The sequence below is a fragment of the Prunus dulcis genome, chromosome 3 (assembly GCF_902201215.1).
Source record: "Prunus dulcis chromosome 3, ALMONDv2, whole genome shotgun sequence".
NCBI classification, from domain to species: domain Eukaryota; kingdom Viridiplantae; phylum Streptophyta; class Magnoliopsida; order Rosales; family Rosaceae; genus Prunus; species Prunus dulcis.
Window position 1 is genome coordinate 9,548,698 of NC_047652.1, and position 72,089 is coordinate 9,620,786.

A 72,089-nucleotide genomic window follows, 5' to 3' on the forward strand; every position below is an offset into this window, starting at 1 on the left:
CAAACTTCCTACACTGGGTCAACTGGGTCAACAGGGGCCACGACCTCCGAAAGTTCCTATAGGTTCAACAAGGTTTGATAAGCATGTCTTGCCAGTTTGGTCCGAATCAAACGTTTGGATCACTCACGATCGAACGATCGGGCGGTTATCATTTATCCTAAACATTGAATTATTGAATCGGAGCATCCGGGACTCCGATTCACGATCCGCGAATTCGTACATGTTCTTAGGGATGCCTAGATCAACATATTTTAAATTGGGATCAATCCAAAGGTCCAAACATATCGAACCTGGATAACGCCTAATAGACAATATCCAATCGAGCTCAAACGATAACAAAATTCATATTCAAGTAAACCGTCGTGCTCAGGACGACATGAGGATGATATTAGGACTCTAGGACTAGCCAAAAAGTGGCCCAGGTGCCGCCACACGAGCCGGCAGTGCGTGGGTGTCCAAAGCGATTTTGGCGATCGAAAAATCTCCAAACCGCCAGTCAAGACTTATACCTGCATGATCAGTACATAGAGTGGAGCAACTTTTATTCTTGAACCTACCACAAAAAATCGACGAAAGTGGCAGGAATCGGAGGCCAAAACTGGCCAAAATTTCTATCACTTAATTACCCACCAAAACGTAGGAATTTCTCCTAAATACCACAACTAACAGCTAGAACACCTTGAGAGGATGAGAAAGCATACCTGGATCGCAAAATTTGGTTGTCGGAATCACCTGAACAAGCTTCCAAAAAATTTCGCAAAAACCGGCCTGTTTTTGACTGTTTCCAGCAGCGGCTGATTGAGTGAGGCTGGAAGAGGAAGAGGAGAGGGTTCTTTTGGGTCCGGTACCGTGGCCAAAGGCGGCTTCTTGAGGCGGTGGTGGATTTTTGGAGCCATCTATTGTTTCAAAAATGAAGGGGCTGGTTGGGGGAAACTAGACAGAGGTTTTTTAGATATATTAAAACCAATTTCGAGAAAATTACATTTATGCCACTAAGTGTAATTTGATCCTAACTTCTTCATTACAGTTTCGATTTAAGCCCACTACATGTCTACGGACTCATCTCGGCGTGCTCTACGTAATAGTACAACTGAAATTTCAAATTCTTTCTCGCACAAAAAGTCAACTTTAAAATTATTAAAATATTCCCGGGGTAGAATTGTCTTTTACTTGAATATATTAATAATTAAATATTAATTTAGGATCAGTTATTACATTAATGCTAACAACAATGATAATAATAATAATAATAATACTAACAAAAGTAATCCCTGGAAATCCAATAAGCATATCTTCCATTTTTGCTCAACGGGGCCTGCCGGGCCAACGACCTCCAATTTCAAATCCGAAAGTTCCTAGTGGTCCAACAAAGTCTGCGGAACACGCCCTAAAAGTTTAGTCTAGATCGAGGGGTCAGATTGCTCACGATCGCGCGATCGGAGAATCACCATTTTACGTAATCTTTGATTCCTTGAATCGGAGCATCCAGGACTCCGATTCCCGTTCTGCAAATTCCTATACTATCCTAGAGGTACGTAAATCATCATATTTGACAATGGAGTCGATCTAACGGTCTGAACATATTGAACCCGCATAATGCCTAATATGCGTAAATCCGATTGACTGTCAAACGGTAACCAAATTTAAATCCGAGCATACCGTCGTGCTCAAGACGACGTGGAGAACATATTAGGACCAAATAAGCCACCCAAACTTGGCCCACGCTCCGCCACACGCACCAGCAGTGTGTGGGTGTCTTGAAAAAATTTCGGCGACCGGAAAATTCTCAAAACACCCAACAATACCTATACCTACATGATCAGGATAACTAGTGAAGGAACTTTTGCTCTTGGGCCATTGCCAAAAAGTGCCCGAACCTTGCCGGAAACTCGATCTGAAAACTTGCCAAAACTTTGGATTGTAAATCGAGTTTCAAAACTCAAAATTCGATCCTAATCAACCCAACCATCAGCTAGATCACATAGATGATGAGAAAGCATACATGAAGATGGGAGTTTCAATGCCATTATCCGGTTGCACGGTGAGCTTAGTTGATTATGATTTATTGAACCAAGCACATCTATATGTCTTGGAGAATACGGAGGAAGTTCTACCATATATCAAGTATAAGTTTTATTCTTTAAGTAGCCATTTTAAATTATTCCTTATGTTTATCTTATATACAAGGGAACGTAATGCTTGATTTTTTTCGTGTCATGTAGGGAACATATGATCCTCATCAAGACCACTTATCCAAAATTTCAAAAGAGAATAAAGTGGCTGCAAGATAAGCAAAATAGCACTTTCATTCAATGGCTACGCTTTAAGGTATATGTTATTGAATAACATATTGGACTTTTAATTTTCTTCTTTCTATGATAGATTGAATTACAATATGATTAATTTGCAGGTTGAAAGTAAACTTAATGGGAAAGACAATAATGGTGTATCAGAAAATTTGAGATGGCTTAGATATTGGTCCAAGCATGGCAGTGCCATTATATAGGTGCTATCCTATTAATGGTGTTAAATTTAACACCAAGGCATAAGATGATGTACGAACTATCCAAAATAGTGGAGTTTATTTACTTGCACATACTATGCAAGTTGCTAGGGCCAAGGATAAAAACTCTATTGTCTCCAATATGGGTTTTTATGGTGTCATTCAAGAAATTTGGGACATTGACTACCAAAAGTTTAGAATCCCAGTCTTTAGGTGTGATTGGAAACACTTCGGGCCTTCTAGTCGACAAACTTTGATTTACCCTTGTAGATCTGAGTAAAATTGGACATAGGAATGACCAATTTGTTATGGCTTCTCAAGTCAAACAAGCAATTTTTGTTAAGGACCCAATGCATCGTGGTTGGTCAGTAGTGTTATCAATGCCTAATAGACAATATAATGATGTTATTGGTGATGATGTGCTAGGTGATATTAAAATTGAGTGTGAGCCATTTACTAGAGGGATACCCAATCTTGACACATTTGATGACCTAGTTGGTGAGTTTGGGAGTGAAATATTGGGGATGGGTATGAAGAAATATGAATTGATTGATTGTTGTAATGTATGACATTAGTTATGCAGTTAATTGTATGACATTAATTAATAGCTCTGTATGACATTAATTTTTCAATAAATTTCAATGTTTGACATTATTCTGATCATATTTTCATTATGCAAGCTTTGGGCACGACAAATCCAATATAAAAAAATATTGGGTTAAAGGTGTAAAATACGACGGTCCAGTTAACAAATTGCAAAAACAGATGTCTAAATTATTACCAACATTGTATTTTTACAAACAACGTGGAATGACAATGCAAAAGACCGTAAAGAAATAAAAACCGCCATTTGAAAAAGAAAACACGTTGGTTAATTAAAATTAAATTACATGACGGCTAATAGATATTAACAACAACGATGGTATGAAAATAACACGACGAAATAGTGCTCCAACCGAAAATTTTTAGGAAACACTACTTCTATCGATAAATAATTACCATTGTCTAAAGGGGCAATAAAGGCAACTCAGTTCCATTAACAGTCTTGAGAGCTCTTCTGAACATCAGTTAAAGGAAAACAATTGACGTCTCATAGAATACACACGTCAATAAGGGTTTTAAAAGCGCCTTTTAAAAGGCCAACCACGTCTATTTCTATAAGTGTACTGATGTGGTGAGTACAATAACAACGTCGATAAATTGGATTTTACGGATGTATTGATGAGATTAACCACGATCATTAGTTTACACTAATTGCCATTCAAACTTCGATCCATGGCAGTTAACCTCCACTGCAAGCCATGAAAATAAGTTTTAACGACCCTGTTTAAACACTTGGGTCGTGGTTAGGGAATGTTACGTCAGTGTCTAATAAAATTGTGAAGACTTCAGAGGTCAGTGTTTTCCAAAAAGCGTCATCTAATGTTGTCCAAGTCGTAATATTTGGATATTTTTTTTAATCATTTAGACGTCGGTTCTCGCAAGAATCAACTGTCGTATATTGGTATTAACTTTGTTCTTTTAACATATTATGACGTTAATATTGCTTTTGAACTTCGGTTCTTGATTTTTGCAACGTGGAATACATTTAACAAGGCGGTGTGTTCTTGGGTTGCGATGTGGAAGATGTTGTAAGCGGCGGTGATTCTACCTCTATGTCGTGGTTAATTTATTTTACGCCGGTTATGATATAATTCTTGACATGTAATATCCTTTAGACGTTTGTTCTTTTCTGTAAGCGTCGTCTAAGATTGTCGAAGTTTTCCTTTTTTTTTGTTTTTTTATAAAATTTAGACGTCGCTTTTTTATTTAGTAAACGTAGTATGTATTAACCATGGCGGTTTGTCTTTTGACATGTAACACTCCTTAGACGTCTCTATTTTTCTAAAACTGTCATCTAAGGATGTTGAAGTTTTCCTTTTTTGCTATTTATATAGTATTTAGACGGCGGTTTGTCTTTTGATATGATGTTGTATGTCTTAACGACGTCGGTTATTTGCCGTCATTATTTTATGTATCAAAAGATGGCGGTCGATTTCACGACGGTTTTAAAACCTTCTAGACGACGGTGGATTCTCGTCGTCTATTTCAATTTTTGTAGTAGTGAGCCAAATTTCTCTATGGGGTTGATAGAGGTGAATTCTTTTGGAACCTGCTTGAAATGATGTCGTTTGTTTCTAATCAATGTTTGATTAGGAATAGATCCCTTTCTCACATACGCTTAAGAGCAATTTTCTCCAATAATCTTCGGTTTTGCTTGTGTCATTACATTACATTTAGACAATGACCGAATGCTTAGCGACCAAATATTGTCTAATAAAGTGATAATCGATTTTAACTTGTTTTGTGTTTAGCAATTTACAATTCATTAAGGGTTAATGATACAAAGAACTTATATTGTCAAACTCGAGATAAGCATGTGGCAGATGTGTTAATGTATAGCTCCCATTATTAATTCCACGCTCACAAATCATTCATCCGATATAGTCAAGGGCGGATTTATGCCTAGGCTGGGGTGGGCTCCAGCCTAGGGGAAGATTTCTAAATATTAAATATGATTTAAATTTTATAAGTTTATTCCTACTCCAATAAATATTAGTCTACTGCACTAAATAAATATAATAAACTAATAATAGCCCAATCTAAGTAAAGTAAATAATAGTTAGTTCTCTATTTAAAATAAGCCCACTCCTGAAGCATATAGGAAATAATAAACATCAATCCAAACCTATATAAATTTGATTAGAAGCAAAACTCACGCTTAAGCTCTACCAACTTGAGCTATTCTAATGGTACTGATATTGGATTACACCCACAGAGAGCAAACATCAAAAGATTTCTTCTAGCCACTCAAAACACCATATTTGGACCTTGAGAGCCTAGATGAAATAGCTCTCCTCCTCTAAAAAATTGTACCAACCTATCTTCAGTGGGTTCTTCAATCTTGACAAGTTTTTCTCTTTATATATATATATATATATATATATATGGATATTCAATTTTCAATTTTAATTGTTGTTAAGTTTTTATGATTTAGGGTTTGGGTGAAATTTTTTGGAGATTATTGATATATGTTTTATTTTTGCAACTTGAATTATTAATTAGCATATACGATTTTTGGTGTCTAGTATTTCTTGTTAGGATATTATGTCACATGATGATAATAGACCGACAAAAGAGAGGAAAAACTATTTATTCATTCTTCAAAAAAAGTGATAACGATAACAAATCTAATGTTGATACTTCAATTCCTGAGAAACTTTTTGAACTCGGATCTCAAGTTGAACCTAAAGAGTTTGATATTGCTTCTTTAGAATAGGAACCTGGAAACGCATTCCAATTTGTGAACACCCAATCAATCAACATGATGACATTCGAAGGGCAAGCTCTTTAAATTTTTTTTGCAATCGAACATATTTTTTTGAAGTTGGACAATGTGTTTGATTTGATATTTATTTATATTTTGTACTCCTTTGTGTTATATTTGCTTGTCATGCGACTTTGGTTGATTTATAAAATGCTTGGATCCACCATTAGATATATTGCTCTCCTAATTGTGCAAGAGAAATTTCAAATATCTTTCATAAATATCGCATGTCGAAGTTGTGCTGGGAGTAATAAGAGACCATCACACACTGATTGATTTAGCGTGTTTGGCATGTGGGAGTAACAAGATCCCACATGCCTCATATGCCAGTTGTGAATGTTTTTAGTGTGTTTGTCATGCACTAGCTACTTGCATTCGTTTATATGACAGTGATATGATGACGTGTTTAATTCTGAATATATATTTTAAGAACCACTTTTTACCAAAAAAACGATTACATGATTATGCAGTCTTGTCTGAATTTTATAATTCCTACGCTTTATACTATATGTTTGGATGACTTTCTTTTCTGGACGAAACATCTTTTGGCTCTGCCCTTATGAATGCTACGTGAGTGGACTGCGAAGGGCCTGTCTTCAAATCTCTATCAGTAGCTGCCATCTTCTATTATTTATTATCATTTGTTTGTTTTTATATTTAGAGTTCTTCGTGCTTTCAAATTTGAGAAAGAAGACGGATAGAGGAGAGAATATAATTACTATTGAAGGAGGAAAACATATTTATATATATATATATAATAGAGTTAATCGTTTTATTAGTCCTTGAATTTTGACTTGATTTGCATTTGAATACCTTAATTTCCAAAATGGTTTCCGTTGTCCTTTAACTTTAGTTTCGTTTTGACAAATGGTCTTGTCATCAATTTTGTTAACTTTTTCTGTTAAATGCAGGGGCAAAATGATATTTTTATATTAAAACCAAGAAAATGAATAAAAAATAATATCTTTAAACTAATAGAGTTTAATTTTAATTTTTTAGTTTTGTTAATTTTTTATTCATATTTTAATCAATCTTGATACAAAAGTACCATTTTGCCCCTGCACTTAACAAAAAAGTTAACACAATTGACGGCAGGACCATTTGTCCCAACGAAACTAAAATTAAAAGACCATGGGAACCATTTTGGAAATTGAGGTACTCAAATCCAAATCAAGTCTAAATTTAGGGACTAATAAAATAATTAACCCTACATAATAATTAGATGAAACTTCACTTTGTCAATTTCTCTCTCCCACTTCAAAGTTCAATCTACAGTAACTTCCTTCTACACATGCATAGCATATTAGCATATAAACATAAAATAAGAGCCCCTTCTAGTATTATTTACTTAAATAATGGGATGCGGATAGTGTCGGGTCGGCAACGACTATATAAGACTTAAAATAAGAGCCATCGGTGTTTTTTAGCTACACATATAAACATACACACTTAGATAAATGAGTTTGAATAATGATAAAGTTAGTGCTACTAGCCATGAGCTTCTTCAAGCTCAAGCTCATGTGTGGAATCATATCTTCCAGTTCATAAACTCTATGTCATTAAAGTGTGCAGTTCAATTAGGCATCCCAGATGTGATTCACAACCATGGCCAACCCATATCCCTTTCCAATCTCATTTCCGGCCTCAATGTCCACCCTTCGAAGGCTTATTTCATCGCACGCCTCATGCGAATCCTCGTCCATTCCAATTTCTTTGCACAAGACCAGCAAGTTCAGCTACCACTTCTTCCAAACAATAATAACAACAATGAGAATATTGTTCATCAGGTTCAGCTACCACTTCTTCCAAACAATAATAACAACAATGAGAATATTGTTCATCAGGATCTTGATGATGAAGCGGAGGAAAAAGCTGTTGTGGTGTATAGCCTAACACCAGCTTCCAGGCTTCTCCTCAAGGAAGCTCCATTAAGCACCACACAATTTTTACTTATGATTCTTGATCCAGTAGTGACAGATCCATTTCATCTAATGGGCACTTGGTGCCAGATGAACAATCATGGAAATCATGATCATCCAGCTTCCCCATTTGAGATGGCACATGGAAGGCCTTTTTGGGGTTTGGCTGCTCAGCAACCAAAGTTTGGTAGCTTGTTTAATGAAGCAATGGAGGCTGACTCTCAGCTGATAGCAAGGGCAGTGGTTGAAGAGTGTGAAGGAGTTTTTGAGGGTTTGAATTCCTTGGTTGATGTTGGAGGTGGCACAGGAAACATGGCCAAGGCCATTGCGAAGGCCTTCCCGAACATTAATTGCACTGTCCTTGACCAACCACATGTTGTCGCAAACTTGCAAGGGACTCACAATTTGGATTTTGTTGGAGGAGACATGTTTGAGAAGATACCCCCAGCAAATGCAATTTTCCTCAAGGTAATTATAAAACTCAATTATTTCTCTCATTTTTATTATTCCTTAATTTCCTAATTAATTATTACCTTGTTGTAGTAAACACATCTCACCCTTGCCTTTGCAGAATTTTCTAAACTTGTCCTTGTTTTGCTTGGCTTTCAATTCGAGCTGTGTATTTAAGGAATTTTTATGGAGTTTAATAATGAAACTCAAAACGAAAAGGCAATCTTGTTGAAGAATGTAAAGTAACACACTGGAAACTTAGACAAAATGTATAACATATGCCCTTTTATATAAACCCCACACCAGCTTGGACTATGTTGGTGGTTAATTTGGGAGTAATATCGATGTTTCTAGTGGTCTGCGGGTCCGTCCCTCTGAAATCTTAACAAACCTTACTATTCATAAATGAATTAGTAACGATGACATGTCAATCGGTGCAGGTACAAAGTATATTAGCAGGTACCATACACTAAATCTATGCACTGATGTGGTTGTGAGTATAAATTTAAGTCTTACTTTAAAGTAATTAACAATTAATTAATGCATGGCATCAATGATCAGTGGATTCTGCATGATTGGAGTGATGAGGAAAGCGTGAAGATATTGAAGAAGAGTAGAGAAGCAATTCTGAGCAAAAATGAAGGAGGAAAGGTTATCATCCTGGAAATAAATGTGTCTGCAGATAATAAGAAGATGGATAAGAAATCAATTGAAACTCAGCTCATGTGGGATATGTTGATGATGGTCAACCTTAATGGCAAAGAGCGTAGTGAAGCAGAGTGGGAAAAGCTCTTTTTGACTGCTGGATTCTCTCTCTATAAGATTACACATACATTGGGCCTCAGGTCTCTTATTGAAGTTTACCCCTGAAAAAAAGCATCACTCTTTGAATTGCACGTTAAGTGCATGCGATTTTCATGAAATAAACCCTAAATCTATTTTACCTGTTTTAGTGTGTATATGCATATATTATCTAAGTTTGGATGATTCCTTCTTCTTTGTAATCTTTAAGAAATAAAAATGGTGCGCAGTACCTCTCAGTCTAATGGTGTCTCTTAATGACATGAAATAATACTTTGATGCCCCAAAAAGAAAAAGGAGAAGCCCAAATGTATGATGAACCAATAAGACATACGGCCATGAATGAGAAACACATTTCATGCTAATTCCAATCAATTTTTGGGAGTTGATTTTAAAAAATAAATAGTTAACAACAATTGAAGCGTGGTTTCCGACGAATTTCAAGCCATGAAAAGGACCGTAGTCCATGTTTAGCACTTGAGAAAACAAAAGCAGCCTTGTGGAAGTTGTTAATAGAAGGGTTAATCGTTTTATTAGTTCCTGAACTTAGACCCGATTTGCATTTGAGTACCTCAATTTCTAAAATGGTTCCCGTGGTCCTTCAACTTCATTTCGTTAAGACAAATGGTCCTATCGTCAATTTTGTTAACTTTTCTGTTAAATACAGGGGTAAAATAGTATTTTTATATTTTTTTTACATTTTAAATTGATTAAAATATAAATAAAATATTAAAAACAAAAAAAAAACGTGAACTTCCATTTTACCCCTGCATTTCACAAAAAAAGTTAACAAAATTGACGGCAGGACCGTTAGTCCTAACAAAAATGAAGTTGAAGGATCACGGGTACCACTTTGGAAATTGAGATACTCAAATGCATATCGGGTCTAAGTTCAGGGACTAATAAAACGATTAACCCTTAATAGAATAAACAGTGGGTAACAAACAACAAACATCTACAAACAAAAACACATGTTTCCAAGAAAACCAATTGTTTATACCATATCTGACCGGCCAATCAATCAACGATACGTGCAACAAGGGATCCACAAGGAAATCCCACAAACTTGACAATCTATTATGTCCCACAAAGTACCATTGGCAGGTGGCAACACTACTACAAAAATCGAAATAGACAACGGGAAACCACTGTCGTCTAGAAGGTTTTCCAACCGTCGTGAAATCAAACGTCATCTTTTGTACAAAAAACAACGATGGTTAATACCTGACGTCGTTAAGGCATTCAACGTCCAGATTTATTACGAACCGACGTGTAATTACTATATAATTAGCCTAAAGTGAAATCTTCGACAACATTAGACGATGGTTTTATGAAAACTGAGACGTTTAAAGAATGTTACATGTCAAGATCAAAAGAAGAACCGACGTACATATAATTATCCATGTCCCTAAATGAAGGAAAAAAGACTTGGATAAGCTAGAAACCGTCGTGGTTAATTTATACTACGTTAAACAAACAAAGACACCGACGTCTAAAATATAAATGACGACATGCACACAAACCAACAGACGTTTAAAGAGTATTACATGTCATTTGTCTCTCAATAACCGCCGTAACATGCCATAACCACATCCTACACTTGGCATCACCGACGCTTATGTTATTATCCACGTCGCGGAATATAAAAAACTGACATGTTAAGGTTATTCCACGTCTGTTTCTTGCGAGAATCGTTGTTTAAATTGTACAAAGAAGGCCCTTTGACAGAGTTAGACGTCACTTTTTCTGAATAACCAACGTCTAAAAGATTTAAAAGGACATAATATTACTCAATATCGACGTACAAAATTGTACCCACGTCGGTTTTGTCAAAGGATGACGTTATAAATAATATTGAAGGCGTGGATAGGAAAACAACCGACGTGGATTATATATTTAACGTCTTTGGCATTAAAATAAAGGACGTGGTTAATTATTTCACTACGTCTAGAGATCCACCTGCTTGACATTGTAATTGCTTACCACGTCGGTTTTGATTACATAATGACGTGGTTGTCCGTTTAAAAGTCGCTTGTTTAACCTTCCTTGACGTACGTAAGCTTGGAGACGTCAGTTGTTTTAGACTAGCCGGCGTGCAGAACATTTGTCACGACTGTTAATGGAATTGAACGGCCTTTATTTCGCACTTTAGACTACTGTTTATTTTAAGCAAACCAACTTGATTTCTGTTTTAGATGTCTGTTTTTTTGTTTTATAGTCTTTTGCCTTTTTAAAATCCGACGTTGTTTTTATTTTAGACGTCTGTGTTTCCAATTTTTTTTATTGGACCGTCGTACTTTACAGCTTTAACCCAGCTTTTTTAATTTTTGATTTGTCGTGCCCAAAGCCTGCATAATGAAAATGTGATCAAAATTAAAATGATGTACAGAGTTATTAATTAATGTCATACAATTAACTGAATAACTAATGTCATACATTACAACAATCAATCAATCCATATATCTTCACACCCATCTCTAATATTTTCATTCCCAAACTCACCCACTAGGTCATCAAATGTGTCAACATTTGGTATCCCTCTAGTAAATGGCTCACACTCAATTCTAGTATCATCTAGCACATCATCACCAATAACATCATTATATTCTCTATTAGGCATTGATAACACTACTGACCAACCACGATGCATTGGGTCTTTAACATAAAATACTTGTTTGACTTGAGAAGCCATAACAAATTGGTCATTCCTATGTCCAATTTTACTTAGATCTACAAGGGTAAATCCAAGTTCGTCGACTATATGGCCTGAAGTTTTATCTATCGAATCACACCTCAAGACTGGGATTCTAAACTTATGGTAGTCAAGGTCCCAAATTTTTTGAATAACACCATAAAACCCCATATTGGAGATATGGTTTTTATCTTTGGCACTAGCAACTTGCATAGTATGTGCAAGTAAATAAACTCCACTATTTTGGACAGTTTGCACATCATCTTGTGCCTTGGTGTTAAATTTAACACCATTAATAAGATAGCTCCTATATGATGGCACTGCCATGCTGCTAGCCTCCTCAAATTTTCTGATACGCCATTATGCTCTTCCCCATTAAGTTCACTTTGAACCTGCAAATTAATCATATATATCTTAAAAGTTGAGCTATAATTAATCAAGTTAATCATATTAAAAGTTGAGCTATAATTAATCAAATTAATCATATTAATCTAACATATAGAATGGAAGAAAATTAAAAGTTGAATATGCATGTCATTCAATAACATATATATACCTTAAAGTGGAGCCATTGAATGAAAGTGTTATTGTGCTTATTTTGCAGCCATTTTGTTCTCTTTCTAAATTTTGGATAAGTGGTCTTGATGTGGATCATATATTCCCTACATTGACATGAAAAAATCAAGCATTATGGTCCCTTGTATATAAGATAAACATAAGGAATAATAATATTTAAAATGGCTCCATATGAAAAATAAAAGTCATACGTACTCAATATAAGGTAGGACTTCCTCCATATTCTCCAAGACATATAGATGTGCCTGGTTCAACAAGTCCCGATCAACTAAGCTTACCGTGCAACCTGATAATGGCTTCGAAACTCCCATCTTCTGGCTTGAAGGCACTCCAACTCTACTAACATTAGATAAATGCTCAATGCAAAACTCTACAGCTTCTTCAGCTATATACCGCTCAGCAATTCAACCTTCCGGACGAGTACGGTTCTGAACATACCCTTTTAGCACTTTCATATATCTTTCAAATGGCTACATCCATATAAAATATACTGGGCCACATAGACGAACTTCTCTGACAAGATGTACTATTAGATGAACCATGATATCAAAGAATGAAGGGGGAAAGTACTTCTCAAGCAAACACAAAGTAACTACTACATCTTCTTCCAACTTATCTAGCTTGGAAACATCTACCGTCTTTGCACATATAGCATTGAAGAAGAAGCACAATAAAGTTATTGCATACCTTGCAGGCTTCTCCAAAATAGAACGAATTGCCACAGGGAGCAATTGTTGCATCAAGGTATGACAATCATGATATTTAAGTCCAAGAAGTCTTGAATCTTTTAAAGATACATGATTTTTTATATTTGAACAATAACTTCAGGGACCTTCATACCATAGAAAGAATTGCAAACCGCTCTATTCTCTGCTCTTGAAAAATTCCAAGGCCCTAGAGGCAAGCAAGCAGGGATATCCAGCAATGTACCAATGATACTATCGCAAACATTCTTCTCAATATGCATAACATCTAAGACAAGCCTCACATGAATGTATTTCCAATACTCGAGATCAAAGAATTTTGATTTTTTCTTCCAACAAACTCTGCACCATCATTCTTACCAACACTTCCCCTATTTTTCTAGCCTTATAGATAATTAATATTTTCAACCATGTGCAACACTTCTTCTCCATTTAATGGCTCAAGAGGCGTGCCATATTCAAGTTTCCTATTAAAAGCTGCACGCTGCCTCCGATATGGATGATTGATTGGTAACCATTTTCTATGCCCAATGTAACAAATTTTGTGGCCATTTTTCAACTTGTCACTAGGTGTATCTTTGCCGCATATTGGACAAGTTTTATATCCTTTAACGACACAACCAGATAAGTTCTCATAGGCAGGAAAATCATTAACTGTCCACAGTAATACACCTCTGAGTGTAAAGTATTCTCCTATATATGCATCATACACTCCTCTAATCCCATCCTACATAGATTTTAAATTATCAATCAAAGGCTCTAAGTAGAAGTCTATATCATTTCCAGGCTGTTTAGGACCAGAAATCGATAAGGTCAACATCATGAACTTCCGTTTCATGCATAGCCATGGTGGGAGATTATATGTAACTAAGATAACTGGCCAACAACTGTATTTGGTACTTAAAGGACTGCGTTTATTAAAGACGACGGTAAATACAACCCAGTTGTTGTTTAATTTTAGATTTACAACGATGGTTACGGTACTTCGGCACGGTTGTAAAGCTTTTTGACATCGCCTAGACAAAAACCGATGTCTAAAATATTAAATAATTAGATTTGGTGTGTGTTTCCTGGGATTTGAATGCGCGTAATTGACCAAAAAGAGTGAGAGAAACCTGGCGTCATTTCAATAAAACCTAAACCCTAAACCCTAAACCCTAAAGTTTACAATAATTATATATAAAAAAATACACAGGTATGAGAAAAATGAACCGAAAATTGCTACGGACTCCTTACAACAATCACTACTACATTTTACACTTTGCGCGACGAACATAATTTCGTCGCGCAAAATACATTGAAGTCGCACAAATACAAGTGCGACAGAAAAATCATCGCGCGCAATCTGTCGCGCAAAGGTCGTGAAGAAAGACTTTGCGCGACAGATTTTATCACTCGTCGCGCAATTTTGTGCGACGCTTATCCTTCGTTACACAAATGGTTCAGAGACGACAAAATTGTTCGTCGCACAAAGTTACGCGCGACGAAACGTAGTTCGTCGCCACAACAATGCACGGGGAATAGTTTTTGTCGCGCAAGACGTCTCGTAGACATTTGCGGCACCAAGGGTTCATCGTCGCGCAAGTCGTACACATATTGCGCGACGAAAAGAAGTTGGCGCGTAACATTTTGCGCGACGGTATATTGCGTCGCGCAGTACGTGCCCACAAATTTTGCGCGACGCAACACTGTTGTCGCGGAAATCCATTTTAGCGACGAAATCTTTCGTCGCGCAAAAATAATTATACTTATTTAAAAAAATGAAATTTTATTTTTTCGGAATATATAAATTTGAGCGACGACAAAGAGTTCGTCGCGCAAACTTCATATATATAATTAATAAATAATTATAATATTACTTTTGTTTTATTTTATAAAAAAATAAATTTGGTTTTTTTTTTTTGGGTAATAAAATGAAATTTTAATAATAAAAAAATTTATGTAAATAACAAATTTATTATATAAAATAAATGTATGCTACAAGAGAAAGATTTAAAAAAGAATTACGAAAATAAAAAAACTAATCGAATAATGTTCCAAAATCTACATTATCGTCTGGCACATGCGGTTCAGAGGTCTGGGGGTCTACCCGGGCCGGCATCTAGTGGGGATGCTCGGGATGGACGGGTTCGGAGGTCGGCACATCAAAATGTGGGACTGGAATGCCGGATTGTGCGAGGGACTGCAGAATGACCGACATCTGGCTCTGAAGAGTGGCCACCTGTGCTGTCAAAGCAGTGACCTGACTGTTCGACTGCGCTGATGAACGGGGTCTGGGTTCCCTCCGCCTGGCATTCCCCATCCCTCGACAATATGTCCCCGGTCTCCTCCCTAGAGTCTGATCCAATGTCTCCGTCAAGATCTGAAACCCAGCATCCTGTGGAGGATCCACAGACTCGATCGGAGTATCGGGATGAAGTTGGGAGGCAGACTCCTGAAGAACCAACTGGCTCCTCTCCACCATCGTCGTCTGTTTAGCATAACATAAAATATAAATTCAAACATTCATATAATAACCTTTAAAGTTGAATGCGTAACATAAGAATTAAAATTAAATAATACTTACATGAAGGGACTCGGCCAATTCATTCCCAGGTCGAACATAAACGTCGCCAAATACGTCAATCTCTGGGAATTTGGACCCCCCCTAAATTGAACAAAAGAAGAAAAATATTAGAACGGAAAAATAAATTAAGAATAATGAAAAAGTAAAATTTAAATAAAAATTATTTTATTATTACCGGACGCCGGGCATCCATCCTATCGGAGAAGGGCCTGGAACCCGAATGATGGAGAAGAGTCTTCTTCTTCCTATTGCCCTTATTGACTTTGGCTTTATTCTGTTATACAAAAAATAAAATGTATTAGTTGAAATTGAAATTAAATATAAAAAAGTAAATAAACATTAGTAAGAAAATAAAAATAAAAATAAAAAATTACCACAAAAGCGGGCGCTTGAAAATGAGTGCAGAGCCACGCCCAATTATCCTCCCGCCCCTCAAGCTCTTTCGGGCAACCCTCTTGAAGAGCGACTTGCGGATCATCGAACGCCTCAAAATGGTGGTGCAAGTCGCTCTTCCACTGCTTGTACCTCTCAGAGAAGAGTCTGTTGACGTACGCCAACGACTCTTCATCAAGGTTCTCCAAGTTGTAGTTCGTCTGCAATAAATTAATTACATACATTTAAATAATATAAATATAACGTTTGAAAGAAAAAGAATGAAAAGGCCTACATACCGACAACTGGCCGCGAACCTCATTCTTGGTCTCGTCAGGCATCACCTTCCAAGACTTCCATTGCATCGGGCAATAGCTCCGAATGACATGACCAATGTCGTGGGCCAAGGAGCTATGCAACTCCGCCGTCGGTGCAGCCCGATGTCGCTCGTCGTATCCGATGTTGATACGACTGTTGGTCACCCGGGTGACCTTCGCCGTCTTCAACTGCCGACACGGCCCTCGGGTGTTCCTCTTGGCTGCAAAGAAAGATGACATGAATGTTAAATAAATAACAAATTTAACAATCAAATACACACACACACACACACATACACACACACAAAACAAGAAATAAAAAATAAAATTAACTGGAGAAAAAGGAAAGCTATACCTGGCTGTGACCCCGACGCATCAGTGGATGTGGTGTCGGTGGTGCTGGCGGGCCGATGACGCCGCCTGGCGCTAACAGGCTGCGCCACTGATGACGCTGATGAGGCAGGCGCCTGGGACCCCGCAGGTCCAACTGCCAAGTGGTCCATCAGTGCTGGCGCAGTGGCAGGAGATGCTGGAGCAGTGGCAGCAGATGTCGGCTGAGTCGGGGGCTCCGAACTCTGCGTGGTCGTCACCGCCCTACGACGTGTAATCAGGTCTGACATCTGCACAATTTCATTAATACACATACAAATTAATAAAATATACGAATATTTGAAAACACATACAATTTTATTCACATTATTGACCTAGGGTTTGCGAGTTCGGAGTATCCGGGACTCCGATCCACGATCCGTCGAATCGTAGACGATCCAAGAAATACAAGGTACACCATACGTGAGTTTGAGTTTGATCCAACGGTCCGAACATAACAACCCCGGAAATCGCACAATAGGCAAAATCCATTCGAGACGCAAACGGTAACCAAATTCCAATCCGAAAACACCTATGCGCTCGTGACAACTACAGGATTGCACTAGGACCTAATTCAGGTGGCTACAGTCACCCACGCGCCGCCCCACGCGCCGCAGCGCCGGGTGTCCAAAGCGATACCAATCGCCAGAAAATTCTTAAAACTAAGGGCCAAGGTTCCTACCCTAGGTTCAAAACATCAATTGGAGCCACTTTTGTTCTCGGACATACCCCGAAAAATGGCCGGAAGTGGCCGGAATTGAAAATCCAAATCCGGCCGAAACTTAGGGTTTCAAATTCAGTGCCCTAGTGCAACAAATTCAGAAATCCTACCCAACCATCAGCTAAAGCATGAAAAATAGGATAGAAACCATACCTCAGGTGTCGGAATTGGTCGCCGGAGGAGGGAGAACAAGGCGGAGCAGAATCGGTGAAAACCGAAGAAATCGCAGCGGCTGGCTCGACGGCAACGGCGGGGGAGCTCCGGGGTACACCAATGTCGCGGGCGCGATCCAAATCCACCGGGGTAGGAGGCTGAGCTGACGGCGGGGAGAGAGACGGCATGAGTTAAAAATTTCAGAAATCTGGGGAAGAAGGAGGGCATCGCGTGGTTTCTGAAATTTTATTCGTTTTCCGTCGCGCAAGAAATTTTAAATGGCTATTGCGCGACAAAAATATGTGTTTTCCGTCGCGCAATGTCATTCATCCGCCAAAATTTGGTGAAGGGTAGTTTTTGCTCGACGCACAAATGTCCATTTCGTAGCGCAATGTTGGCAGTCTGCCAAAATTTGGGATTTAGAGTTTAGCGGGCGAGATTGAATTCTTGCGCAACGCATAAATATATATTTCGTCGCGCAATGTTGTCAGTCCGCCAAAATTTGGGATTTAGGGTTTAGCGGGCGAGATTGAATTCTTGCGCGACGCACTAAAGCAACGTCGTCGCGCAATGTTGCCAATATCCTGAATTTGGGTCCTAGGGTTTAGCGGGAGAAATTGAAAAGTTGCGCTACGCTTGACGTTACGTCGTCGCGCCATGTAATTTTTGCCGGACGGATAACATGATCTTCGCGCAAAAACTCGCAAAAAAAATGGCATGCTAACTGTCCAACGAGAAAGGGCTAGCTGAGATTGCGCGACGTATACGTACGGCGTCGCGCAAAACCTCGCAACAAAAATTTCCGCTAACTATCCAAGGAGGAAGAGAGTGAAATGTTAAAGTTCTGGCTGTTATGGTGCGACGAATTTCTCTCTCTTCGTCGCGTAAAACCTCGCAAAAAAAAATTTCCGCTAAGTGTCCAAGCAGGAAGAGGTGAAACGTGAAAGTTCTGTCTGGTATGGCGCGACGCATTTCACGCTCTTCGTCGCGCAAGACCTCGGAAAAAAATTTCCACTAAGTTTCCAAGGAGGAAGAGTGAAATGTGAAAGTTCTGGCTGGTATTGCGTGACGAAGAAGTGTTTCAAAGTTTATGGAACAAACAAAGCTACTGTTTCTGAATCTTTTTTGTTAATTTGTATTCCCAGTTCTCTTTCAGATAGAAAAACAGCGGTTCTATTTTTATGTCTTGAGATAAAAGAGCTTGTGATGAATGCATAAATATGTGTAGTCATAAGTGTGAGTGAGCACTATTACAGAAAATACCACTGCACCAAACATTTATCAAACGCATAGAAAAAGATTGCCATTTATTTTATAATAAATTATTAAAGGGTAAACTTGAAATAAAACAACCCAATGGAGAATGGACTCAATCATCAGTAATGATTCTTATGCAAATTGGAAGCTTTGAGCATTACCAGGTTCCTTCAACTAAATTATATATACAGAGAGCAAAGTAAACTACAGTTTGAGAGAGAGAGAGAGAGAGAGAGAGAGAGAGAGAGAGAGAGAGAGAGAGAGAGAGAGCTGCTTACAAGTTTCATGTCTCCAGAAGTACCCTTTGGAATCATCATTAAGAAATGGGGAGTGGAAGAGGAGAATCTTTTGGTAGGGTTACCAATTTCTCTGCGAAGAGAAGTCATGGTTGAAGACTTGAAGTTCAAAAGCTTTGTGATGTGTTTGAAAGCTCTAAGTTGTGTTTTAAAGTTCAGGGCAAAAATCTGTAGTTTCTGAATATATTTCTTTCATTTGTCTTCCCAGTTCACTCCCAGCTAGAAAAACAGGGGTTCTGTTCTGTTTCTATGTGATTTGGTGGTGAGGGTGACCAATTTACTTGGACTTAAAGTGTAATTATTTGACTTGACCAACAAAAAAAGAAGAGAGTAATTAAATTGCTCATTCACTCGTCGCGCAAGACTGTTCCAGTAGTCTTTGTGCGACCAAACACGTTTGTTCGTCGCGCAAACCCTGTACCCTAAACCCTAAACCCTAAACCCTAAACCGTAGAAACCCTAAACCCGAAACTAGTTTTCATGATCCAACCGGCAAACTTGTTTTTTTACACTTCGAGATCGTATATGCCAAAAATCGAAAAAAACAAACATTAAGAGATCAAGTAACAGGACGAAACTTGTCGACGGTTGTAAATGAAAATTCATGATTTAACGGTTATTTTAGCTCTGATTTGTATAATTTTTTGCAGCTACTTTTCTTTACCCTATATGAATACAATTAGTCAATTTGATCTTCAATTTCAGATGTTTACACTAGGGTGATATGACATAATGTTATGTTATATTTAACGAACGTATAAGTAAACTATTTATTGTTTGTGAATATATGGTTGCTATGGCAAACGCATTCTACGAAAGTAGTTTCAGCAATCCAGCCGTCAAACTCGTTTATTTGTACTTCGAGATCTTAGACCCCAAAAATCGAAAAAAAAAACATTCAGAGATCAAGTAACGGGACAAAACTTTTGAACGGTTATAAATGATAACTCATGATTTAACGGTTATTTTAACTCCGATTTTGATGAATTTTTACACCTACACTCCATGACCCTATATGAATACAATACTCTAACTCGATCGTCAATTTCAAATATATATGTGTATATATAATATATATTATAAAATAATATATATTTGCGCGACGAACATATGTTTATCGTCGCGCAAACTTTCGCGCGTGACGGAAGACACTTTGTCGCGCAATTATTTAACTTCACGCGACTAGTGTATTTTGGGTCGCGCAAACTTTGCACGACGAGGTTTCCTTCGTCGCGCAAACATAGCACGACGAGGTCCACTTCGTCGCGCAAGGGTTTTAAGTTTTGAAAAATGTTTATTGTCAATAGTTTTCAAACTTTGTATAAAAATGTTTGGATATATTTATTGATCAATGTTTTATAACAAATTTTGTATCATTTTCATTTTATAAATGTGTTTTGTCAAAAACAAAAATTAAAAATGATTATTAAAAGGGTTTGGATATATTGATTTACCAATGTTTTATAACTAAATTTATTTGAATAAAGTTTCAGTTGTCCACATATATAAGGTTTGGATATTTGTACTATATATATTCAAACATTTGTATTACACAAAGTCTGTACACTAACATAATAAAATTAGAACAAATTTTATTATTCATCATCTGAACTATAATAACTTTCGTTATCGCCGCTATCATCACTTTCGGTCTCCCAATCCTCCTCCTCCTCGTCTACTATAACTACATCATCTTCGCTGCTCATGCCCACTGCAACATCGAATCTTGGAAGATCCCCGAGGTCAATTGTAATTGACTGAATCGGTATTTCAATTGAAGACACTCCTTGGATTTGAAACGGTTCTTGTATAACATGTGTATCTCGAAGTGTTTCCGCATCATTTTCCATTGATGATTCTAAACGTTGGTCAGCCACATTGTCGACGTCGTTGTCAGTTAGGTCTAGTTCTGGTATAGCATACACGTTCCTATGATCCATCTTCTGAACAACTTTCCAACTGCTCCCGGCTTTAGGGTCATCTAGATACACAATTTGTGTTGCCATGTTCGCCAAAATGTAAGGGTCGTCATCATACCAAGTTCTGTTAATGTTCACAGATAGTAAGCCATGGTCGATTTTAACACTTCCCCGCCTATTTGGGTTGCTATCAAACCATCGACACTTAAACATGATCACTTGGTATCGATCTTTGTAAAGCAATTGAACGACATTTGTGAGTTTGCCATAGAAATCAATGTTTGTACTTTCGCCTCCACCTGGGACATGGACACCGCTGTTTTGCGTACACAACTTGTCATCTCGTGCAGCCCCCAAAAATTTAACACCGTTAATATAACAACCCGAAAACAATTCAGCTCGAATCGGGCCGAAGGCCAAGTTATATAACTCATCACTGTAAGTGGGGGAATTCGATGATTTCAACTTATTCACCTAATATAATAGAAAACCATTCACATGTTAGTCTGATAAAATTAAATACTACAATTTATATTTGTCAAATACAAAACACTTATAACTTACAGATTCCAAAAACCATTGTGGAAATAATTCACGTTGTTTCTGGGCAACTAAATGTGATGGATGTTCTCGCTTCATCATCTCTTCATGCTCATCTAAGTATGCCATTATCTCATCACAATTGTTCAGTACGAACCAATGCGCTACTTCCATGTCATTTCTAGAAAACGACTCTCCTCGTCCAGGATCTCCAAAGGGCCGTGCGCTTTGGGCAAAAACAGAAAGTTTTTCCTTTCTCATACCTCCGTCGTTATTACGCTGAGGACGATTGAAAGCCGTCTCCACATCTTTTAAATACATTCCACAGAAAGTAAGCGACTCATATTGAACCCAAGCCTCTATAATTGATCCTTCGGGCTTCGCCCTGTTGCGTACACTTTTTTTCAGCTCTCCGAGAAGCCTGTCAAAATAAAAAGATATGATACAAATTAGCAAGCCTGTGATAATGATGCATACACAAACGAAAAGGATTATATACCTTTCTATTGGATACATCCAGCGATAGTTGACAGGACCAGCAAGCAATGCCTCTTCTGGCAAGTGAACCATCACGTGCATCATACTTGTGAAGAAAGCTGGAGGAAATATCATCTCAAACTTGCATAGGACTTGGACAATGTCATGGCGCAACTGAAACATGTCTGTCCTTCGCAATGTTTTTGCCGTCAGTTGGGAAAAAAATCTGGATAACAAGATGATTGGCTTCACCACATCTTCCGGCAGTAGGTGTCGAATACCCACAGGAAGTAGGCGTTGCATAAACACATGGCAGTCATGGCTCTTAAGTCCAGTAAATTTACCCCCATCGACATTCACGCAACGTGCGATATTAGAAGCATACCCATCGGGAAATTTGACAGACGATACAAACTTTAGAAACTCTTTTTTGTCATTCGGTTTCATAGAAAAGAATGCAAGATCCCTTCTAGCTTTATCACTGTCCCTATTCATCCATAAACCCCTTCGTATGCCCATTCTTTCCAAATCAAGACGAGCTTTGATCGTGTCCTTCGTCTTCCCCTCGATATCTAGAATCGTGCCCACCAATGTGTCGAATACATTTTTCTCAACATGCATCACATCTAGATTGTGCCTCAATTTCAGTTTCGACCAATATGGGAGCTCAAAAAACATAGGCTTGTGCGTCCAGTTCAAATGGGTAGAAGGTCTAGTCCGACTAACTGTTTTCCCGAACGGAGCAAAATCCAAACGGTTCAGCTGTTCCAAGATCTCATCACCGGACCATTCTCTAGGTCTGAGGCGACGCTCTGTGTTCCCGTCGAACTCTTTATCTTTTTCCCGCCACTCGTGGTCCCATGGCAACCATCTCCGATGACCAAGGTAACAAACTTTTCCTGCGTGCCAACCAGAAGTTACATCTTCCTTGCATACAGGACATGCCATATAACCCTTTGTGCTCCACCCAGAAACCATTGCATATGCTGGAAAATCATTCACAGTCCACATAACTGCTGCCCGCAAAGTGAACATCCTCCCAGTTGATTTATCGTACGTGCGAACACCGTTTGTCCATAAATCCTTCAGCTCATCAACCAGAGGCCTTAAGTACACATCAATTGACCTGCCAGGATCCTCAGTTATCAAAACAGTCATCATCATGTATTCTTTTTTCATGCATTTCCAAGGCGGCAAATTATATGGGAATGCGAAAATCGGCCAAGTGCTGTGGTGTTGGTTTAGAACCCCATACGGATTGAATCCGTCAGTGGCAAGTCCCAATCTAACATTTCGGGGATCAGCAGCAAACTCGGGGAACGTTCGATCGAACTCTTTCCATGCCTCCCCATCTGCAGGATGCCGCATCACATCATCGTCTACCCGTTTTTCCTTATGCCATCTCATGTCTGTGGCAGTATGCGTCGACATATACAATCGCTGCAACCTAGGTTTAAGGGGCAGATAACGCATGACTTTTTGTGGTATCTTAGTCGTTCTATTCTGGGATGTCATTTTGAACCTCGACTCATTGCATATAGGGCATGTATCCAACGTTTCATGCTCTTTGTAGAATAACATGCAATTGTTTTTGCAAGCGTGGATTTTTTCATAACCCAATCCAAGACCATGCAACACCTTCTGTGCATGTTTATGATCTTTCGGCAAACAATTGTCCGTCGGAAGCATTCTCTTGAAAACCCCAAAAAAGTAATCGAAACACAAGTTCGACATACGATACTTTATTTTTCCGTGCATTAGCTCCACAATGGCAGTGAGAACGGAAAAGCTCTCGCACCCCGGGTATAACTCTTGGTTGGCATTTTTTAACAGTTTTTCATACTGTTCAAACTCCGCACTGTCTATTGGTGTAGGCACGTCATCTTCCCCTTCCTGATTGATGTTGGTCGATGCGAATGGAAAAGCATCCTGTATAATACCCATGACTTGATCATTAGGATCCACAATAGGTTCAACATTGTCCACTCTTGGGGCATTTGAAGACGAAGCATGGTCTACTTGTTCGCCGTGAAGATTCCAAATGCTATATGTTTCAATCATTCCATTCCTTACTAAATGAAATCCAACATTTTCAATTGTCTCCCACAACGTGTTGTTACACCTCCTACAAGGACAACGGATTCTAGTTGCACCCGGGTTGTGTCTACGTGCAAACTCAATAAAATCCTCGATTCCATCCAAGTATTCGTCTGCGCATCTATTCGGGTTCTGTATCCACCTTCTGCTCATAATTCCTGAAACCACAATCACGACACAACAATCACAACAACTTCATACGAAGTTATAATGTCACCTTATGCCTCCGGTAAGGGCCCTATAGGGAATGCATAGTCCTGTCACGTAACCTACGGCTACATGAGATTAGATTTCCACGGCCGACACAGTTCTTGAAGTGGGCATAGGTATAAATACCTACGTAGAAGAACGTGAGATGACACCGAAATCTCCACAATCGAAACCTAATCCTGTAGCCGAAGATTATGTGACAACACTATGCATTACCAAACTGTCCAAATAATGGGACAATTCAAGAATTAATTGGACCGCAGTCATGCCTTACGCATCCATGCACGAAATCCAACTAATCTCGAACGGGAAACTACGTGTTACTAAACATAAAAATAAAAGTACGAAGTTAATTTCAATTAACTTCGTACATCACAACACATTGTGCTACGTCACGCACAATTTCACAACATTATACACATATAACTTCACAAAAAAATTACAAACATAACAAACAAACTTTTACAATAACATACCTTCTCAATCGTTCTCCACTAATCACTAATCACATATATCCCTAACGAGAACAAAATTAATAGCGTTAGTACGAATTTACATTAATACATTTAAACTAACGACAAAAAATACATACCCAATGAACGTACTGAATTCACAACAGAGCAGCGGCAGGGGGAGTGAGAGAGAGGCAGAATGCAATTTCTGCATTCTGCCTCTGCAATGGCAGATACTAATATGAAGAAGAAGGACTTTGCGCGACGAATAACTGAATTCGTCGCGCAAAATGCCGTCGCAAAAGGGCACTTTTCCGTCGCACAAAACAACATTTCCGTCGCGCAAATACGTGCCGACATCTGCTTTTTTGCGCGACGAAAAATATTATCCGTCGCACAAACTTTCGTCGCGCAAGGTTTAAATTCCGTCGCGCAAATGGTTAATTTCGTCGTGCAAGATCGCACTGGCATTAAACTTTTCGCGACGAAGATAAATCCGTCGCGCAAAAAAAAAATTATCCACCCTTCATTTTGGTGCCAAAAATAAGTATCCCTCGTTTTCTTACGCGACGGTACATTTTTTCGTCGCGCTAAGTTGTCTTTTGAGACGAAAACTCTCGTCGCGCAAGTTTTTTTACCGCCAAAAAAAAGGAGCCAATTTTCTGTCCATCTTTACGCGACGAATGTTTATAATTGTCGCGCAATATTGTCATGCGCGACGATTTTTGTCGTCGCGCAAGATTTTGGCGCCAACAAAATAAACCGGGTTTTTATCCATTACCTTTGCACGACGAAATGAATTTATGTCGCGCATAGATTGTTTGCGCGACGAATTTGTTTGTCACGCTAGTTTCTGTTGTTTGCGCGCCGGAATTTTTTTTCGTCGCAATAGTGTTTTTTGCGCGACAAAATATCGTTCGTCGCGCAAACTTTCGTCGCGCAAATACTAAATCGTACTAGTGAATGCCTTCTATATTAATAGGCTAAAATCCATATTAAATAATTTTGAATTTTATGACCACCAATGGATCACATAAACCTTAGGGTTATGTTATGGAAAGTACAATGACTATTCTGCTTTGTCTTAGGGTTATGTTATGGAAAGTATAATGACTATTTTGCTTTGTCTTGAAATCTTTTTGACTTTTGTTATCACTTCTAATTTTGAAATCGAAAATTAAAATTTGAGGCATGTAGGGGGGAGATATTGTCTCAATGAGTGCATAGAATTTGTCGGTTTATTTTTCGGATTTTTTAAAAATATATTATGAATATTAGTAATTAAATACAATTAAAAATATTTTTAAAATTAAAATTTTTAAAGATTTAGGGGAGATAAAATCTTTCAATGAGTGCATGGTAGTTGTCAGTTTATTTTATGAAATTTGTTTTGAAATTATTATGAATATTAGGAATAAAATATAAAAGTCATACAAAAATTAAATGACAAATGTACATAACCGACGTTGCATCCGTTTACAATGACGTTAAATAACACATGATGTTGTCCTATAACACATTAGACGTCGCAAAGTACTCACCGCTGTGGTTAGTACGTTACAATGTCCTCTTTTTTTGAATAACCGATGTGGGTAGAATTTACACCGTTGATTATTATGTTGATGACGACGTTGTTTAGATATACAACGTCACATTTTAACCTGTAACGACGTTGTATGTCTTTAACACGTCCTTTCTGTTGTACTAACGGACGTAGTATATCTATACAAATTTTTTCGTAGATTTCAGTTTTATATATTAACCGTCGTGTATAGCAACCTTACATGACGTTTTTGAGAAATGCCGTCGATGTTTTCTTTCCCGCTATAATAAGACGGCAGTTGTTTATAGACATGAGACGTGTAAATAAGAATGAGATGTCAGTTTTTGGGAATTAATTTAAATTTTTATGAGTTATTTTTATTTTATTTCATTTAACGACATAAATATCTTATACCCCAAAAAAAAAAAAACTAGAAACAAAAATGTATTTCATTTGATTTTTTTTTATGATTGTTCAATTAATTACCCAAAATATATTTATATACATTATCAATAAATGAAAATAAACCTAAACATTTTTTAAAATAAATTATATCACTTTGTGTTCTGTAATTGCTTGTTCACAAATTCTGCCCATTCCAACCTGACTTCGTCAATATGTTCTTGTGTATACTCAGCTAGTTCTTTTTTCTTGTCAAACTGCAAATAAAGAACAAACACCATTTCTGGGTCGTTACATTTCGGCCACCATTTTTCTGTCGATATAGGTATGCTTTCTCATCCTCTCAATGTGTTCTAGCTGATGGTTGGATTAAATAAGATCGACTTTTGAGTTTTGGAACTCTATTTATCGCTTAAAGTTTGGCCGGTTTTCGGCTAATGTTTCTGGCAAGTTCCAGTCACTTTTTGGCTATGGTGAGATTAAATGATTAGTGTTCACCCATTTTGATTTTAATCATGAGATGGTAGGGTAAAGTTCCCCATTGGCTTGACAACCATTGGTGATCAACAAGTCAACTTTCTTTTGTGTGTGAGCATGCCACTGCTAGCAGTTCAAAACCCTCGCAGACTTCTAAAAAATAGATAACTTACGCCCCAAGTTACTCACTTTTAAACAAGCAATTGTGAATTTGGGTGAGGAATATCTCCAAAGTAAGTTCTTTTCTTGCCTTAGACTGGTGAGGACTTCACAATTTTTCACAGTACAAAATTGGTAGTTCTGGCCAGAATATATGAAAAGAAAGTAAACTGTTTAGCCAGAACTGCCTATTACAAGACTCAGAAAGAGAAAAAGCCAACTCCAGAAAAGACAACAGAGCGTTGGACGTCAATTTCTGCTTGGGTAGCTGCTTTATGATCCGGACTGGATTTGATGTGTCTATGCAGGATTGAGTCGTCAACACCTTCAACTGATGGATTTCAGCTGGAAATCGATACCAACGTTTGAGTTTGGTAGAGCTTTAATCAATTTCAAGCCCTGAAGGCTTTTTGCAAGGGCAGAATTGGAACCTCTTTAATCTGAAAGGGGCAGGAGTGGCTGGATTTGACAATCACTAAGCTGGAGCTGCACTATAGTATCTGTTCTGCTTGATCAGGGCCTGCCATAAATTTGTTGAGGTTTTCATGTTCTGAGAACCCAGACTCTGCTTGACTTGGCTTGTGCTAAACCAAATTTGTAACGAAAGAAATTTCGCTTTGTAAAACTATTTCTCTGAACTGAACTGAAATCAGAGTTTCGAACTCTAGCTGACTTGTTTCTTGTGGCTCAATGAGCTTTGGTCGCTCCAGTGTTTGAAGGCTTTTGAGATCAATTGATCATTTTGAGTTTGTCAGTTTGACTTTGAGAGTTTTTGTCTTGATTGATTTTTTGGCTGTCCTTTGATCTGTTCACCTCTTCTCATATTTATAGGAAATGCTGGAGTGAGGATCTTTAATTTTTAATAATGGGCGGCAAATCTTAAAAAAGATCTTTTCTTTTTTTCAATGTTAGAAAAGAAGAAAGCTACTATTTTGGCAGAGAAGGGCCATCAATAATCAGCTTTCATGGAGGTCTTTTCCTTGCTTTTTTTGAAAGAAAAACCAACACTTCTTTGTTCCCTGTTTGTTCTTTGTAAAGAGAAAGAACACAATCTGCCATGATGGTCAGTTTGCTTTTCATGTAGAACAACTCCCTTGCTCCCTACTTATCTCTTGAAAACGTAGTCTGCTTATCTCTAGGAAAGGCCACCTACTTTGCTGCAGAGTTTCCCTGTATATAAAATAGGATTTTGATCTTCTTCCTTTGGCTACAAAAAATTGAGAAGTCCTCCTGTAAGACACGTCTTCATTAACTTCCTATCAACTCCTCTGTGATAGTTGAAAATTTTGACTTTTCAATGTCAGGAAGTCACTTGGGGGCTTCTTTGAGAAAAAGATATGTTGTTTTTGCCTTTTTGGGATAGAGACCAAGTGGTGAGATTTTCTCAGAAGCTGGGCTTTCATCCAAAACTGTGTGCATCAGTTTTTTAATTGTTAATAATGGTATTTTCTTCTTTCCAGATCGTGGCCATATTTGTAATCTGCTCAAAAAGGTCTGGACTTTTCCAGTGTCATGGGCCTCTCGACAAAAATGGGCTGGTGTGCAGAATTTTGACCCAAACAATGCCCCCTAAGTCTGAATCGTTTTGAAAACGGTTTCAGACTTAATGATTGGCTAATTTAATGATGCGCGCCATTTCTTTCCGTTGTACTAGCCCATGTCTGCCTATTCAACTAGACTTTATGGGGGAGTGGGTTCTAACAACTAATTAAATCTGAGCGAAACTCCTTTCTTCCCACTCTTGTCATGATCTTCTTTCTCAGTTTATAAAAAGTTCTCGAACCTCTATTACTGTTCATCAAAACCTAACTCTGCTTCAACTTCTAATTTCTCTTCAAACCCCATGTTCTTCTTTAATTATCTTCTAAGCCTTCTCTATTTTTGTCTGAGGTTGAGAAAATGTCTTCCCCAAACACCCGTGCCAAAGCTTCCTCCTCTGTTCTTCCTTCTGCCTACATTATTGGGATAGGCGTGGATAATCATGCTATTGAGGTTTGAAGCAAACTTCATCCATTTGCCTAAAAGAATCTGGACGAAAACGTCCTCCATCTGTTCGAGAACACCCTTGTTCTGGGCCCTCACTGGTTTGGTCCTGTGCCGAAGGAGATGGTCAATTTGTTCAAGGATGATGCTGAGGCCCCTCTGCGCTTTCAAAGCTCTACTCCTCTAGCCTCTCACACCTAGGTCATGGCCTCAAGTGAAGTGAGGAATAGCGCGGTGAAATGGTCTGACTGACGATCTTGTCTTGTTTACATCGTATTAGTGGTCACACCACGGCAGTAATTAAATCCATGCCATTACAAATAGCACGACGGTAGTTAATAACCATCGTGGTGTGATAATTAATACGACATAAACAATAAAACATCGTCGTCTTATTGCCATACAAAATGATCATGGGAGAGAGGGAATTGAACGGTTTTGTCTGTACCACCTCTATTTAAGATGACGGTTTTTCTTGTTGACGTCGTTTAAGTTCACATACGATGACGGTGGTTTACAACCGTAGTTCTAAATTAATAGAACAACGATTGTGTTTTCCTACCGACGTCTTCTTTTGAAAAGTACACCGTTCTTTTTAATGAACTGTCGTTGTTTCACTTGTAGGTTTAATTTCTGTCTAAACATGGTTTCGAAATCTCAAATTAAGGAGGCTCAAGTATCAAAAGGTCAAAGTAAGGACCTTGAAGTTTCAAAGGTTCAAATGAATGAAGCCAATCTGTTCAAAGCAATCCTGTGAAGAAGATGAGATTTACCACAACCTCCGAGAAAGAACCTAACCAGAACTTGTTCATTAAATTCTGGGTTTAGGTAGCCTAAAGACGACGGTATCTCCAATAACCGTGGTCTCTATTCTACATGAACAAGAACATTGTTCTTTAAAAAGCAATACAAATTTCTGGTTTTGGGTAGCGTACAGACGACAGTTTGGTCCAATAACTATCGTCTGAATTGCTGTAACACGACGATTATTTTGTAAATACCGTTGTCTGATTTTATTTTATTCTTTTCAATTTGTTCTCTACTATGTGAATATAGTGGTGTTTTATTGTTGGTTTTTTCACTTTATTATATATGTGATTTTATAGTGTGTGAGATGGATAAGTCATGGATGCATGCGGATAGAAGATCGAAGACATATGAGTTAGGGTGGAAGGATTTTTGAATTTTATTGTAGAAAATCTTGGAAATACAACTCATATTCATTAGTGGTGGGCGTGGTTCGGTTCTCACCTCAAATCGGAATTGAAACCGGTATTATTTAACCGGTCCGGTTTGGTCCGATTTAGGCAAAAAATATTTCAAAAACCGCCGGTTCGGTTATGACTGGTTCTAGTTTTGAACTGGATTTTTAATTTTTTAATTTTTTAACTTTTTCAAAAAAAAATTTATAAAAAAATTATAATAAAAAACTTATTTTTTTGGTTTAAAAATTAACAAATAATCCAATTCATACATTTATAAACTTTTTGAAGTTGAACTTGGAAAAATAGTGATTATAAAATTTAAAATATGGCATTAGATTTTTAAAATTTGTAAAAATAAAAAAATATATATATGACTGGTCTGGTGCGGTGGGGTGTAAAACTAGTACCATAACCGGTTAGAACCGTTCGGTCCAGTTTATTGACTTTTTTTGTCAATCGATTTTTTTCACTGGTTCGATATTCCGGTTTTCCGGTCCCGATGCCCACCCTTAATATTCATTGTCCATGTGTTAAATGTGGGAATATTCAATTGTTTGAGGTTGGAATTATAAGGGACCACTTATACTTTAATGGAATTGACCAAAGCTATAAGATTTGGACATGACACGGAGAACCTTGGGAATGGACTACTAATGCTAGTAGAAATATGGAAGAAGATGAGCAAAGTAGGTTCAGTTTTGTTTCTGAAGAATTAGGGATGGATGATAATGATTTAGGTGACATTGGATATGATCTTTATGAGTTTGCCAATGTGATTGGGGATGGAGATCAACCCTTGTACCCTGGGTGTAGTAACTACACAAAGTTGTTGGCTTTGGTGAAGTTATATAATTTGAAAGCAAAACATGAGTTGCGTGATGTTTGTTTTACAGAATTATTGATACTTCAAGGAGATTTGCTTCCAGAAGGAAATACACTACCTTCCTCTATGTACAAGGCAAAAAAGATTTTGTCTGCTTTGGGGATGAGTTATGAGAAAATCCACTCATGCCCCAATGACTGCATCTTGTACAGGAAGGATTATGAAGGTTCAACTAATTATCCTACTTGTGGTATCTCAAGGTGGAAGGAAGACAAAGATTCAATTTTGAATGAAGGTGTGCCAGCGAAGGTGGTGTGGTATTTTCCTCTAATTCCAAGGTTTAAAAGGATGTTTCAATCACGTAAGACAACTAAGAGTTTGACTTGGCATGCTGATTGAAAATCAATTGACGGTCATATGTCTCATCCAGCGGATCCCCCGTCTTGGAAACTTGTTGACGATAAATGGCCTGAGTTTGGTAAAGAGCCGAGAAACTTGAGATTGGCTCTCTCATCTGATGGATTTAATCCCCACAGTTCTTTAAGTAGCAGATACAGTTGTTGGCCAGTTATCTTAGTTACATATAATCTCCTACCATGGCTATGCATGAAACGGAAGTTCATGATGTTGACCTTATTGATTTCTGATCCTAAACAACCTGAAAATGATATAAATGTCTACTTAGAGCCTTTGATTGATGATTTAAAATCTCTATGGGATGGGATTAGAGGAGTGTATGATGCATACATAGGAGAATACTTTACACTCAGAGGTGTATTACTGTGGACAATTAATGATTTTCCTGCCTATGGGAACTTATCTGGTTGTGCCGTTAAAGGATATAAGGCTTGTCCAATATGAGGTGATGATACACCTAGTTATAGGTTGAAAAATGGCCACAAAACTTGTTACACCGGGCATAAAAAATGGTTACCAATCAATCATCCATATCAGAGACAGCGTGCAGCTTTTTATGGGAAACCTGAATATGGCACACGTCCAGAGCGATTAACTGGAGAAGAAGTACTAGAAAAGGTTGAAGGTATTAATTACAAATGGGGCTCGAAAAATGGGGGAAGTGTTGGTGAGAATGATGGTTGCATTGTTGAGCGGTATATATCTGATGTTAATATAGTTGGAGAGTTTTGCACCGAGCATTTATCTTATGTTAGTATAGTTGGACTGCCATCAAGCCAGAAGATGGGAGTTTCAAAGCCATTATCAGGTTGCACAGTGAGCTTAGTTGATCGGGATCTGTTGAACTAGGCACATTTATATGTCTTGAAGAATACGGAGGAAGTCCTACTGTAAATCGAGTATTAGTTTTATTCTTTAAGTAGCCATTTTAAATATTATTCCTTATGTTTATCTTATATGTAAGGGACCGTAATGCTTGATTTTTTTGTGTCAAAGTAGGAAACATATGATGTTTATCAAGACCACTTATCCAAAATTTAGAAAGAGAACAAAGTGGCTGCAAGATAAACACAATAGCACTTTCATTCAATGGCTACACTTTAAGGTATATGTTATTGAATAACATATATAGAACTTTTAGTTTTCTTCTTTCTTTGTTAGATTGAATTAAGATATATGATTAATTTGCAGGTGGGGAAGAGAATAATGGCGTATCAGAAAATTTGAGGTGGCTAGCAGCTGGTCCAAGCATGGCAGTACCATCATATAGGAGCTATCTTATTAATGGTGTTAAATTTAACACCAAGTCACAAGATGATGTGCAAACTATCCAAAATAGTGGAGTTTATTTACTTGCACATACTATGCAAGTTGCTAGTGCCAATGATCAAAACCCTATTGTCTCAAATATAGGTTTCTATGGTGTCATTCAAGACAACGGTAGATTCCCGTCGTCTATTTCAATTTTTGTAGTAGTGATTATTAATTCCATGCTCACAAATCATTCATCCGACATAGTACCTTGCTATGCTCACAAATCATCATCCGATATAGTGCTTTCTAGTTGTGCAAGAGAAATTTCAAATATCTTTCATAAATATCGCATGTTGAAGTTGTGCTGGGAGTAACAAGAGACCATCACACACTTGATACTTGATTTAGTGTGTTTGGCATGTGGGAGTAACAAGATCCCACATGCCTCATATGCCAGTAGTGCATGTTTTTAGTGTGTTTTGCATGCACTAGCTACTTGCAATCCTTTATATCACATTGATATGATAACGTTTTTCATTCTGAATATATATTTTAAGAACCACTTTTTACCGAAAAAACGATTACATGATTGTGCAGTCTTGTCTGAATTTTATAATTCCTACTTTTTATACTATATGTTTGGATGACTTTTTTTCTGGACGAAACATCTTTTGGCTCTGCCCTTGTGAATGCTACGTGAGTGGACTGCGGGGGGCCTGTCTTCAAATCTCTATCAGCAGCTGTCATTTGTTTGATTTTGATTCAATTTGGGGTTTTTGTTTGATTTGGTTTAATCGGGTCCAGTCAACCAACTTAAGCTCTGATACCATGTTAAGATTTCAGAGGGACGGACTCTTGGCCCACCAGTAGCAATATCGATATTGTCCCCAACTTAACCATCTGTTTAGCAAGTGTGGGGTTTTATACAAAAGGTCTCGATATTATTAGGAGTGGAACCATTTATTATATGGGACTTTCTATTTTGTTAAGTTTCCGATGTGGGACTCGTGTATTCTTCAACAGTTACTACATACACAATCACTGACAGACCTATTAAGGCGCAAGGAGGTGCAGTTGCATCTCCCATCACGGAAAAAGCCATTGTAGATGCTGCATATTGTAGGGTCAGAATTAAGAGACTTTTTGACACAAACTATAACCCACTTGATTAGCCATTGGATAAAACCATTTTGAATGATAGTTATGTTAAAAATGTTCAGTATTTTTTTATATCGAAAATTTAGGACCTTACATGGATTTATAAAGAGTTAGGCTACTTCATTTATTGTCAATTAATTTTGGAGTAGAAACTCAAACTTTAGCCTACCCCACTACCTGTCCTTCATCCTTTTGGATTACTATCTGTTCTTAAACTTTAAACTAAATATCTGGATAATTATGACTTGAAAACTTAATAGTACTATTGGACCTTACATGGCTTTGCGTATTCCTCAATTCAAACTTTAGAGTGCAACAACCACATGTTTTGAGTATTTCTCCACTATCTCTGTCATTAAGCCAACAAACTGTTAACTATTAGCTTTGGATCAATTGTAAGAGTTCTTTTGGTTCCTCAATTTCTAGAAATTTCTATAATTTGATGCTTCTTAAACCTTCTTGGTGTGGTGCCATGGAGTTTGGTTCTTTTTTGGCTGCAATGGGAGTTGGGTGTTTTGCTTACTTTGATTGAAAAGTGATGATATATATTTAAAATGAATGAAAAGGGTTAGAAGAGAACTTAGATTAATATCTCTGAATATTTGAGTTCTTCCTGCTTCCAAATTTGGGAAAGAAGATGGATAGAGGAGAGAATATAATTATTATTGAAGGAGGAAAACATATTATATATAATATTACATATACATAATAATTAGATGAAACTTCACTTTGTCAATTTCTCTCTCCCACTTCAAAGTTCAATCAACAGTAACTTCCTTCTACGCATGCATAGCATATTAGCATATACGTACGGCCCCTTCTAGTATTATTTACTCAAGGATTAATTGTAGCAATGGTCCTTGGAATTATACCCATAATTACATTTTGGTTACTCAATTTTAAAAATAGCTACAGAGGTCCCCAATTATGTATGGTGTTGAATTACTAGTCCCTTTCGTCAAGTCTGTCTATTTTTCCGTTAAATCCATGGGTAAACTTGGAAATTCATTCTAAATATTTATAAAAATGAAATAACAAAAAAAAAAAAAAGGGTTATTTGTAGCAATGGTCCCTCAACTATACTCGGAGTTACGTTTTGGTCACTCAACTCCAAAAATAGTTACAAAGAGGTCACTCAATTAGGTGTTGTGTTGTACCATTAGTCCTTACCGTCAAGTCTCTCTAATGGTAGGGACTAATGGTGCAACACAACACCTAATTGAGTGACCTCTGTAACTATTTTTGGAGTTGAGTGACCAAAATGTAACTCCGAGTATAATTGAGGGACCATTGCTACAAATAACCCTTTACTTAAATAATTGGGATGTGGATTGTGTCGGGTCGGCAACGACTATATAAGCAGATCCCCAGTATAGAAGACTTAAAATAAGAGCCATCGGTGTTCTTGAGCTACACATATAAACATACACACTTAGATAAATGAGTTTGAATAATGATAAAGTTAGTGCTACTAGCCATGAGCTTCTTCAAGCTCAAGCTCATGTGTGGAATCATATCTTCCAGTTCATAAACTCCATGTCATTAAAGTGTGCAGTTCAATTAGGCATCCCAGATGTGATTCACAACCATGGCCAACCCATATCCCTTTCCAATCTCATTTCCGGCCTCAATGTCCACCCGTCGAAAGCTCATTTCATCGCACGCCTCATGCGAATACTCGTCCACTCCAATTTTTTTGCACAAGACCAGCAAGTTCAGCTACCACTTCTTCCAAACAATAATAACAACAATGAGAATATTGTTCATCAGGATCTTGATGATGAAGCGGAGGAAAAAGCTGTTGTGGTGTATAGCCTAACACCAGCTTCCAGGCTTCTCCTCAAGGAAGCTCCATTAAGCACCACACAATTTTTACTTATGATTCTTGATCCAGTAGTGACAGATCCATTTCATCTAATGGGCACTTAGTGCCAGATGAACAATCATGGAAATCATGATCATCCAGCTTCCCCATTTGAGATGGCACATGGAAGGCCTTTTTGGGGTTTGGCTGCTCAGCAACCAAAGTTTGGTAGCTTGTTTAATGAAGCAATGGAGGCTGACTCTCAGCTGATAGCAAGGGCAGTAGTTGAAGAGTGTGAAGGAGTTTTTGATGGTTTGAATTCCTTGGTTGATGTTGGAGGTGGCACAGGAACCATGGCCAAGGCCTTCCCCAACATTAATTGCAACCACATGTTGTCGCAAACTTGCAAGGGACTCACAATCTGGATTTTGTTGGAGGAGACATGTTTGAGAAGATAGTAAACACAATTATTTCTCTCATTTTTATTATTCCTTAATTTCCTAATTAATTATTACCTTCTTGTTAGTAAACACATCTCACCCTTACCTTTGCAAAATTTTCTAAACTTGTCCTTGTTTTGCTTGGCTTTCAATTCGAGTTGTGTATTTAAGGATTTTATGGAGTTTAATAATAAAACTCAAAATGAAAAGACAATCTTGTTGAAGAATGTAAAGTAACACATTAGAAACTTGGACTATGTTGGTGGTTAATTTGGGGGTAATATCAATGTTTCTAATAGTGGTCTGCGGGTCCGTCCCCCTGAAATTTTAACAAATCTTACTATTCATAAATGAATAGTAACGGTGACATGTCAATCGGTGCATGCACAAAGTATATTAAAAGCAGGTACCATACACTAATTCTATGCACTGATGTGGTTATGAGTACAAATTCAAGGCTTACGTTAAAGTAAGTAACCATTAATTAATGTATGGCTTCAATGATCAGTGGATTCTGCATGATTGGAGTGATGAGGAAAGCGTGAAGATATTAAAGAAGAGTAGAGAAGCAATTCTTAGCAAAAATGAAGGAGGAAAGGTTATCATCCTGGACATAAATGTGTCTGCAGATAATACGAAGATGGATAAAAAATCAATTGAAACTCAGCTCATGTGGGATATGTTGATGATGGTCGACCTCAGTGGCAAAGAGCGTAGTGAAGCAGAGTGGGAAAAGCTCTTTCTGACTGCTGGATTCTCTCACTATAAGATTACACATACATTGGGCCTAAGGTCTCTTATCGAAGTTTACCCCTGAAAAAAAGCATCACTCTTTTAATTGTATGTTAAATTTGGATGTGTATATGCATATATTATCTAAGTTTGGATGTTTCCTTCTTCTCTGTAATCTTTAAAGTTTATAATTTAGTTCTTAAGAAATAAAAATGGTACGCAGTACCTCTCAGTCTAATAGTGTTTCTTAATGACGTGGAAGAAGTTTTAAAACTCATCACCTCATTAGTAAAATTTAAAAAAATAATAATTTGATGCCCCAAAAAGAAAAAGGAGAAGCCCAAATGTATGATGGACCAATAAGACATACGGCCATGAATGAGAAACAGATTTCATACTAATTCCAATTAATTTTTGAGAGTTAATTTAAAAATAAATAGTTAACAAACAATTGAAGCGTGGTTTCCTACGAATTTTCAAAGTTTGAAAAGGACCACAGTCCACGTTTAGCACTTGAGAAAACAAAAGCAGCCTTGTGCAAGTTGTTAATAGAATAAACAATGGGTAACAAACAACAAACATCTACAAGCAAAAACACATGTTTCCAAGAAAACCAATTGTTTATACCATATTCGACTGATCAATGAATGACACATAGAATAAGGGACTAATAAGGAGATCTCACAAACTTGACGATCTATTACGTCCCACAAAGTACTATCGACAGGCGGCAACCCAGTCTGTCGATCGCAGCCAAAGATTGTGCTTCAGAGTAATTTCTCACAAAGACACTTGGTGCCTCCTCAAACAAGGCTAACAATCCCACATCAAAATATCACTCAAGATGCACACCGCTCAAAGTCTATATGTTAGAGTTACTCTCCCAAATTCTTGGACTCTCATAGTGACTTGCTTTTATGGTCACCCTGATCATACCTAGCATCATCATTCGTGGGAACTTATGTGGAGATTAAGTAGGGTGGGTCATGGTCCTTGACTTTGCTGTGGAGATTTTAATGAGATTATGGAGTATCACGAAAAGAGTGGGGATCGCATTTGACGCGATGCTCTCATGGAGGATTTTAAAAATGCTATTTTCGATTGTTGCTTAAGTCAGTTTGAGTTCACAGGGTATAAGTTTACGTGGAATAACAATAGGAAGGATGCAGCTAATGTGCAGGCTATTGGCGAGATCCCAATTCTATTAGGAGATTTATTTCCTGTTCTATTAGGATTTTATTTCTTTCTTTTTTATACAAATTTTGTGTAATTAAGAGTTTATTTGTTTCCTTGTATAACCCTATTAGGGTTTACACACTTGTATTATAATTACCTCCTTTTGGAGATTGAAAATATATTAGAAGATATTATACTCCATATTGTTTGACTTGGTATCAGAGCCAACTTTCTGGTGACATCTGTGTTGTGCCCACCTTATACTAGCCCTATATTTTTCTCTACCTGTGCCTGTGTGTCGTCCTGGGTTTGTGTATTGTGTTGTAGTATCCGCACCTCTATTGTGTTTGTGTCATTCCTGTCTTCGTGCATCCGTTGTATTTGTGTCTCTGCTGTGTTCCATTGTGTACTCGGCCGTGATCTGTTGAATATCTGCTGCAATTGTTCGGGCCTAAAATTATGCGAAGCCCAGCCCATATTTAAAACCCACAAAACATGAGCACAGCTTGGGCTTGATATTTTAAAGAAACTAAAGAGCAGCCCAAAATGGAGAAAGCCCAGAATTTATCAAACCCATGATAAATAAACCGTCTCGAGCCTTGAAGATAGGGAGGGCATCCCAATCAACATTAGAGGCCCAATCAAATTGGCAGAGGTTTAGAAGAGCACAAAGAATAAATAAATCGATGAAATTGCCAAATTAAAATTGGTAAATTCATCACCAAGCAGATCAAACCTTTAAAGAGATTGGATTAAAAGTTGTTCACCAGTTTCGTGGTTGTTCCTGTAATGATAGGGTGAAGTTCCCCATTGCCTTGAAAACCATTGCCTGGTTAACAAGTCAACTTTCTTTAGTGTGCGAGTGCGCCACTGCTAGTTATGAAAAATCCTAGCAGACTTCGAAAACAAATAACTTTCGCCCCAAGTTGCTGATTTCTAAACAAGCGAGTGTGAATTTGGGTGAGGAATATCTCCCAAGTAAGTTCTTTTCTTGCCTCAGACTGGTGAGGACTTCACAATTTTTCACAGTGCAATATTGGTAGTTCTGGCCATAATAAATAGTAAGAAAATGGGCTGTTTTCAGGCAGAACTGACTTTTACAAAACTCGTAATGGAAAAACCAACTCTAGAAAGACAAAAAGAAGGCTAGACTTCCATTTCTGCCTGGATAGATGCTTCTGATCCGGGCTGGACTGGATCTGCCTGTGCTGGACTAGGCTATCAGCAACTTCAACTGTTAAGTTTCAGCTATAAATCGATAACAACGTTTGAGTTTGGCAGAGCTTTAATCTATTTCAAGCCTTGGAAGGCTCTTTGAATTGACAGAATTGCGGCCTCCTTATTCTGAAGGGGGCAGAAGTGGCTGGATTCAAGGATTACTGAGCTGGGACTGCACTGTGATGCCTGTTCTACTTGATCAGCGCTCTCCATAAATTTGTTGAGATTTTCATACTTATAAAAACCTAGGCTCTACTTGTCTTGGCCTTTGCTGAACCAAATTTCCAAAGAGAGAAATCTCGTTTTAAATGACTTTTTTCTAAGTCTGAAACTGAATTGTAGCTGGCTTCTTTCTTGTGGCTCAGTGAGCTTTTGGTTGCTTCAGTTTGCTTGAAGTTCTTTTGAGATCAAGTGATCATTTTGAGTTTTTGTCTTTTGGCTGATTTTTGGTTGTTTGATTTATTGTCCTTTTGCTCTGTTCACCCTCTCTTATATTTATAAGAAAAGTTTTGGAGTAGGGTTTCTAATTCTTTTAATAATGGGCGGCACAATTTCTCAAAAGATCTTTTATTTTTAAATGCAAAGAAAAAGGGTTTTTATCAATTCTGGCAGATAAGCTTTCCATAGTCAGTTCCTAAGGTGGTCACTTCCCTGTTTTTCTTGAAAGAAAAGCTAACCCTTCTTCCAATTTAACTGCTTCTTGTAAGAATTCAATTTGTGATGGTTAGTTTTGATCTCTCAGATGAACAACTCCCTGCACCCTACTTATCTCTTTTTAGAAAATATAGCCTGCTTATCTCTTGGAAATGGCACCTGTTTTGGTGCAAAGCTTCTCTATAATATATACAATTCTGACGTTCTTCTTTTGGCTGAGCAAATATAGAGAAGTCCTTCTGTAATACCTGCCTTGCTTAATTTCCTATCAACCTCTCTATAATAGTTGAAAATTTTGACTTTTCAACATCAGGTAGTCACGTGGGATTCTTTGAGAACAGGTTTCTAAGTCTGCCAAATTGTTCTTGGGCTTTCGAGAGAAATGGCAGGTTTTTTTGTAGACTAGGCCGAACTCACTCTTATCGACCTGCTCAGTATGTAATTGCCATTTATTTTAGCGTTTTTTACAATTCTATTTTTTTTTTCAAAAAGATATGGGTCTCTGACGTGGATTGGGCTTTTCCTTTGGAATCAAGGCCCGATCTTCTGTTTTCTTGTTCCTGGGCTTTTTAAAGAGAAGTGGGCGGGCGTGTAGATCTCTTTTTGGCCCAAACAAAAGCTCAACTTATGGAAAATTTCACCACTTGATCTCAAAAAGCAAGTCAGCAGGTTTTCTTTTGTTTTTAAAAAGTTTTCCCAGAAGGAGCCCCACGTGACTGCGTAACTTTGAAAAGTAAAAAATTTCAACTATCACAAGGGAGTTGATAGGGAATTTATAAAGGGGGAATTTATAAAGGCAGGTCTTACAGGAAGACTTCTCCAATATTTACAGTCAAGGAAGAAGATCAAAATCCCTTTCTATATACAAAGAAAATTCTGCTCCAGAGCAGGTGCCATTTTCGAGGGATAATCAGACTACATTTTCTAAAGAGATAAGTAAGGAGTAGGGAGTTGTCCATCAGGAAAATCAAAGTAACCATCGTGGCAGATTGCATTCTTACAAAGGGCAGTTAAAGATTAAAAGGCATTAGTTTTCTTTCAAGAAAAGCAGGGAAGTGATCACCATAAGAATTGACTGTTGACGGCTTTTCTGCTAGAATATATAAAAATCCCATTTTTCTTGGCATTTAAAGTAAAAAGATCTTTCTTTTGGAAAATCTGCCGCCCATTATTAAAAGATTAGGAATCCCACTCCAGCATTTTCTATAAATATGAGAGGATGTGAGCAGATCAAAGGACAACCAAAAAATCAATCAAAACAAAAACTCTCAAGATCAGAATTGACAAACTCAAAATGATCACCTGATCTCAAAAGCCTTCAAACACTGAAGTAACCAAAACTCATTGAGCCACAAGAAACAAGTCAGCTATAATTCAAAATATCTGAGTTCAGTTCAGTTCAGAGAAATAGTTATACAAAGCGAGATTTCTCTCGTTACAAATTTGGTTCAGCATAAGCCACATCACGCAGAATCCGGGTTTTTACAAATATGAAAACCTCAAAAAATTTATGGAGAGTCTTGATCAAGCAAAACAGGTACTAGAGTGCAGTTCTAGCTCAGTAAACATCAAATCCAGTCACTTCTGCCCCTTTCATATAGTAGAGGCTCCAATTTTGCCCGTTCAAAAAGCCTTCCAGGGCTTGAAATAGATTAAAGCTCTACCAAACTCGAACGTTGGTATCGATTTACAACTGAAGCTTGACAGTTGAAGGTGTTGATGATCCAACCCAGCACAGACATGCCCAGTCCAGTTCGGATCAAAAGTAGCTATCCAGATAGAAATTGAAGTCCAACGCTCTTTTGTCTCTTTTAGAGTTGGTCTTTCCTTTTTGAGCTTTGTAAAAGGCAGTTCTGCCTGAAAACAATTCACTTTCTTATCATTTATTATAGCCAGAACTACCAGTTTTGTACTGTGAAAAATTGTGAAGTCCTCACCAGTCTGAGACAAGAAAAGAATTACTTGGGAGATATTCATCACCCAAACTCACAACCACTTGTTTAGAAATTAATAACTTGGGGCGCAAGTTATCTATTTTTAAGAAGTCTGCTAGAGTTTTTATTGCTAGCAGTGGCACGCTTATACACAAAAGAAAGTTGACTTGTTGACCACAAATGATTTTCAACCCAATGAGGTATTTTTCCCTACCATCACAGGAACAAATCTAAAACGGGTGAACAGCAATCATGGGTGATAACTCCATTGTTGGTGTTGCTGCTGCTGCTTCTGCAAATTTGTGTGTTTCTAACTCTATTCCAAGTACTGGCTCCAATACTTGGATAATTGACATTGGTGCTTTTGATCATATGACTTATAATGCTAAATTTATTGATGAGTTGTCTAGTAACACCTGTGACCTATACATAACTAGTGTTAATGGCTTGCCCTCTCAATTACTAGCGAGGGCACAATCTTTCTCACTCTTACTTTGTCCTTGTCTCGTGCATTACTAGTTCCCACTATCTATTGTAACTTGTTATCTGTTGGTCGATTACTTGATACACTTAATGCTTCTGCTACTTTCTATCCTACACATTACTCTTTTCAGAATCTCAAGACTCACAAGACTATTGGGCATGGTAAACAGATAATAGGGTTATATTATTTGACATTGCTTTCTGCACCAATTCGTTGATAAACCTCTTCGTATGCTCATTCTTTTCAAATCAAGACGAGCTTTGATCGTGTCCTTTGTCTTGCCATCAATATCTAGAATCGTGTCCATCAATGTGTCAAAGACATTTTTCTCAACATGCATAACGTCAAGATTGTTCCTCAATTTTAGTTTCGACCAATATGGGAGCTCAAAAAACATAGGCTTGTGCGTCCAGTTCAAATGTGTAGAAGGTCTGGTCTGACCAACTGTTTTCCCAAACGGAACAAGATCTAAATGGTTAAGCTGTTCCAAGATCTCATCACCGGACCATTTACTTGGTCTTAGGCGACACTCTGTGTTCCCGTCGAACTCTTTATCCTTTTCCAGACACTCGTGGTCCCATGGCAACCATCTCCGATGACCAAGATACCAAACTTTTCCAGGGTGCCAAAAAGAAGTTACATCTTCCTTGCATACAGGGCATGCCATATAACCCTTTGTGGTTCACCCAGAAACCATTGCATATCCCGAAAAATCATTCACAGTCCACATAACTGCTGCAAAGTGAACATCTTCTCGGTGGATTTATCGTACGTGCGCACACCGTTTATCCACAAATCCTTGAGCTCATCAACCAACGACCTTAAGTAAACATCGATTGACCTGCCAGGATCCTCAGTTATCAAAACAGTCATCATCATGTACTCTTTTTTCATGTATTTCCAAGGCGGCAAATTATATGGGAATACGAAAATCGGACAAGTGTTGTGGTGTTGGTTTAGAACCCGTACAAATTGAAATCGTCAGTGGCAAGTCCCAATCTAACATTTCGGGGATCAGCAGCAAACTCGGAGAATGTTCGATCGAACTCTTTCTATGCCACCCCATCTGCAGGATGCCGCATCACATCGTCTACCCATTTTTCCTTATGTCATCTCATATCTGTGGCAGTATGCGTCGACATATACAATCATTGTAGCCTAGGTTTCAGGGACAGATATCGCATGATTTTTTGTGGGATCTTAGTCATTCTATTCTTAGTCATTCTATTCTGAGATGTCATTTTGAACACCTTTTGCGCGTGTTTATGGTCTTTCGGCAAACAATTGTCCGTCGGAAGCATTCTCTTGAAAACCCCCAAAAAGTAATTGAAACACAGGTTCGACATACGATACTTTATTTTTTGGTGCATTAGCTCCACAGTCGCCGTGAGAACGAAAAAGCTCTCGCACCCTGGATATAACTCTTGGTTGGCATTTTTTATAACTTTGCATTGTCCATTGGGGTAGGAACGTCATCTTCCCCTTCCTGATTGATGTTGGTCGATGTAAATGGAAAAGCATCATTTATAATATCCATGACTTGTTCATTAGGATCCACAGTAGGTTCAATATTCTCCACTCTTGTGGCATTTGAAGACGAAGCATTGTCTAATTGTTCCCCGTGAAGGTTCCAAATGCTATATGTCTTAATCATTCCATTCCTTACTAAATGAAATCCAACATTTTCAATTGTCTCCCATAACGTGTTATTACACCTCCTACAAGGACAACAGATTCTAGTTGCACTCGGGTTGTGTGTATGTGCAAACTCAATAAAATCCTCGATTCCATCCAAGTATTCTTCTGCGCATCTATTCAGGTTCTGTATCCACCTCCTTCTCATAATTCCTGGAACCACAATCACAACAACTTCATACGAAGTCATAATGTCACCTTATGCCTCCGGTAAGGGCCCTATCTCATTCGGGAATGCATAGTCATATCACGTAATTTACGGCTACATGAGATTAGATTTCGACGTGGATGAATTTCGACAGCATCTCGATACAGTTCTTGAGATGTACCGTAGGTATAAAATACATACGTACCACCCGAAGAACGTACGGAGATGACACCGAAATCTCCACAATCGAAACCTAATCCTATAGCCGTACATTACGTGACATGACTATTCATTCCCCAGCTGTCCTAATAATGAGACAATTCAAGAATTAGTTGGACCGCAGTCATGCTTTATGCATCCATGTACGAAATCCAACTAATCTTGAATGGGAAACTAACTTTTACTAAAAATAAAAAACAAAGTACGAAGTTAATTTCAATTAACTTCGTACATCACAACACAATATGCTACGTCACGCACAATTTAACAACATAATATAAATCTAATTTCACCAAAAAAAAAAATTAAACATAACAAACTAAGTTTAACATAATGTAATTAATTTTATAATTTTAAAATATAAAATGAATCAAATACCTTCTCAATCGTTCTCCACCAATTGCTAATTACAAATATCCCTAAAGAGAACAAAATTAATAGCGTTAGTATGAATTTACATTAATACTTTTAAACTAACAACAAAAAATACTTACCCAATGAACGTATTGAATTCCCAGCAGAGGCAGAGGCAGAGGTAGTAGTGCATGCCCTTTTAATCTATTTCTTGTTGCTTTGAACTCTTCATTCGTAAGATCTGCAAATCGATTGACGCTTAACACTTGAATGATTTGTTTGCGTTGTTATTGGAAGATTCTATAAATGCAACATTTTCCTTAAATGTCTTGAAACACTTTAAATTCTCGTTAATGTCGTTGTATACTCGGCCATTATGAACTAGCCATTATTCGTATCTCCCATGCATAGATGCATCTTACAAACTACAAGAAGTGGCTTTACAACACCAAGCCCCCAACATGAGGATGAAGCCCAAACAAATACCTAACTTGCACAGTTGGTTATTAATCAAGTCCTAAACTATGAGGTAGTGGTTTGTTTGTTTTGTTCTACCATTCCAAAATGGTAGTTTAGTCTATATTCTTGTTAATTTTATGTTCAATGGAATTGAATTTAATATGTCCGGTATCAATTGTAGATATTTTGTTTTATTTTTTTGTCGAATTTGAATCAGATATTTTATCCCAATATATTAGTTTTATTTATTTATTTATAATGATTATGTTAATAGGTTGTTGATTCACTATTCTCACAACATTTGTCTCCAAGAGAAGAGTTCCATTTTAGGTCCTCATTTGCTATTGAATACTGGACACAACCTTCAAATAAAACAATTTTTCACATTGAAAAAAAATGAAGAAGAAAATTGTTAAGCTTGAATTAGATCCTCATTTGCTAGTCCTTCAACTTGTTAGAGTTTGTATAGGACAACACCTTTATTTTGTTCCACATTGGAAGAGAGTAGCTTCCGCAAATGGTTTACAAGCCCAACTCACTATAGAATTCTTGCTGACTTGAAACACTAAGTAGGAAGTGGGCCTAATGGAATGGAAATTGGCCTCACCTTTGGATTAGGCTTTGAATATATAAGCCATATATATATATATTTGTCAAAGATTGGGTCTTTGGGCTCTGTTGATTAAATTAATATTTTTTATTAATTAGAAATTTATTTTTTAGATAATATCATGATCCAATTAAAATTTTGTTGAGGCTCAAAAATGTCACGGGAAGCCCAAAGACATTTGAAGCCCAATATAACACATAATATTGGTCATGCGTTAATTCAAGCTGTATTTTATGAACTAATTTATTAAATAAATATATAAATAGTATACATGCTCTGCCAAATCAATAATACATTTTTCCTATGCCAATCACCTACTAAGCTCACATGAACCCAAGTCATGTGGTTTACGGGGCTTGCACGAGGGATTGTGGTATGGAAGGTTACGGAGGTTCACAAAGCCCACAGAAGCTCTTGGATAATGGAGACTTTGGGCTACCTACTTGGGAGCACCAAAGTCCAAGCCCATTACTTAGAGTCCTCCAATGTGGATGAGCAAACAAGATATTTTTCAAGCACTTCCTTTTACCTATAGGAAATAGTCATTTTCCAAATGCCTAGCTTTACCCGTTGGAAACAAGCCTTTTTCAGCACTTCCTATTACCAGCTGGAAACAAGCAGTCTCCAGCACTTCCTTTTACCCACAGGAAATAATCAGTTCGTGGTACCTAACTTCATCTACTGGAAAATAGCATGCTCCAGAGCTTCCTTTTCACCGTTGAAAATAGGCTGGTTCCAGTACCTCTCTTTACCTATTGGAAATATAGAAAAACCCTCACTCTCTATAAATTGGCATTCATGGCTCAAGCAAAGGACACCAATTTTTCTTCAGCCAACACTTCCTCACTCGGCTGCTGCAAGCATTCCAGCAGCCATCAACCCCCTTTAGCAACCACCATACCACTTTCCTTCCTCTATTCAACTGCTGCAAGCATTCCGGTGGCCATCCCAGTAATTCCTGAGTTATCACAACTATTTCTTTATTTTCCTATAATTGAAATCCTCCATTTTCCTTATAAAACCTCACAAACCATAACTCCCAGCTTTTCTTTCTTTCTCAATACCCTTCCATGCTATAAACACCATAGCTCTCAAGCCTCAAGCTTTTCCTTTTATCCTCCCACCTCTAGAACTCATAAATTTCTCTAGAATCATTGTCACAAACACCATACCCTTCAAAGTCTCAAGCTTTTCTTTCCTCAGCCATGCTCTTTGAAATCCCATTCATTTGACTTCTATAAGCATCCCAACAACTATCACAGCCAAACAATCAAACCACCATAGCCATAGCTTCAAAAAATAAATTATCAACACCAAACTCAAACATATCCACCACCAAACCAAGCACATGCTTTCTCATTTGCTAAACTTGTGGGTCTTTAGCTCCCACACTCCAAGCTCTCATGCAAAGCTCATATAATCTCATATCAACATGAGCGAGTCATCTTCAACTATTCGTCGAGCTGCCGGAAACATCAATACAAAACACGCAGCCGCTGGAAGACGAACAAAGTACTCCCCTGGGACTTGCTTCTCCCTCGGGATACTTTGGGCCTAGTTCTCGCTAACTTCGACAAAGGGGCAACTAAGTCTTCATTCATCACTCTGTGGCGATCCAAGAATCAACAAGCCCGGATGAGCCTTCGGACGAAAAAGAGCCCAACATAAATGGCAACTCTGCTAATCAACAAGCCCGGATGGGCATTCGGACGAAAAAGAGCCCAACAAAAATGGCGACTCTGCTGGGGACTAGGCCATTAGTCTTGTAGTGGCTCTTGAAAAATCACAAGGTTTATTCATACAACTACATTACAGCAAAATTTAAAGACAAGAGCATTCTCTTTGATTTTGCTTTGTTCTGTTGTTCTTTAAATAAAAAAAGGGGGATGCAAAAGCATTTCTAATATTTTCTCTTATGTTGTAGATATACCTTCTCAGACAAAACATCTTGCAAGAGGCTTAGGTGAATCCATCATAGCAAGCTGCACATGCAAACTCCAAATGACTTGGGGGCTTCATGCCAAGCAAAAGAGAGAGACTAGAATCCAGAAGCTGCTGTAAATTTCAGTTTTCATCCTAGAGGAAAGCAAACTGTTTGTTACTTATCTGGAGGAAAATAAGCTGTATGTATCTCTTCCAGCCTCTCGCTTGGCCTCTTCCTTCTCATCTTCAGTCTGCTTCTTCCAAAGATCTTCTTTGAAGCAAGTTGCAGGAAAAAAAAAATTACAAGCAGGCCTCTGCTCTGTTTCTCGACCCCGAGTAAGCCAAAGAGAATATAACCCAACTTTGCAACCAATTGCTGACCCCAACAAGCTGACCTGGGGACTTCATGCCAAGCAAATTCAAGGAAGAACACCATGCCATCCAAACAAGCAAGCCCATCCACCTTTTTTGCCATACAATATAAATCATCTATTTCATTACAACAACCCTAGATAATCTTGCATTATGGTGATAAAATGTTTTCTATTTTCCCCTTTTGAAACAAGCCAAGTTACATTCTTCTAGCACCTACTCCATAAGCAAAGAATTTCCAGCACCTGCCCTATTTCAAACATCCTTCCAACAGATGCCAGATTTCAAACATTCTGCCAGTTGCAAATCCTCTAAAAGCCTTCATATCGCAAGTCAAGGTGCAAGCAACCAAAACTTACCTTCATGCTGCCAAATTCCTAGCAAATTAGTAAGAAGATGACACTCTCATGCTTTGGAGCCTCTCAATCAAGTCTGAAAAAGATATACTAGCCAAGAATCAGATGCCGAAAAGGGATGCTTATTTTATGAAGATGAATGCAACACCTAGACTTGCATCATTGCTCTCATTTTCTTCACACACACAAAAAAAAAAAAAAAAAAAGCTCCTGCAAAATAGAGAGATGATGCATAAGCGGCAAGCAAACTCATCAACCAAGCATTTGACAAATTCACATGGCATAAAACCAATCCACAGGTCAAGAAATTTCAGTTCATTCAAGCATTCCAAGCAAATTGAAGAACTCATGTTCTTGCGACAAAACCATACAACATCATGCTCTCACGACAATATTGCTCAAGATCATGCTCTAGTAATGCCCAAATCAGCACATAATGCCAAGAGAAAGGACATGCTAAATTCTCAAACAAAAGCAACATGCCAAGCAAAACTTATACACAAGTTTTTCAACCATTCTAGCTGAAACATCCCACATTTGGAAAATCACTAGAAATCAAGCTTCATTTTTTCAAAATTTCATTGCATTTAGAGCTAGGGAAGCATGTCAAATAGATTCTTGGAACATGCCATGCAGCAGAAACTGCACAAATCCCAGCAACTTAGCCCTTTGAAATTGCACCAAAAATTCATTTTTCCTTCAAATGGCACAATACCAGTTCCAGCACAACCATGGAGAAGTCTATTTTCATGTATCAAAATCTCCAACTTAGATTCCAAGAGAAACATTTCAAAATTTCAAAGAACAGCCCACAAGCTACTGTGAGACATTTTCACAAACACTTGGCATGCATTACCCAGGTACGCTTGTATGAGTCTTGTTAATCACCAAGCTAGAATCCTAAATTGAAAGCTCAACCTCAAAGTTCGGTACCTGACTCACCAGTTTTGAGAAGTGCAATGTAATTCAAGCTTCAAGCATAGAAGACAAACATGCAACAAAGGCATCAACATCAATTCATGAACATGCTTCAAAAAAATGAAGGTAGAGAATACTACAATGGTTGGATGATCCTCAATTTTGGATAGGTTATCAACAATATAATTTCAAGCAAATTTTTTGAAGCAAGCGAAATCATCCGAGCATCAAAAATTAAAAACACAGGTAGAAGCAGAATCTGCAGAAACTTACCAGCCATGGATGAACACAGAAGTTGCAGACCAACTTTGAGGTATCAATAAAATTCTACAAATTCTACAAATTTTATAGGCTATAGTACTCGAGCAGATGAACAACTTTCATCAAGGAAGTGTTTTGATATGAGTTTCCGAAATATGACTTATGTACCGATGCACAGTACCCATGGGTTTGAATCTTGAAGAGAGAAAAAAGAGTTGAAGGAGAAGAAGAAAAATGAGGGGCATGGGTGCTGAGATAAAGACAAAGAAAAAAAAAAGTGTGGGATCACCCCTTGCCAAAAAAAGATAAAAAATAGAGACAACATGCCAAGCGATATTGCCAAACTAACATGCCATACCTCTTGCTAAAGAATGAAGGGGTTACTGGCTTTCCCAAGGCAGACCAACAACAACAAGAAGATTGTACACAGAGATGCAGAGACCCAATACTCAATTTAGCCATGCCCAAAGGATTTCGTAGATGTTCATTCTCAAGCTCCAATAAAAATAAGGCTGAGATGCAATAGAAATCATGCCTAGCGAAGCAAAAATGTCACAAGCAAAATGCAGATATCCAGGCCAAGCAAAAAGGAACTCTTTATAACATGCCAAGCCAAGAAGAAACACTCCATCTCCAAAACCATGCAACTCAAGCATTACACTTGATACAATCATCTAAAGAACCAGAAATTACAGTTTCAAGCTTTCCAAGCAATACAATCATCATGAAAGTGACAATCTTAGACTGAGCAATTTCAGCTGCCAAAAGTAGGGAGAAGAAGAAATGAGCCATCATAGTCATCATTGCAGCAAAATGATACCCCAAGTTCGTCGCACCATGCTTCAATCAAATGCCAAGAAGTTCATGCTACGAGCTCATGCAAATCGAATTTTTTCATGATGGCTAGCATGCACCTACGGGTTGAGTAACCGACTCTTTACATCCACGACCACATCCAGAGAGCAAGCTTCTCTCTTGCTTCTAAAACCCAGCAATTTCGTGCTCTGTTCATCCTTCTCCCCTTTATTTTTCCCTCTTAGCAAATTGTTTTGGTACTTGACAGAACCTCCGTCGAGCTGCCGAAAAATCACTTAAGCCACCCATTGCCTAGCCTGTCCCCTCTTCTCAACCAAACCCTATGATAATCCTTTCCTCCATTTCCTTAGAACCCATGTTTTTCACAGAAACTCACAGCTCTCTCCCTTTAAGGCTAAACTCGTGACAACTTTGCTTCCATGCCACAAGCCTCTCATGCCAAGCTAAGAATCTACCTGTAAGCAGCCATTGTTTTTGTTGGTAAAGGTAACCAGGTTGTTTCCTAAGGCTTCATTATCCTTTCGAAGCATTCTTGGGGTCTGATCTTTGAACTTAGGCACATGGGGTAATTTCATCCATTTTGCTCCTTACGGCAGCTCAGCCCATTTGTAGCTGCTGGAAGTCCCTACATTCTTCCACCCTAATCTTTTCCTCTATTCTGTCTCTCAAAATTCCCTCTCCCCTTACTTTTGAACCCCTGTTTCTCATGGGAAATCTAAGCCCTCTTTCTTTCTAATGCTAAACTCATAAATGCTCAGCTACCCTGCCATGAACTTCTCAAGCCAAGCCAAGATATTCATCTGTAAGCAACTATTGGTTTGGTTGGAAAATGAAACCAAGGTGTTTGCTAAGGCTCCATTAACCTTTCGAAGCACCCTTGGGGCCTGATTCTTAAACTTAGACACAGGACTGCTGGAACAAAAAGGCCCCTACATAAATGCCAAAAGCTAAACACTCAAGCACATCCACCATGCTAAATAGCCAAAAAGCTATATTAAACCATGTCACTTTAGCCAATACTAAGCGTACAAGCTAAAACCAAGCATACACGCCAATGCCAAGCATCCAAGCCAATACCAAGGATACAAGCCAAAGCCAAGCGTACAAGCCAATACCAAGCATATAAGCCCAAAATCAAGCGTACATGCCAATGCCAAGCATCCAAATCAAATAATAAGAATACATGTCAACATCAAGCATACATGCCAATACCAAATATACACGTCAAAACCAAGCATGCCAATATCAAGCATACAAAACTAATGCAACTCTTGCAAACTGCAACAATGCCAAATCAAGCATCACTAGTCACTCAAGCACATCAATCATGCAAGCTAACTTATTTTGGGTTAAAATTCAACCAAGCCTTATCTCCGATGTCATGCAGAAAATAAGACAACTTTTGGTAACCCCAGTAAGTAAACTCCAATATTACAATGTCTACGAAAGTTCTTCAAGGTGACACCTTCGGTGTCTAAGAAGATTGGGTTTTAAGCGGGACCATTGCGACCCCTCCAACCTTTCCGGAAAAGACCTGGCTGTGATTTCGAAGACTCTTGAATGGTTATCCTTGAGTTGCTCATCGTTACATATATATAAGCAAGCTAACAATTGCCAAAACCATGCTAATCTTGATGCCAAGAAAAACAAAAAGACTATGGCCAAGCAAGCAAGCACGTATGTTTAATGCATATTGAAGAATTAGCCATGGCATGCCATTGCCAATTATCTTGGACTGAAATTGATTATTGGGCCCATCTCGCTGCCACTTCATAGCCCTAATAATTAAGGGGGCTAATGTTGAGGCCCAAAAAAGTCACGGGAAGCCCAAAGACATTCGAAGCCCAATATAACATTTAATATTGGTCATGTGTTAATTCAAGCTGTATTTTAGGAATTAATTTATTAAATAAAAATATATATAGTGTACATGCTATGCCAAATCAATAATACATTTTTCCTATGCCAATCACCTACCAAGCTCACATGAACCCAAGTCATGTGGTTTATGTAGCTTGCACGAGGGATTGTGGTGTGGAAGGTTGCGGAGGTTCACAAGGCCCACGAAAGCTCTTGGATAATGGAGACTTTGGGCTAGCTACTTGGGAGCACCAAAGTCTAAGCCCATTACTCAGAGTCCTCCAATGTGGGTGAGCAAATGAGATATTTTTCAAGCACTTCCTTTTACCCATAGGAAATAGTTATTTTTCAAATGCCTAGCTTTATTCGTTGGAAACAAGCCTTTTCCAGCACTTCCTTTTACCCATAGGAAATAATTAATTCATGGTACCTAACTTCATCTACTGGAAAATAGCATGCTCCAGTGCTTCCTTTTAACCGCTGAAAATAGGCTGGTTCCAGCACCTCCCTTTACCTATTGGAAATATCGAAAAATCCTCACCCTCTATAAATTGGCATTCATGGCTCAAGCAAAGGACACCAATTTTTCTTCAGCCAACACTTCCTCACTTGGCTGCTGCAAGCATCCCAGCAGCCATAAACCCCCTTCAGCAACCACCAGACCACTTTCCTTCCTCTATTCAGCTGCTGCAAGCATTTCGGCGGCCATCCCAGCAATTCCTTAATTATCACAACCATTTCTTCTATTTTCCTATCATTGAAATCCTCCATTTCCCCTATAAAGCCTCACAAACCATAACTCCCAGCTTTTCTTTCTTTCTCAATACCCTTCCAAGCTATAAACACCATAGCTCTCAAGCCTCAAGCTTTTCCTTTTATCTTCCCGCCTCTAGAACTCATAAATTTCTTTAGAATCATTGTCACAAACACCATACCCTTCAAAGTCTTAAGCTTTTCTTTCCTCAGCCATGCTCTTTGAAACACCATTCATTTGACTTCTATAAGCATCCCAACAACTATTACAGCTAAACAATCAAACCACTATAGCCATAGCTTCAAACAATAAATTATCAACACCAAACTCAAACATATCCAACACCAAGCCAAGCACATGCATTCTCATTTGCTAAACTTGTGGGTCTTTAGCTCCCACACTCCAAGCTCTCATGCCAAGCTCATATAATCTCATATCAACATTAGCAAGTCATCTTCAACTATTCGTCGAGCTGCCCGAAACATCAACACAAAACACGCAGATGCTGGAAGAAGAACAAAGTACTCCCCTGGGACTTGCTTCTCCCTCGGGATACTTTGGGCCTAGTTCTTGCTAACTCAGACAAGGGGGCAACGAAGTCTTCATTTATCACTCTATGGCGATCCAAGAATCAACAAGCCCGGATGAGCCTTCAGACGAAAAAGACCCCAACAAATTTGAATTTTGTTTGAACAATTATTACAACTGTTGGATGAAGAGAAGTATCGGACCTCTATATAATAGACAATTCGTTCAAGCTAGAAGCTATAGAATTTTGGAATCACATGATCACTTGTCCACAAATAATCACTTTATGAGAGAAAAGCATATCATATTGTTCGCTAAAAATCAAAGCCAATATGCTTAGATTTTGATTTCTGATAGTTTAATCCTGGTGGGCAGTCTCCTATTTGTGATAGGCTTTGATTTGTGTATGAATTTGATTTATTAATATATATAGAATAGATTTCCAATTGTTTTTATTATGTTATTTAGTTAATTTCTGATTGTTCTCCAACACAACTTGAAATAATGTCAATTGGCTATATATGAGCTTCTGTTAGTCCTAGTCATTAAACTACAAAACAACTGTTATTTTTTCTCCTTGTTTATTCTAGTCCTTAGATTAGGAATGGACATTGGGTACCAACAATTGGGTGTCAGGGGTGCCCAATCATATAGATGTTCCCGTCGCCCCATTTTCTTTGGTAATAAGAGGCCAGTTTAAGAAATGATTTAGTTTGTCTCCCATCCCACTTGTATTTTATGTAATCTTTCATTAAATAATAATATAGTTATATAAATATATAATATTACTACATAAATAAATATTATAATATTATATGTAATATTTATGCCCACAATTTCACTATTTGCTGGGTCCGCCATTGTTTATATACACATGAGTTCAGGTTCTCATCGCATCACACCGACAAAGTGCATACAAACAAATAGAAAAAGAAACCTGACATGTTTCAATCGTCAAAGCAAGTAAAAAGAAAGAAGACAAACAAAAGAAAAGAAAATGTTGCGTAGTAAAACCATGCATAATTGCATGTGAAAATAATAAAAATGAAAGAAGCCAGGAAAGTAATCGAGCCACATGCTACGGTGGTCATGCTTTGTTCTTCTGAGAACCCCAAGCAAGAAAATTGAGGATCGGCTTAGGAGAAAGATTTTTATGAACCGAAAATTACACTTTCACGTGACATATCATTATTTGTCAGAGATAGTAAAACAGTGCTATCCTAATTGCAACTAAGTTTTCCTTCCAACTAAAGGTATAACTTTATTTTAGGGACTTTTCTTGCATTTGCCCTAGCATAAATACAAGACTTCTCAGCAATTATATATATACAACATAAAAATAAAAGAAAAAAGGCTAAAGATTGAAAACAGAATGAAGCTAATGAAAAAGAAGAAAAGAAAAAGAAAAAGTAGAGGTACCCTAAACTAAAATTTTTTATTTGCATTGAAATTTCCAGTCACAAGGCTTTTACTCCTCTCAAGCTTTTTCTTCCAACACTGGTGCTTCCAACATTGGCATTGCCCCTTGTTCTTCAACTCCACCAACTCTCCCTCCTCCTCTCTCTCCACTCCTTCCTCTTCCCTCTTCCCCAAAACTGAAACCATCCTCACCAACCCCTCCTCCTTACTCTTCACCCACAACTTCCTCATCCTCTCCCTTACCTCACATCCCTTCTCCTCATGCCCCCCACCGCAAAACCCGCACTCGACCGCCTTCTCTTTTGCCGCAGTAGCAGCCTGAAAGCTCTTCGCTTTTTCAAACCCAAAACCAAGCCTCAAAGCGTCGTTTAACGAACTGGGTTTTTCTGCAACAATCCAATCCTTAAACTCCTTCCTCAACCCATCAATAAAAACCCCTTTGAGCACATTGTCTTGCAGTCCATGATCCGGCCACCGCTTCAAAATCCATTGCAGTCTCAGAAAATAAGCACGCACTGTCTCATCCCTGCCCTGCTTGATCATCGTCAACTCCGACCGCAATTGATCGATCTGATCATACGCCTGAAAGAACAGCGATCTTATTTCTTCCCAACTCAACGAAGGGTAGGGATCAATGTTCAAATCGTACCACAGAGCCGCTTCATTTTCCAGCGTCACCGGGAAGATTCTCACCATCACGTCCACTGTTGGGCAACTGAAATTTGCGCTGCAAAATTTGGCGAATCGGGTTAAATGGGTAACCGGGCATTCGTTGGAACCGCCCCGAAAGATCGGCAGAGGCGCAATGGGTACGTAGAAAGGGGTCTGATTGGTTGTGGGTTCTGAGAAATTTTTAGTCTTTGATGGCAGTGAGGCTCTGGCTTTGATTTGATTACTTGAAGAAACCGACTCGGGCGGTGGTTGTGAGGAGGAGAATTGGTCGCTTGGGGAATTGGTTTCTGATTCTGATGCCAAGTAGATAGATTGATTTTGTGATTGTGAAACGTCGTCGCTGCAATCGTCGTCGTAAGAATTGGAGTTTCTCTTTGTTAGGTAAGCCATTTTGTGAGGAAGGAGAGGTTTGGATTGGGAAACTGGCAAATTTGAACTTCAACAGGTTTTCCGTTTTTAGATTTTGAAATGGGCTCTCTGAAAGAAAATGACGGTTTGAGTACATTCTAGGGGAGGCGCGAATGCGGGATTTGGTGGTTTTTGGTCTTTGGATCAGATCTGTACAGTCAGTGACTTGCCACGTCAATCCATAGATTTAAAAGAGAAATGGAAAATTAGAACTTTCCAGAACCAGAATAGTGCATGTTGAAAAATGGATTTTTAGGGTTTATACTTCGTTTTATGTATGAATTTTCGCTTGTGTTTTTACAAAGACCTAGTAGTGGATAATTATGGGTTGATTCTAAGAGTGTCAACTGAAAACGATGATTGATAGCTTCGTAAAATTAAGGATGCTCAATATGGAAGGAAATTCCAACAAGCTAAATGATAAGACTTGCTCCTCAAACCAAAGAAAAATATGAGCTCTAGGAACACTAGTGTGGCATTGTGTAAGTAAAAAATTATCCGATGTCTAAGTTAGATTTTTATTTATTTATTTTTAAGAATGTCTAGGTTAGACATTTTCAAATATGAATTGAGGTGGAGTTCATGTACCTCAATGTGTTGAAGTTTTTGGCTATTTATCTTGTTTTCGTGAATGTGCTTGATTGTGTCATGGCCTAGCATAATCGCAGAAGGACATGTGGCATGCAAACCAAATTAAGCGATAACTAAATGGAATAGTATAGTTTCTACATTATGCCCTCAAAGAAGTTGCAGAAACCATGAAGAACTAAGAGCCCGTTTCGTATCCTACTTGGATTCAATTTCATAAACTCAAAAACATATTTTAAGTCCGAAGCCACAAAAATCTATTTGGTAGACCCATTTTAAAAAACCAAATCCAAAAAAAAACTCAAAAACACCCCATTATTAAAGTTTCTCTCTCTCTCTCTCTCTCTCTCTCTCTCTCTCTCTTTTGTTAATTTCAATTTAGGAATCTAGGGTTTCTAATTTTAATTTTAATTATTTTTTAGATCATAAAATTAGTTTGGAGTTATACCAAACAATTTTTTAGATCTTAAAATCAGTATTTAAAAACCCATGTTTTTAAAATAAATCATGATTTTTTAGTTCATTTCTTTGAGTAGGATACCAAAGAGGTCCTAAATATGTCTGCCGATTGTTGTATTATTCAAATGTCATTTAAGTCGAAACTCCAGTGAAGTAAGCCTAGTTTGGCTCTCTCTGAGTAAGATGTGTTTTGGGCATGAAGAGTGGGTGGTGACATTGATGAAGATGGGGAAGGTTTCCTTCATATATAGGCGTCCCACCTCTAGCCTCGAGGTACTTATATATTCTTTGGTGATAATCTTTTCACTTGGAGAAACAGGAAACAAAAGATCGTTTCAAGATCTAGTGTTGAGGCTGGTGTATAAAGGCTTGTCTAGTGGTGTTTGTGAATTACTTTGGGTTAGAAACTTTATGACAGACTTGAGGCTTAAACTAAAGAGAAGTACGTACCAGATTCCTTGTGATAATAAGGCTACTATATATTGATATTGAGCACAATCCTGTACAACATGAGCAAACTAAACATATGGAGATTGACCAACATGTCATTAAGGAGAAGTTGGAGGATGAAGTGCTTGATTTACCATTTGTGAAGTCTAAAAACCAACTTGCTGATATTCTTATTTTTATTAAGACAGTCTGTAGAAGAGTGTTCTACAACTCTTGACAACTTGGACATACGAAATATTTGTGCACCAAATTGGATTAGGAGATTTGTTTCTTGAGTGGGGTATGTGATCTCTTTGGCAAGAGGAAGAGAACAGAAGAGAATAATGATGAGAGTATCTGCAAGAGTGCTCGCGTAGGTGTAGCTGGGAGATGATGATTGTGTTTTACTAAAATTGATGAACAGGCAGAGGAGACCAATCTTGAGGGGTCAATCCATTGACCTTCATAATCAGGTTCGTAAAGAAAGGTGCTCCGCATCCCACTCCTGAAGAACCTATTCCCATCGACAAGCCACAGGAAAGCCCTCCCAGGTGCAGTACAGCAATGCGCCGCACAAGCAGGACAATTAAGGAGGTTAGCCCTTGCAAGCCAACGAGGAAGTTAACCAACTGGACCCAAATCATGAAGGTCACCAGCATGACCTGCAGGCCATGCACGCAGCAGATGTTGAGAAGCTTGTGAATAACTGGCTTCCAAACTTGAAGATCAGAGGAGATTTCGAAGATGCTCTGCGCAGGGAGGTGGACCAAACAAACTCCTCACTATTCATTGCCGAAATCGAGCAGGCTGCCCCCAAAGCGATTCTCAACTCCTTTCACACACTTCAAAGTAGGCTTGGGCACGGTACGGTATGGTACGATATTGACCACATCCCGCTCCCAATACCGGAATTTTCAAACAACACGGCAAGGTATGGGATTGGTGTTTTGGTTTTTTGTTTTTTGGTTTTGAATCATACTAGAGCTGATCAATTTCGGCATGACACGGTACCATTTCAGTATCACTATTGATGAGATCTGAAAAAGATAAAAAAATACTAAGATGAAAGAAAATAAAAAAGAAACAGAGAAAGATAAAATAGAGGAGAGAAAAAAAAATAGTAATGGGGAGAAAGAAAGTGACGGGGAGGGAAAGAAGAAAGAGAAGAAAATGAGAGAGAGAGAGAGAGAGAGAGAGAGAGAGAGAGAGAGAGAGAGAGAGAGAGAGAGAGAAGAAGAAGAAGAAGAAGAAGAGAAAGGGGGGGAGAGAGAGAGTGTCTGTAGAGAAGAGAGGAAGAAGAAGAAGTAGAAAGGAAAAAAAATAAAAAAGGGCAAAGATATATGGGAATGGAGTGGGGAGGGCGGCTGGGAAGAAGTAGCAGAGGAAGAGCGGAAGAAGAGACGAAGAAGAAAGGAAAAATAATAAACAAAGATGAGAAAGAGATGAAAGAAAAAATTGTAACATCCCACATTGACCAACGGAGAGGGGGTGGTGTGCCTTATATGTACATGCCCACCTTCATCTAGTACGAGGCCTTTTGGGAGTTCACTAGCTTCGAAGTCGGGGGAACTCCAAAGTTAAGCGAGTTAGGGCTAGAGCAATCCCAGGATGGGTGACCCACTGGGAAGTTGCTCGTGAGTTCCCAGAAAGAAAACCTTGAGGGCAGAGAGAGGGGGCCCAAAGAGGACAATATCGTGCTATGGCAGAGCTGATCCCGGAATGTGACAAAATAATATAAAAAAAGGCAGGGGAGATATTAAATAATTGGAAAGAAAGAGAGAGAAAATGAAAAGGAATAAAGAAATAGAGAAGATGGATACTATTTCGTACGGTATGACACCAAACGGTACAAGAAATATGAAAATGGTGTCGTGTCACAGAAACGGTATGATATGGTATCATACCGTTTACACTACAACACCGAACAACACAGTGTTTCGGTTTGCTTTTGGTTTTCCTATTTTGATGCCTAGCCCTACTTCAAAAGGGATTTCAATCCCGAGAGCCATCTGAAGCACTTCAAAAGTGTTATGATTCTCTACAAGCCCAAAGAGTAGCTAACGTGCAAGGTGTTTGCAATGACCTTACAAGGGGCAGCCTAAGATTGGTTCCATACCTTGCCATCCGAGTCGATCAGCAGCTTCAAGGGGCTAGCATTCGTCTTCGCTAAGGAGTACACTTCTTATCGGACATTTAGGAAGAACCCTGGCCACCTATTCAACCTGCATAAGAAGCATGATGAGTCCCTTCGGGATTACATCAAGAGATTCAAAGCTAAAAAGGCAAAAATCGTAGTTTGCGATAACCGAATCGCATCCTCTGCCTTCAAAAAGGGCTTGCCAACCGAGCACAACTTATATCGTGAGACTCTGGCAGAGGTCTTCGCGACCGCGGAACGCTACGTGTTTTGGGATGATCATTGAATTACTGCGAAAAAGTCTACCAGGCAGGCCGACCAATCAACCAAACAAGCAGGTTAGAGAAGCGACAGGTTCACCAACAACAGCATCACCAATTTTAAGTCACATCCCCAAAGAGACACTCGGGCAGATTTGTTTGTGCAAACATTCTCACGGGAGAATATTTGTGATGAGAGTCTCAAATTACATATTTTTAATATTATTTTAGAGACTTTATGATATAAATTTGGCTTAATAAAGATAATTCCACTTGATGTTACATTTCATTCTCACCAATTGGATTTTCACCACTTGATATTACTTTATGCTATATGGGTTAATTAGAAAGCTTAATGGAGCTAGGCATTGCACAGCCCACATTTTGAAAAAAAAAAATAGTATTAAAAAAAAAAAACTTTGGTTTGTTTCTTGGAAGGAAGTTTGACCACTCTTGAGATCAAAAGGTTGGTATGATTTGAATTTAGCTAATGCCACTCAATTGTGTTGGTTCACTTTACACCAAAGGAAACATGTGAAAATTTTACTCACTGATTATAAATGATTTGGACTTCGTGGTGGGATTAACTTGAAATGTTAAATTAGTGTCCTCTCTTTTAACGTTGTTCATGAAATGAAAATTCAAACTTTGTGCTTTTGTCCTTTTTGTTGGTGACAGGTGTTGAAATTATTTTTCAAAGTTTTTTTTAATTTCATGTTTCTGAATAATTGTTCTAGCCTCATATACTTGATATTTGTGGGTGTCATCCCTGGAAACCCTCACGAGACTATAACTCGTCCTTTATGGGTAACCCTGGGTTTAAAGGCTTGTTGCATATGCTAAATGCAATTGTATCCTGCGAAAGTGGCTTAGCTGTTTTAGTTGTTTTTATTTATTTTATTTTGTCATTTGTGCTAAAATTTGAGTTTCTTTTAGTCGCTTGGATTGCTAGGGACTAGCAACACTGGTTGGGGGTTGTGATGAGAGTCTCAAATTACATCTTTTTAATATTATTTTGGAGACTTTATGACATAAATTTGGCTGAATAAAGATAATTTCACTTGCTGTTACATTTCATTCCCATCAATTGGATTTATGAATTTTCTATATTTAATTTGGTGAACTCATTAGGTGAATTTATCTTTTGAGGAAGTTGGAAAGCCAAAAGATGAAGATATATATTTCTCCAAGTTCAAGCCAAGTGTGAAGAGAATTGCTAACAGATTTTATTGAAGAATTGATGATTGTGGGATTATTGTGATTACAAAGAGAAGTAAAGAGGGAGAAGAGAAGACAAAACCTTTGAGCTAAAGAGCCTATTTCATGTCATTCTTAGCCAATTTAACGCCCACTACCTCACCATTATTTCTTTTCCACTAACTCTTCACCATCAACACATGTTTAATCCAATTCATCTCTCACTTAAACCCTTCTTTACCCACCATGAATGTATTAACTTTCCACTCACCTCATTCACTACTATAAATTACCCATCAACTTATTTGGCAAGGACACCACTACGACAGATTTCTTTATCTATTTCAATCAAAATTTAGTTATGTTTTCCTTTGTAATAAGTTGCTAGACAATGACCGAATGCTTAGCGACTGAATATCGTCTAATAAGTGATAATCGATTTTAACATGTTTTGTGTTTAGAGACATACAATTGCTAAAGGGTTAATGACACATAGAACTTATATTTTCAAACTCGAGATAAGCGTGTGGCAGATATGTTAAGAGATATTTAGTGATATACCCATTTCTAGCACTAATATTATAAATAAACCCTACACAATTGAATTCCTATAAACAAACCCAAAAAAAACCCAAAAAATGATAGCTAGCCTTATTGAATTTAATATTCATTATTAAATTACTTTGATGCCCTATTGAGTGCTTTGGGTATTTTTATGAGATTTTGGGGTTGGGCTTGTTTTAAGAAATTGATGGCAGTTTTGTAATTTATAAGAAGTTAAAAGTTTTTTTGTTATGTTGTAAATGGACTTTGGGTGTGTTTCTAAAGTCCATTTTATATAGGGTATTTTTATAATTTGGGCCCCCATATTGGGTATAATAGTGAATCTCCCCACAAATCATTCATCCGACATAGTGCTTTCCCAGTTGTGCAAAAGAAATTTTAAATATCTTTCATAAATATCGCGTGTAAAGAAAATGAAAAAGAAAAAGAAAAAGAAAAGAAGAATGACTTTTACATGATGTTGTGTGAATTAGTTTAGTTTTATATTTGCCAGTTTTCTATTATTGTCTTTCGTGCACAAACCACATTTTACCGTGAATCATTGTTATTTATTTGCTGTAAGAGTTAACATAACAGTAATTGCATACAGTAGAAGGAAAAAAATAGAGTCGACCATCAAATAGTAGAGCCAGTTAACATGTCTAACACGTGGATTAGTTTGTTCACGTGGAAAGCATGGGTATCCCAATTTCCAAATATCTCTCTCTCCTTTATGGCATTAAGCTCCTCTGGCTCCCCTCCACTCCACACACTTATATAAAGAGATGTGCATCAATCTTAATTCTCACCAAATCTTGAGCCAATAGCAAGGCATGGGAAGTAAAGTGAGAGCAACTCATGAGCTACTCCAAGCACAAGCCCACATTTGGAACCACATTTTCAGCTTCATAAATTCTATGTCCCTCAAATGTGCTGTTCAATTAGATATCCCAGATGTCATCCAAAAACATGGCCAACCCATGACTCTTTCCGAGCTTGTCTCCGCCCTACCAATTTCCCCAACAAAAGCTCATTTCATTCCACGCCTCATGCGAATCTTAGTCCACTCTGGCTTCTTTGTCAGAGAAAGTCTGAATGGCGGCGAACAAGGTTATGTACTAACAGACGCCTCCGCACTCCTCCTGAAAGACAATCCCATGAGCGCAAGGCCCTTCTTACTTGCCATGCTCAATCCCATCTTAACCGATCCATGGCAGTATTTGACCACTTGGTTCCAAAATGACAATCCTACGCCATTTCACGTGGTGCATGGGATGACATTTTGGGATTATGGGAACCAGGACCCGACTCTTGCAAATTTTTTCAATGAGGCCATGGCTAGCGATGCCCGGTTGATCTCGAGCTTGATGATTGATGACTGCAAGGGGGTGTTTCAAGGAGTGGATTCGTTGGTTGACGTGGGCGGTGGGACGGGAACTGTGGCCAAGTCCATTGCTGATGCCTTCCCTCACATGAAATGCACAGTACTTGATCTCCCTCATGTAGTTGCTGACCTAAAAGGGAGTAAGAACTTGGAATATGTTGCAGGGAACATGTTTGAGGCTGTTCCTGCGGCCGATGCAATTTTTTTGAAGGTAATTCATCTCATCCTTAGTGATATTATATTGGTAAATACATATTTCCATTTATAGATCAATACAATATATGTGAAGCAGAGTATGCTTTCCAATTGGACTTTAAAGTATAAATCAAATTGGGTCCATAAGTAATTTGATGATTTTGTTTGGTGATTGTGTGTGACAAACAGTGGATATTGCATGACTGGAGTGATGAAGAATGCATGAAAATACTCGAGCGATGTAAAGAGGCAATTACAAGAGAGGGCAAGAAAGGCAAGGTGATTATCGTAGATATGACGGTGGAGAACAAGAATACAGATAAAGAATCTGGGGAAACACAACTTTTCTTCGATATGTTGATGATGGTTATGGCTACAGGAAAAGAAAGGAATGATAAAGAATGGGCTAAGCTCTTTTCTGACGCAGGTTTCAGCTACTATAAGATTACTCCCTGTTTGGGTTTAAGGTCTCTCATTGAGGTTTATCCTTGATTTATAATGAAGCACCTGCTTAATATATTATGTTGGCAGCATGTACTGTACTGTAATATTGTTCGGGGTAAATTAATGTTACCTAGTTTATTTAGTATTGTATTAAATGCAAGTTTGTCAATTTGGGAGCTGCTCTGGAAATTCTGTGGAAAATTTTGGAGTTAATCTTGTTATATATGTATTCCACCAAAAGGAACATATATAAGCGGGGACATTTATCTCTTTGCTTAGACCCAGTAATCAACACGACCTCTTCTATCCATCTAGTTCTCTCTTCATCATTTGGCAACTGCTCGGATTTCTCAAACTCCTTTTCCATATTAGGCAAAACCTCACTTTTGATCCATGTGGTTTATCACTTTTACTACTAAAGTCTTGTGGTTTCAATTTGATCATTTTCACCCATGTGGTGCAATTCAAAGACATTCTCCAATTTTTGTCAAATTAGAGTAACTGCGGTTACTTGTTAAGGAGCATTTTGGTCCAAAACAAGAAAGATAAAAATAAAAAAAGATAAAAAAGAAAAGGAAAGAAAGAGAAAGGTGAGAGAAACCCTTCGCACCACCACCCCCGCCAGCCCACACGCCAACCACAACATTTGACCTTATGTTCCAAACCCAATACAAAGCTACCATCGTCATCTTCCTCTCCTCGCTGATGTGCTCCAGTGCGCCGCACCCCTCCTCGATATCTACTCACCACACCCAGTCCCTTCCCCCACGCTAGCCCAAAGTAGAAGCCACAACCACCCTTCCAGAAGCTGAATGGGAACTTACTATTAGATCCCACTCCCCCGACAGCCTTCACATCTCCATTTTATTTGTTTGGTAAATTATTTTTTCCTTTTTATCTTTGATAAATCTCAATTCTTGGTTCATAACACAGTAGAAGAAATATTAGTTTTGTGGGGTTTTCATGGGTTTGGCAAATTCCAAGTTTGTATCACGGCAAATTTTGGATTCTCTAATGTATGGAAGGTTGTAATATTTTGCAATGGTTGTTGTTCAATAATTTTAATTGTGTTGGGGGAGGAGGAGGGTTGGTGGTGGTCATGATGAGAGGGGTGGCTAGACAACTTGGTGGGAAGGTGGGAATGGGGAGGGAAATGCCTTCCCCTTTCTTCTATTTCCAGCATTTGTTTGTGTACTGAAATTCTCCTTCACAAGTAACGGTTGTTGAATTGCATAAACTCAAAGCTATAAGGGTAATAACGATTGTTGAGGCCCAAAAAATCAAGGGCTGGGCCCAAATATATTCCCAGCCTAGTGCGATACCTTGCTAAGAAGAAACCTAATTTGGGCACGCGAAGGTTTGTCATACACGCTCGCACGAGTCATGAGCCACGTGCCATGCCAAACAAATATGAAATCCATCACGCTAAGATTTGAAACGGGCCTATAAAATGCACTGGCTCTAAGAACTCATGCTAATTATCCCATCAAGTGTCATAGCCATTTACAAAACAATAATATCCAAGCTCGAGCACGCCAATCAACAATGCCAAAGCAGAAAACCCTTATTTTGCACCTAGCCACGCTACAAGCTTAAGTGGGCGCAAGCCACACAAATGCCCGAGGCTTGCTGAGTGGGTTGGTATGGATGGTTACGAGCATTCACGAGTCCCATTGATGAGGCAAGAAGTGGAAGTTTTGGGCGGCTTGGGAGCCCCAAAACTCGAGCCCATTTATTGAGCCCAAATATATGGGTAAGCATGAAAGAGAGAAAAAGGTAGTGCGTTACCTTAGAAAATTGGCCCATCACCTTAGTAAATATAGTCCATCATTTTAGAAAGTTGGCCCATCCCCTTAGTATACTAGCCCATCACCTTAGGGAATGGCCCAAGTCACTTGGAAAATATTTGAAAGTCTCCAGCACATGGCTGGAGACAAAACCACGATGGACCACTTAGAGAACCAAAAGGTATTTGCATATGCAGGCTGCTGGGAGTCTCCAGTACATGGCCAAAGATAAACCCAACACAAGCCATCTGAAAAACCAAAGGATACTTAAGAAAAAGGCTCTTCAGACCAATGCTATTACCAACTCATTTCTCCCACCAACTCTTGCTATAAAATGAAGGAGAAAAGAAGGAGAAAGGGTAGCCCAAAATAGGAGATGGTCACAGGGACAGCTGCGGGAAGGCTCTAGAGTGGGGACTTTTATCTCTTTGCTTAGACCCAGTAATCAACACGACCTCTTCTATCCATCTAGTTCTCTTCATCATTTGGCAACTACTCGGATTTCTCAAACCCCTTTTCCATATTAGGCAAAACCTCACTTTTGATCCATGTGGTTTATCACTTTTACTACTAAAGTCTTGTGGTTTCAATTTGATCATTTTCACCCATGTGGTGCAATTAAAAGACATTCTCCAATTTTTGTCAAATTAGAATAACTGCGGTTACTTGTTGAGGAGCATTTTGGTCCAAAACAATAAAGATAAGATAAAAAAATAAAATAAAATAAAATAAAGGAAAGAAGGAGAGGGTGAGAGAAACCCTCGCACCACCACCACCCCCGCCAGCCCACACGCCAACCACAACATTCGACCCTATGTCCCCAACCCAATACAAATATACCACCGTCATCTCTCTCTCTATCATGCCCCCGCCGCAATTGTAATACCCAACACCCATTCCCCAATTCCCTCATCCAAACCATATATCTCCTCGCCGATGTTCTCCAGTGCGCCCTACCCCTCCTCGATATCTACTGACCACACCCAATCCCTTCCTCACGCTAGCCCAAAGTAGAAGCCACAACCACCGTTCCAGAAGCCCAATGCGAACTTACTATTAGATCCCACTCCCCCGACAACCTTCACATCTCCATTTTCTTCTCTCTTATCAATCACTCTCTAAACTTTCCTTCTTCTTTTTTCTTAATTTTCTTTTCGTTCTGCAATTTTCTCAGAAAAAGTTATAGAGAAACAACAACCACCCAATTTTTTTTTCTATTGATTTGTTGGGGGGAAATTTCAAGTGCTTGGTGAATTTCATTTGTTTCGTAAATTATTTTTTCCTTTTTATCTTTGATAAATCTCAATTCTTGGTTCATAACACAGTACAAGAAATATTAGTTTTGGGGGATTTTCATGGGTTTGGCAAATTCCAAGTTTGTATCACGGCAAATTTTGGATTCTCTAATGTATGGAAGGTTGTAATATTTTGCAATGGTTGTTGTTCAATAATTTTAATTGTGGTGGGGGAGGAGGAGGAGGGTTGGTGGTGGTCGTGATGAGAGGGGTGGCTAGACAACTTGGTGGGAAGGTAGGAATGGAGAGGGAAATGCCTCTCCCTTTCTTCTATTTCCAGCATTTGTTTTTGTGCCGAAATTCTCCTTCACAAGTAACAGTAGTTACTCGAGTTTGACACAAATTGAAGACTGTTCTTGAATTGCTTAAATTCAAAGCTATAAGGGTAATAACGATTGTTGAGGGCCAAAAAATCTAAGGGCTGGGCCCAAATATATTCCCGGCCCAGTACGATATCTTGCTAAGGAGAAACCCAATTTGGGCCCGCGAATGTTCATCATACATGCTCGCACGAGTCATGACCCACGTGCCACACCAAACAAATATGAAATACATCACACTAAGAGTTGAAACGGGCCTATAAAATGCACTAGCTCTAAGAACCCATGCTAATTATCCCATCAAGCGTCACAGGCATTTACAAAATGATAAAATTCGAGCTCGAGCTCGAGCACGCCAATCAACATGTGATGTCAAAGTAGAAAACCCTTATTTTGCACCTAGCCATGCTACAACTTAAGTGGGCCCAAGCCACACAAATGCCCGGGGCTTGCTGAGTGTGTTGTGGTATGGATGGTTACAAGCATTCACGAGGTGAATGGTGCCACTCTTGATCTCAAAGGTGGTTGTAGTCGCTGGATACGCAATGCAAGATGGCTGGTCCAATGCTTTAGGAACTTTGAAATCCTTCTAAGGTCGGGTGAGGTTGTTGAGTTCCAACTCGCCTCCCATCTTGATTGGAAGTGTAGTTTGCTTATTTTTATCTTGACTGAGAAAACGAAGTGTGTTCTCTAGTTTAGGGTCGTATGGTATAAGCTTGTAACCTTGCAAACGACGACCCAGCATATACTTGAAATTGAAAACAAAACTCAATTAGATTAACAATCCCCGGCAACGGCGCCAAAAACTTGTTGGTAATTTTTAACAACAATATTAAAACCTTGCAAGTGCACAAATCAAATGCTAGTATAGTAAGCAAGCAAGGGTCGATCCCACAGAGATTGTGATCTAAAGAGATGTTTATCAATGTCACACAATGAAAACTAAAACACAATTAAACACGAAAACAAAATAAAGATTGAAACCACAAGGACTTCCACACACACGCCAACACCAACGGGGTTTTGATTTGATTTTGTGAATAAAACAAAATAAGGAAAACAAAACAAAACAGAATTTAAATTAGAGTTTAAGAGAAATTGGTTTAAAATCAATCAAGAACAATAGCTAGGACTTACTATCCACCTCCAAACAATCAATCAATCCATAAACAACAATAGATAATCAATTTCTAGCAAGCATATGATGACGACACTCACAACAAGATCATGGCATTTGACTCGAGTTGTATGATTCTCTCTTAAGTGTATGTAAAGTGTATGGCATTTACATCAATACGTGTATTCTTAATTGAAATCTAGTATGGCATTTACTCAAATTAACAATCAAGAATCCATTAAGATCAAAGAGAATATGAGTGTCACAAAAACCCTAAAACATGGCATTTGTTATTAGGAATTCAAGAATTGATTTCTCATAACTAGTTCTTAACCCAATTATTCGTTGCAAACAAGAACACATTCAATATGGCAATTGACCTATGTTCTACAACAATTTAATTCCAATACATGCTTCCAAGTTAGCTACTCAAAGAAACAAAATATCAGAATTCACATAACATAGAGAAACCGAAATCATCACGCTTGTAGAAACTGAAAATCCATTCAAACTTGTTTATAAAATTGAAATCATGTTTAGGGATTCAAGATTAAGCCCTAACTAACAAGAAATTAGTTACTCATGTTCTTGGATGAACTCAAAAATAAATACATAAGAACTGACAATTAAAAGAAGGAAGGAAAAGAAAGAACTCATTGGCAGCTTTCTCCTCTTGCGCAACTCGTTGGCAGCTTTCTCCTCTTGCGCGGTTGATTTCCTTAGGACGTGAATCCTTTGTATGGGGGCCTTGGCTGACCTTTTATATCACTTATATCAGAGTTCTAAACCCTAAAATTGACTTAAAATTCGTCCAAGAAGTCTTGGTAAATAAGGAATCCAAATAGGAATGTAAAGATCACAATTCCTAACTCCATAGGGAAATACAGCTCAGCCCAATTGTCACACGATTTGGGGATCTTCAGCCTTCTAGAAAAATCAGTAAAAGTATATTTAAAAAAGATAAATGTCTTATCTTTCCAACCATATATAGCACGTGACTTCAAAAATTCGGGAAGGCTTCCGTTTCTTCACATTCACATAACATGTATGAAACTGTCCTGTCTGCACGAGGGCTAACTTTACTTGCAATACTGTACTAATTGGCTCAGTATAAAATTCTAGAAAAATCAAAGATGGAACTTCAAGATGTTAGATTTCATCTCCAATTGGCCTTGCGCTAAAATTCCTCCGAAAAGTTGATCTTCCCTTAAAAACCTTCTAAGGGCGCAGAAAAGCTGAAAATCAGAAAAGTAAAGTAATAAGCCATTTTTAAATCTAATTCTCCTACAAAACCTAAGTAAAAAGAGTACATAAATGAGTATATTTATCAAGGCCCATTGATGAGCTAAGAAGTGGAAGTTTTGGGCCACTTAGGAACCCCAAAACTCGAGCCCATTTCTTGAGCCCAAATATATGGGTAAACATGAAAGAAAGTAAAAGGTAGCCCGTTATGTTAGAAAATTGCCCCAATACCTTAGTAAAAATAGTCCATCACTTTAGAAAATTGGCCCATCCCCATAGTAAACTGGCCCATCACCTTAGGGAATGGCCCAAGTAACTTGGAAAATATCTGAAAGTCTCCCATGGCTGGAGACAAAACCACGATGGACCACTTAAAGAACCAAAAGGTATTTGTGTGTGCACGCTGCTGGGAGTCTCCAGCACATGGCCAAAGACAAACCCAACACATAGCACGATGATATTGTCTGCTTTGGGCCCCCCTCCATGCCCTCACCATTTTATTTTTGGGAACTCACGAGCAACTTCCTAGTGGGTCACCCATCCTAGGATTGTTCTAGCCCAAACTCACTTAACTTCAGAGTTCCCATGACTCCGAGCCAGTGAGCTCCCAAAAGGCCTTGTGCTAGATGGAGGTTGGCATGTACATATAAGGCACATCACCCCCTCTCCGTTGGTCGATGTGGGATGTTACACAAGCCATTCTAGAAACCAAAGGATACTTGAGCAAAACGCCCTTCAGACCAACACCATTAGCCACTCCTTTCTCCCACCAGCTCTTGCCATAAAATGAAGGAGAAAAGAAGGAGAAAGGGTAGCCCAAAATAGGAGATGGTCACAGGGACAACTGCGGAAAGCTCTAGAGCCTCCAAAAATCTTGTCCCTGTGTGTTTGGACTGAGGAGGATTTCACCAAATAGGGATAAGTCAAAGGAAGAGAAGAGAAATGGAGGGGGAGACTTTGTAGATTAGGGAGAAACTAGCTATTTCTTGGGAAGAAGGAGCTTCTAGCGCCTATAAAAGGGGGCATCTCTTACCCATCATCTCAACCACATCCAAAGAGAGCAAGCATCACCTCTCATCCCTGGAACCCTTCAATTTAGAGCCATATTCCTCCATCTCTTCCCATTTTCTCTACTGGCAAACCATTCCAAGGCTTGACGAAGCTTTCGGCAAGCTATTGGAAAATTGCTCAAACCACCCACTTATCCTCCCAAATCTCTTCCACTCTCTCCTCAAGAAATTCTCTCGAAATTCCTTCTCCCTTTACTTTGAACCCCTGTTTCTCATAGAAAATACAAGCCCTCTCTCTCTTTGATGCTAAACTCATGAATACTTAGCTTCCATGCCACAAGCTTCTCAAGGCAAGCCATATATTTATCTATAAGCAATTGTTGGTTTTGTTGGTGAAAGAGACCAAGGTGTTTCCTAAGGCTCCACAGCCCTTTCGAAGCACTCTTGGGGTCTGATTCTTGAACTCAAACACAAGGGAAAGTTCACCCATTTGCTCTTTACAACAGCCCAGGTCCATCTGTAGATGCCGGAATGAAAATGCCCCTATATAAATTGGCGACTCTACTGGGGATTAGGCCACTCTCTTCACCAATGCCTCCTAGGAAAAAGACCAGAAGCAATACCATGGCTTTCGAAGAAGGGCCGGACCATGGTGACTTGGAATCAAGGAAAAATGCCTCCCCTAGAGAGGAAGAACACACAAGTAAGAGAGCTTTCACCCTCTCGGACCTCATTGTAGCCATCCATGCTATGGGAGAAACCTAAAGGGAGATGGTGGACACAATCAAAGAGCTAAAAAGTTCAGTCTCCAAGCCAAGCAAAGAAAACTAAAGACCACCTCAAGAGGAGTCTGCTGCTGCCGGAAAGGGTTCTGAGCAAAAGGGGCCATCTTTTGTCACTCATGAAGATGTCATTGCCATGCTGGAGAAGGAACGAAGAGCCATGCTAAAGAAGGAACTAAGTCGAAGCTATGAGGATTGGAAGTATGTAACTTAGCCACCGTATCCATCAAGCCTATCCATCAGCCGTATCCTAAAGGCTATAAAGCACCAAGCTTCGTTCTTTTTAACGGAAGGAAAGGAAGCCAAAAAGAGCATGTCAACCGCTTCATCGATGCTTTGGGACCACACGCTGGTGATCATAATCTTCATCTCCGGGAGTTTTCAAAAAGCCCTACCGATCGTGCTTATACATGGTATACAACATTGGCACCAAGCTCCATTCACTCTTGGAAAGATTTGGTAGACAGGTTCTGTAAGAAATACTTAGAGGAGTGAGAAGAATGAGGC

At 38.4% G+C, this 72,089-nt stretch overlaps 2 protein-coding genes and 1 pseudogene across 2 annotated transcripts; all 3 read left to right on the top strand.

Annotated features, from left to right (window-relative positions):
* The first annotated feature begins 7,327 nt into the window (after positions 1–7,327).
* Positions 7,328–9,109, top strand: LOC117621503 (trans-resveratrol di-O-methyltransferase-like). The gene is made up of 3 exons (XM_034352027.1): positions 7,328–7,600; positions 7,715–8,257; positions 8,801–9,109. Exons 1-3 carry the CDS (start codon positions 7,328–7,330, stop codon positions 9,107–9,109), a joined length of 1,125 nt encoding a protein of 374 aa, XP_034207918.1.
* Positions 9,110–35,619: 26,510 nt separating this feature from the next.
* Positions 35,620–37,240, top strand: LOC117621502 (annotated as a pseudogene).
* A 25,599-nt stretch (positions 37,241–62,839) lies between these two features.
* On the top strand, positions 62,840–64,077 carry LOC117623018 (probable O-methyltransferase 3). The gene is made up of 2 exons (XM_034353852.1): positions 62,840–63,601; positions 63,775–64,077. The coding sequence occupies exons 1-2, from the start codon at positions 62,840–62,842 to the stop codon at positions 64,075–64,077; spliced, it is 1,065 nt and encodes a 354-aa protein (XP_034209743.1).
* The last annotated feature ends 8,012 nt before the right edge of the window (positions 64,078–72,089 follow it).

Bases quoted from the DNA above. Each gene is read 5' to 3' on its own strand.
- LOC117621503 (XM_034352027.1), top strand. From the start codon at position 7,328: ATGAGTTTGAATAATGATAAAGTTAGTGCTACTAGCCATGAGCTTCTT. The intron at 7,601-7,714 runs GTTCAGCTACCA...ATTGTTCATCAG, and splicing joins TCTTTGCACAAGACCAGCAA to GATCTTGATGATGAAGCGGA. The intron at 8,258-8,800 runs GTAATTATAAAA...ATCAATGATCAG, and splicing joins CAAATGCAATTTTCCTCAAG to TGGATTCTGCATGATTGGAG.
- LOC117623018 (XM_034353852.1), top strand. From the start codon at position 62,840: ATGGGAAGTAAAGTGAGAGCAACTCATGAGCTACTCCAAGCACAAGCC. The intron at 63,602-63,774 runs GTAATTCATCTC...TGTGACAAACAG, and splicing joins CCGATGCAATTTTTTTGAAG to TGGATATTGCATGACTGGAG.